The sequence below is a fragment of the Ixodes scapularis genome, unplaced genomic scaffold, assembly GCF_016920785.2.
Source record: "Ixodes scapularis isolate PalLabHiFi unplaced genomic scaffold, ASM1692078v2 PGA_scaffold8__174_contigs__length_109621045, whole genome shotgun sequence".
NCBI lineage: Eukaryota > Metazoa > Arthropoda > Arachnida > Ixodida > Ixodidae > Ixodes > Ixodes scapularis.
Genome location: NW_024609883.1, coordinates 6160866 through 6232954, shown reverse-complemented (window position 1 = coordinate 6232954; position 72089 = coordinate 6160866). Strand labels below are relative to the sequence as shown.

Genomic DNA, 72089 nt, shown 5'->3' with positions numbered 1-72089 from the left:
ACCAAATGTTCGATGTGGCTGTTGCAGTTAGGCCACCAGACGCTTTCTCTGGCTCTCTCCTTACAGCGGCGAAGTCCTTGATGGCCGTCGTGCAGAAGGGCCAGGACGTTGCTACGCAGAGAAGCAGGAATAACGAGGCGGCAGTCCAGCAGAAGAAGGTCCTCTGAGACTGTCAACCTTCCTCTCTCTTTCCAATACGGCACCAAGTTGGGAGGCAGCTACCTCTTGTCTGGCCATCCGTCTTGGCAGTAGCGGACGACGAGAGAACATTCTCCATCTTCAGCTTGTCGACGACGAACCTCTTCCAGCCTGTTAGCGAGGGGAGGTGGAAGACCGTTAAATATCTCGCTAGCGAAAATTTCGACGGAGAATACTGTTGAAGAAGACCGGACATCGCAAGGGGCACGTGACAGCGTGTCCGCCGTGGCAAGAAGTCTACCTGGTACGTGCCGAACGTCGAATTGGTAGCGCATCAGCTTTATGCGCATTCGCTGAATTCGCGGTGGCAGCAACTCCAGCTCCTTTTTTCCCAGCAGAGCGACGAGAGGCAGGTGATCTGATTCCACGGTAAAACTAAGCCCACGCAGATACTGGTCGAACCGAAGAACAGCCCAGGTCACGGCGAGAGCTTCCTTTTCTGTCTGACTGTAGCGTGCTTCAGTCGGAGTCAAGGACCTTGAAGCGAAGGCCACAGCACGATGAGCTCCGGACGGCTGATCTTGCAGCAGTACCGCTCCCAGGCCAAATGAGCTTGCATCTGCGGACAGTATCGTAGGATAGCGTGGATGGTACTTTGCCATGCAGGTTTCCGAGCTCAGCATAGCCTTCAACCGCTTGAAAGCGTCATCTTGGCTTGCTCCCCAGGACCATGCGCTTGACTTGTTGAGAAGTGAACGGATGGGGGCAGTTACGTCCGAAAGGCGCGGCAGGAAGCGTCCAATGTGGTTCACCATCCCCAGTAGACGGTGAACGCCTGCAACGTCCGTTGGCGGAGGTAGCTCCCGAATGGCTTGAAGCTTGTCGGGATCCGGCGAGATACCATCTCCATCGACGACGACTCCGAGGAACTTGACCGAGGGAACCCGGAATTCACACTTCTGGTCGTTGAGCTTGACCCCGGCTTGCTCAAGTCGTCGGAGTACCTCAGCAAGGCGTTGATCGTGCTGTTCAAGGTTTCTACCGTAAACAAGGACATCGTCGATCATATTCACGACGCCAGGCAACCCCTCCAGGACCCGTGACATTTGACGTTGAAAATATTCGGGTGCGGACGCCAGACCAAATGGCAGACGACGGTAGCAGTAGCGACCAAACGGCGTGATGAACGTCGTTAATTCTTCGCTTGCGTCGCTGAGCTTGATTTGATGGAAACTGGAGGTCGCGTCGAGTTTTGAAAACACTTTGGCGTCGCCTAGCTGCCCCAGGATCTGGTCAACCGTCGGCAGGACGTATCGCTCCCGCTCGATGACTTGGTTTAACTTGGTCAGGTCGACGCACAGCCTGTACCCACCCGACGACTTGGGGACGACGACAAGTCCGGAGCACCATGCTGTCGGCTTGTCAACCCTTCTGATGACACCTTGAGCTTCCATGGCATCAAGTTCTCTCTTGACGACGTCGAAGAGCGGCAGCGGTATTCGTCTTGGAACGCTCAACGAGTACGGCTGAGCCCCTGACTTCAGACGAATGGTGTACTTTTCTTGGAGTTCGCCCAGTCCTTTAAAGATATGGGCGTCAGAAGATGGAACACAGCTGTCACGAGCGTCGGAAGACGGGACACGTCCATCCGTTTTTCCGGACTCGGCGGAGGTGGTGTTCACAAACTTGACCACGCCGAGAGCTTCTATCGCAGGTAACCCTAGAAGCGGTGTAGTTTGAGCCCGCATGACGTAAAGCTGTTGAACGGTGCGCTTGTCCTTCCACGCCAGAGTAGCTTGGAAAGTGCCCAAAACAGGCAGTGGCTGGTTCCCCGGGCCGATAAGCTCTCCCTCTACTGCGTCGAGCTTGCGAGGAACGCCTGGAAGCGACGGCGGAACGACGGTGACGTCTGCTCCCGAGTCCACCTTGAACCTTGTCACGTGGCAATAACAATAACTATCTATGCTACATACACAATGGGCCAGCAGGATATAGCTGGAAAGCACTACGTTCCCAGTTCACACGTTCACAAAATACCAATGGCTGCTGGGCTCTGAGAATAACCTTCCGAATTACAAAGCAAATAATTTAGAATTACAGGCGGATGGGTCGCTACGAATACACCATGATTCCAGTTATCTTCTTGCGCCCCACCGTTGTTCACGTGCCAGGGTCACAGCGTTCGCCAGATCAAAAGTGTGACCACTCGTGCAACAATTGTCCATCAGTTCAGTTTCTGATCTTTTGGCATGTGTTGCGTTCTCCTTGGCTCTTCTTCTAACCTTCCGAACCTGTGCATTGTTGAGTGAAGCAGAAGATACGTTGTGAAAGACGAATTGTCAATGTGCTCTTGCTTTAACCATGAACAGTCCGTGTTATATTACACTGCCGTTCGTACAGCGTACAATCCTACGATCCATCCATGTATCTGAATAAAGATAAAGTTTGCATCATCTGCTTTATTCTTAGAATTTTCTTCTGCTTCACGGAAAAAATCGTCCTTTTCTAGAGACGTCATCTCCCCCCCCCCTCCCCCCATAGAGATCATACGTACTAACTCTAGAGGAAAAGGTCCGCCATTTTTCCCCCCGCAGGGGGCACCTGTGAAAGTCGGTGTTTGGAGAGTGGCGTCTCCACGGACCCTGAGCCCCGCAGGGGGCGCCTGCACCTTAGGTGCTAGGTGCTTGGTGAGTAGCGTCACCACGGACCCCAGCCACATTGGCGACACCACAGACCCTGAGTAAAAAGTGGCTAAAACCCACCCACGTCTGGCTGTGCGTGGCGAGCCCGTGTCCGGGGAAAAGGGCATCCTGGTGGTTGAGCCGAGCCCGGGGTAGGTTTGGACCCTTCGGGGCCCCCCGGGTGAGGCAATACACCACTTGCGAATTATTTATTTTTCATTGCAAGAGCGTATGTAGTGTAGTGATCTAGTTACTGTGTATTTTTTGTTTTTGTTTATGGTTAACTATAGCACTCTACCACTAGTCTGCCTGCTGCATCTGCTGCAAGTGTAGTCTGGTGCTAGGGGCCTGGTCAGGTGACTTACTGTCACCTTTTGCCTCAGCACCATGACAATCCTGTATTGTCAAAAGTTCCAATAAACAAACAAACAAACTTCGGCCCCCGCTTCTCGTAGTCGGGAGTCCTGGTAAGGCCCGGCCAGGATGATTCAGTCTAGTCGCCTTTTCTTCTACTATCCCCTCCAATCTTTCACCTTTACCTTTCCTGTTTCTTTTACTTCTCTCATTTCTCTTACTCCTTTTTCACCCCTCTTTGGCGGCAAGGGCTTACCTTGGGTGGCAAGAGACCTCTGTCTTGACCCACACTTGGGTATAGTTTCCCGGCAGCACTGTTAGCGTAACGTCTCCAGCCAAGCTCACCTTGTTATGGTGCGTTACCTAACCCCTTGTTGGGCTCGGTGGTGGGCGGTGCACCGCGGATTCCGAACACTCTTTGCCCTTCTATGGCGCCCCACCCCTCTAAACCCCGTTCAGGGCACGCCCTTAAAAGACGTTGCCTTGAACACAAAACCATTGACAAAGATCCCGAGATAGAATCCTTTACGAAGTTTTTTGTTGTTCACTCTCTTGATGAACAGAAGACAGTTGCGAAGATGTCACCTTTCATTGTAGCCAAAGTTCTAGAGCACCTTGTAGGGTTTTCCTACAAGGCCAAAAAACTGTACTCTGGATACCTCCTTGTGGAGGTAAACACAAAAAAACAAAGCGAAGCACTCCTCAACTTGACTACCATTGTTGACGTGAAGGTGTTGGTGAGTCCTCATCGCACACTTAACACCATTCGTGGAGTCCTCTCCGAGGATGACTTTTTGTACACAAGTGAAGAGGAACTCCTCGAGGGACTCAAAAGTTCAGGCGTTGTCGCTGTTAAACGCATCATGTTTCGGAAAAATGGTGAACAGATTCCTTCGAAACATGTTATCCTGACCTTTGAAAAGCACACACTCCCAGAGACCGTCAAGGCAGGATACCTGAACTGCCGCATTCGCCCTTACATCCCCAACCCCCAGCGGTGCTTCCGTTGCCAACGTTTTGGTCACGGAGCACGCAGCTGCCGAGGGAAGGAGACGTGTGCAAGGTGCGGCAGTCAGGGCCATGTTTCTGACATTTGTGAGGAGGCTGTGGCCCACTGTGTTAATTGCGGTGGACCACACCCCGCTTACTATCGTACATGTCCCTCGTGGAAGCAAAAGAAAGACGTCCTTACCATTAAAGTGAAGGAGAACGTATCGTATTCAGAAGCAAAAAAGCGATTCTCCTTTGTGTCAAGGGGGAGTTTTGCCGACGTAGTGCGCAGGGGCCCAGCACCACGTTCGGAGTCGAGGGCCACCCAGGTCTCTCCCGAGATCTTGGCGGCCGACCTCAGGGCCCCAGCTCCCCAACAGGGGCAGCGGCAGCTTCCCCCAGTCCCTGGTGGTAGCACGCGTGCTGCCCCTCCATCCAGGGACAGGCCGGCAACAGCCGCGCCTTCTCCCTCTCCTAGGTCCCCTCCTAGGGAGAAGGAGCGAATTTCTCGCTCTTGCTCGCTGGAGAGGGCCCCCCTACCAAAGGAGCAGCATGGAGCCCATGCAGCTCCAGTGAAAGGGGGGACAAGACGAGCTCGGGTGACCCCTTGCCCAGTTCGTCCAGCACTCCTCCAGCCGGCCGTGGTCGGGGCTTGCCCCCCCGTGGGCCGGGCCGAACAAACTCCATATCTACTCCAATGGACACTTCTCAGGAGGGAGAGATGCCAACAGATGTTGACACTCTGTCCACTCCTGGTTCTGACCAGGATGGAATGGAATGGGAGACACCCTCCCGCAGATCCAAAAAGAAACAGCCTGTAGTACCGCCCAAATGATGACCCCGTCAGTAGCCGTATTGTGGCCATATCTTAATTTTTGTTGGCTCTCCATGGTTTTATTTATTTACTATGTTTCACTCATTATATATTTACATATTTACACACCTTTTAATAGATGACGAAGTTACATTTTATGCAGTGGAACTGTCGCGGTATATTAAGAAACATTGATGATGTTAACTATTTCATGGATGAGCTTCGGCCCATCGCTCTTGCTTTGCAAGAAACCCACCTTCAATCCACTTCTCTTAACATTTTAAGACATCATCAAGTTTTTAGGAAAGACCGTCCTGCTTCCCCTCCTTCTGGTGGTGTTGCAGTGGTTGTGCAGAGTGGAGTCGCTTGCTCTCAAGTTCCACTCTGCACGCCTCTGGAAGCTGTTGCAGTGCGTCTCCTCGTGGACCGCCTTGTAACAGTTGTCTCTTTATACTTGCCACCAAATGTTCCTTTGAACCTTCAAGAGCTGCAGGGACTTGTAGGACAGCTTCCTCAACCTTTTTTAATTTTAGGCGATTTTAACGCTCATCATCCCATGTGGGGTAGTTCCCGTCAGGACTCCCGTGGTGGTGTAATTGAACGTCTTTTATTGTCTTCTGGGGTGTGCCTTCTCAACGGGAGAGAGCCAACTTTTTTTAGTGCGGCACACAACTCATTCACATCCATTGACCTTTCTATCGCTTCACCTTCATTACTTCCTTGCTTTTCCTGGAAGGTTCTTCATAACCCCTTTGGAAGTGATCACTATCCAGTTATTTTAGAAAGCACCATTCCATTGCCTAATCTTTTAAAGAGGGTCCCTAGGTGGAAGTTAGACAAGGCTGACTGGACGCTTTTTATTCTTCACTCCGCTTTAGATCCTTCGATTCTTTCTTCTATGTCCCCTGAAAACGCTACTCTTTATGTTACAGAGCAGATACTGAGGGCTGCTCAGCAGTCCATTCCACAAACATCTGGTAATATACCCAAAAAATGCAAACCGTGGTGGAATGAGGAGTGCGCCAAAACCCGGACGGACCAGAATAGGGCGTGGGGCCGATTTCGCAGATACCCCACTTCATGCAACCTTGTTGAGTTCAAGCGACGAAAAGCTAAGGCTCGTTGGACTAGGAAGCAAGCAAAGCGGAAGTCATGGATGAAATATCTCTCCTCTCTAACTAGTTTTGTCCCGGCCAAAGAGGCCTGGGACAGATATCGGAAAATAAATGGAGATTATAGGTGCTTTGCTATCCGAACGTTTAATGCTCCTTCTTCATCACTAAGAGACATTGGTAATATACTCGGGGAACATTTTTATGATGCATCTAGTTCGGCCAACTACAGTGTTACTTTTGTACGGTTGAAAGCTTGTGCGGAGCGACAAAAACTTGTCATGTCGGGAGGAAATTCAGCATCTTATAACCAACCTTTTACGCGATGCGAGCTTGAGATGGCCCTTAATGTAACTAAACTCTCTGCCCCTGGGCCCGATAATATTCACTATGAAATGCTTCGCCACCTTTCTTCAGAATCCCTTGAAAACCTTCTCCTCTTTTTCAATATTTTGTGGAAAAAAGCATGCTTCCCTCAGGCTTGGAAACATGCACATATCATCCCCCTTCTAAAACCCAATAAAGACCCCTCGCAACCATCAAGTTATCGCCCAATTGCCCTGACGAGGTGCCTCGGGAAAACGTTTGAAAGGCTTATAAACAGGCGACTGGTATACATGTTAGAAAGCCAGAGGGTCCTTGATAATAATCAGTGTGGATTCCGCCAAGGTCGATCTACCCTTGACCACTTAGTGCGCCTGGAAACTGTGATACGCGAAGCATTTGTAAACAGGCAGCACTGTGTTGTAGTTTTTTTCGACTTAGAAAGGGCATATGACACAGCGTGGAGGTATGGGATTCTCCGAAACCTGTATGCCTGTAATATCCGTGGCCGTATGCTACGATGCATAAAGGAATATATGATGGACAGGACTTTTCAAGTTCGTCTCGGTTCAGTCCTATCTGATTCCTTTGTTCAAGAAAACGGAGTCCCTCAAGGGGGTGTTTTAAGTCTGACTTTATTTTTACTAGCAATGAATTCACTTGCACGACTGCTGCCACCTTCAATTACATATTCTCTTTATGCTGATGATATACAGATTTCATCATCATCTTGTAACCTTTCCAGTTGTGAGCGTCAGTTGCAGTTAGCCATAAACAAACTGTCAAAGTGGGCCGACGAAAATGGGTTCAGGTTCTCTGTTTCAAAAACGGTCTGTGTGCCTTTTTCTTTGCGCCGTGGGTTGTCTTTGGATCCATCCCTGAAATTAAATGGAACCCTTATCCCAGTTAGAAAGGAGCATCGATTTCTTGGTGTAATATTTGATAAAAAGCTTAACTTTATTTCCCACCTTAAAGCGCTGAAGCAAAAATGCCTTCAGTCCACAAATCTGTTGAAAGTTTTATCTCACAAGTCTTGGGGGTCTGATAGAAAATGTGTCCTGCAGTTTTACAACGCCCTTGTACGATCCCGTCTTGACTACGGTGCAGTAGTGTATGGATCACCGCGGCCCTCTGCCCTTAAAATGTTGGACCCAGTTCACCATCTCGGCTTGCGACTGGCGACAGGAGCCTTCCGGACGTCGCCCGTCCTCAGTTTGTATGCAGAATCTAATGAGCTGTCCCTTAACAAACGACGTACATATCTTAGTCTAACATATGCTTACAAGATTCTGGCCGACCCCCAGCATCCGACGTACTCTTCACTTACAAGGTCGAGGTTCTTTCGCCTTTTTGAAAATAAACCAAGCATTGTAACACCGTTAAGCTTCCGTATTGAACATCTTCGCTCTTCTCTGCACCTTCCTCTGGACCAGGTAAGCCTCGTTAGGAAAGTCAGTGGCATTCCACCTTGGAAAGCACAGCGAGTTGAATCCGACTGGTCTCTCGCGAAGTTTAACAAGCATGGCATTTCCCATGCTGTAATTAAGCAAGAGTTTGGTGAACTGCAAACTAAGTATGACGGTTATCTTCATGTTTATACTGATGGTGCCAAGACCTCCTCTTTTGTCGGTTGCGCTGTGTATTCTGAAAGCTTCTCCAAGGTTCAACGACTTGATTGTGTTGCCAGCATTTTTACTGCGGAACTCTATGCGGTATCAATGGCGATCGAATGCATTATCAATAGGAAAATAGTGAGGGCGGTCCTGTTTATTGACTCTCAAAGTGTGATTCTTGCAGTTTTTTCTCTTAAAGATACTAAAAATATGCTTGTACAACAGATTCGATATAAACTTAACTCTGCTTTGCATGGAGGTCAAAATATAAAATTTTGTTGGGTACCCAGTCACATTGGCATACAAGGCAATGAAGAAGCCGACAGGCTTGCAGGGTCTGCCGGTAATCTTCCACAATCTCTCTCGTGTTTAACCTATCAAGATATTAAGCCCTTGGTGAAGTCCTCGATTCATCATTCTTGGCAATTGGAATGGGACATGGAGTGCGATAGCAAGCTTCATGTTACCAAACCGGCTTTGGGAGTTTGGGAAAGCTCTTCATGCAAGAGCCGACTTCATGAAACGTTGTTGTGCCGTTTGAGAATCGGACACTCATTTATAACCCATAGGTATCTGCTTTCGGGAGAAGATCCACCAGTCTGCGATCAGTGTGGTGATAGGCTCACTGTTTTGTATATCTTGTGGTTGTGCCCCAGCCTTGAGCCCAAGCGCCGCATTCATTTCCCTGAATTTTTTCAATATCATATCCCATTTCATCCTGCTCTTCTTCTGGGCGAGAATCCTCTGGTCTCTTTTGAACGAGCAATATAATTTCTTGGTAGTATTGGCCTTTTACACCGATTTTAGCTTCTTGGTTATCCGTTTGTAAAACCCACTTTATAGTACAATGAAGCCTAAAATTTGTTTGGCGCAAATGGCCTCGTAGCTATTGCGCCATAAACCCCTAAAGTCTCTCTCTCTCTCTCCGCCATTTTTCCATGCATTCTGGCTGCCGCAAGCGGCGGAGTATGCAGGCAGACCCTCGGGGTCCCACATAATAACCATGTGCCTTCGATTTCACAGCTATATCATAAGAGCAGTTTCATGAACTTCAACAATCCACGAACTTACCGGTGGAAAGATATCCGTGTTCCTTTCGGAGCTTTCTTTTTGCATAGCACACAGATGTACGGCCTCCCGTCAACACTAAGCTAAACCAGATAACCGGCTTCGGCTATCATGGTTTAGTTTCGTATTTCCGGGCGCGGGTGGCCGCGCCCGGAAATACGAAACCGCGAAACTACCACATTTTCGAGATTTCGACAGAAGGGAAGTTAAGGCAGCGTAATGAGTATGCTGCTTTTTATAAACCTTGGGATAGCTCAGAATTTAGTTGGCAACGTTAAATTATTACTGTTTATATTGCTGAGAGTTTTCAGTCTTCGCGATTACCATTGCGACTGTCGTCCTTCAGCTGTCAACATTGGTTTCTTTCTCGTGTTCTGTCACTCTCATTCGCATTCTTTCACTCGGGACCCAGGATGGCGGCACGCGGGATTTGCCACTCCTCCTCACCCACCTTTACCCCCCTGCCCCCCCCCCCCCCCCCCTCAACCCCACTGGGTATGTTCCAAATCTTACCCGAGTAGCCTGCCTCCTACGTCAGCGAGTAATACCGCGTGACATCGCGAGTAAACGATCCGCGACTCAATTTTGGAACAGCCGGGGTTATCACCTGGATACTACGCGGATTGGCTTCGTCTTGGGCTACGGCGAAACGAAAGCATAGCAGGCTAGATTGTGGAAAAAAAGCAGACGATCTGTTTTGATCATGGCGGAAGCACTTGAAGAGACGATGATATTGACCGCTGCGAAGCTTTCCTTTGATAGTGACGACGCGGTTGAGGAGTGGGAAATCCTAGAGTTCTACAACGAAGAAGAGGTAAGGAAACATTTTATGATAAACTTGAAAGCGGCACCTAGCGCGGTAATCAAAAAAGTATCAAGAGCGTGCTTCATTGGCACACCTTGCAACACCGACTTGAAGCTTGTATTAGTTATGGTATACAATTAAAAGCGAAACTATTCACTCCGATGAGAGTGAATTATGTATTCACTCCCATCTTATTGAATAAGCTCCGTGGGACGTAAAATACAGAAAGGCAACATAAAATAACATTTGGCCGTCATACGTATTTTAGTAAATAATGTTTTGCGTGTGGGCTTTATTTATTTCTTTAGCTTTTATATAATCTACTATGAACCTCCACACTGGCTACGCTTTACGTCTAAAGAAAGACTTCGGGTGGAATCCGTCCCTTAAGTCCCCGCAGGGGGCACCTGTGAAAGCAGGTGTTTGGAGAGTGGCGACTTCACGGACCCCGAGCCCCGCACGGGGCGCCTGCACCTTAGGTGCTAGCTGCTTGGTGAGTAGCGTCACCACGGACCCCAGCTACGTGGGCCACCATACCCGCACGCAGGGGGCACCTACTTTAGTAGGTGCTTGGTGAGTGGCGTCATTACGAACCCCGAGCCTTGTGGGTTCGCCCACCCACGTCTGGCTGTGCGTGGCTTAACCCGTGTCCGGGGAAAAGGGGACCCTGGTGGTTGAGCTGAGCCCGGGGTATGTTTGGACCCTTCGGGGCCCCCCGGGCGAGGCAATACACTGCTTCGACCCCTGCTTCTCGTAGACGGGTGTCCTGGCTTGGCCCGACCAGGATGATTCAGCCAGTCGCCTCTTCTACCCTCTTCTTCTTTCTTTCACTTTTCCTCCCATCTCTTTCTCTTTTCTTCTACACTCTCTTCCTTCCTTTTTCACTTTCTTAGGCGGCAAGGGCCAACCTTGAGTGGAAACAGGTTCTGTCCCTACAACCACACTAGGGTATAGTGCCCGGGCAGCACTGGTAGAGTAATTGTGTCAGCCAAGCTCATCTTGCTATGGCACATTACCTACCCCCTTGTTGGGCTCCGTGGTGGGCGGTGCACCCGGGCACTGAACTTCCTTTCCCATCTATATGGGTTCCAAAACTAAACCAAACGATCGGGCCCTGAAAAGGACCCGCACCGAAGCTCTACCAACATTTCTTTCCAAGGAAAACGCAAATGACCATTTTACAAGATTTTTTGTTCTTCACTCCGACGGCGCATCCAAACCACTTTCAAAACTGTCTCCGTTCCTTGTTGCCAAAGTGCTTCAAGGCACGCTAGGAGCAAAGTATGAAGCCAAAAAGCTCTTCTCGGGTGACCTTCTTCTGGAGGTTTACGAGAAATACCAAGCTACCGCTTTGGCAAATCTCTATATGAGCCAAGACTTCAAAGTGACAGTGTCAGCGCATCGTACACTGAACACCATCCCCGGTGTGATCTCGGAAGACGATTTGATAGACAGTACCGAGGAAGAAATTGTAGAAGGTCTGCAATCCCAAGGAGTTGTTGCTGCAAAGTGCATCACAATCCGTCGAGATGGTGAGGAACGAACCACTAAACACGTCATTTTGACCTTCGAGAGGCACACTTTGCCTCCATCTATAAAGGCAGGCTACATTAATTGCAAGGTGCGACCTTACGTTCCAAATCCACTCCGCTGCTTTCGGTGCCAGCGGTACGGTCACGGATCGCGCACTTGCCGCGGTCGTGAGACATGCGCCAGGTGTGGTGGCAGGGACCATACTGCTGAGGGCTGTAAAGCTGAAAACAAATGTGCCAATTGCAGTGGCAACCATCCTGCCTACTCCAGATCATGTGAGCTCTTCAAAAAGGAAAAAGAGATCCTTGCACTTGAGGTTAAAGAGAACATAATCTACCAAGATGCAAAGCGTCGCCTTTCCGCTTTCCAGATGGGCTCTTTTGCCGAGGCGGTGTCCAGCAGGGGACCTGCGCCGTCCAAGGTATCAGTGGCAACCCAGGTGTCCCTTGGGAACCCTGGGAAACCACTCCAATCCTCCACGCCCAGGTTGAAGGTTTCTCTTCCTGGGCATTCCCTCTCGGCTGCCAAGGCAGCCAAGGTACCCGGTCATTCCAAAGACTCGGGTGCCATTGAGGCAATGGAGGTGACTCCATTGCCCACACCTCGCAGGTCGTCCTTGGAAGAGAGCGAGCGAGCCCCTCGCTCCTCTCAGAAGAGGACGTCCTCACCCAAGAAACCTCCAGGTTCGGGGGGAAGCACTCCAGCTGACTCCCGGAGTCAGAATGGGCAGGCAATGCCTGTCCGTGGATTGAGGACTTCCTCTGGTGAGGAGGGGCACTCTCGCCAAAACTCGCTGGAGAGGTCCTCCTCATCCAAAGGGCAGCATCGGGCTGCCCCTTCAGGATCCACAGGCAGGAACAGAGGGACTCGGGCAATATCACGCCCATTATCTCCCCAGCCTCTTCAGTGGGGGGTGGTCGTGGACGGGGTTTTCCACCCCGCGCTTCGGACCTACCCAAAACTCTAGGAAACGTCTCGTCTGAGGAGGTAGAGGCGATGGACGAGGCTACTGATGCGGCTACTCCTGCGTCTGACCATGAAGACATGGAGTGGCAAACCCCAAACCGTAAATCGAAAGGGAAGAAGCCTTTGACTGTTCCCAAATAGATTATACCAATTTACCTCTTTAATCGCGAGCATTAATTTTCTTTTTCTTTCCTTTTTATTAATTTATTCGTGTACTTTTTTACTTAAATGAGAAACTTGCATTTTATGCAATGGAACTGTCGAGGTCTCTTACCCAACATCGATGATGTTAATTATTTTATGGATGAGCTTCGGCCAATTGCCCTTTCTTTCCAAGAAACTCATCTTCAAACACATCATACACAAATTTTGCGACATCATCAAGTGTTCCGCAAAGACCGTTCGAACTCCAGTTCTGGTGGGGTAGCAGTGGTCGTGCAGAGTGGGGTTGCCTGCTCGGAGGTTCTTCTTTGCACACCGCTCGAAGCTGTAGCGGTACGCCTTCTTTTAGGCCGCCTCATAACAATTGTGTCCATTTATTTGCCACCAAACATTCCATTGCAACTTCACGAACTCCAAGGGTTTGTAGGGTAACTCCCTCCACCCTTCTTAATTTTAGGATATTTTAATGCCCATCACCCTATGTGGGGCAGTACTAGCCTTGATTCTCGAGGCTGTGGGATGGTCACGGGTGGTGGTAACCGAAGGGTTCAGCGGCGGTCTCTAATCGGGAGACGCCAAGCCTACTCCCACACCCCGCAGCCTTCTCTCGAGAACACCGCTACTGGCGGGTCCGAACGTCAGCCGCACAACTGATCGCTTCTCTAAAAAGGAGGAGCACGTACCACAATAGGACTGGGTCCAACGGTGTTTATTGGAACACCAAAAGATACACTGTCCCCAAAACCCCTGCGTCGACAAGGTCAGATGAAAAGGCTCACCCTGTCGACACTGTCCCGGGAGCGCAGTCCAGAGCGGGCAAAGGAAGTCCTTCGCGACACGTCCGATCTCTATCGCATCCGCGGGAGGAGTCCCCACGTTCCCGAAGTCGGCAACGCGCGTCGACCTCCTCCCCCCGCGGGCGTCGTCCTCACCCGAAACAACCAGGTTCCCGGATGAGCGGGGAGACGGAAAAAAGTCTCCCCAGGAGAGAGTGAGGAGGAGAGCCCCCCAAGCCAGGCGGCTCTCTTACGCTTCACGAACAGGTTAAAACTCACGGCAACCAGGCCGCGCGTCCCGAACCATCGGGGAAGGGCGACCAACGGTCCCCACAAGGCAGAGTAATCGAGTGGTTTTTATTATCATCTAACTTTTGTATTTTTAACGGGAAAGAAACTACTTTTTTGGTTCTGCTCACAACTCATTTACATCTATTGACCTTTGTATTACTTCACCTTCATTACTTCCATGCTTTTCACGGAAGGTTTTTAATAATCCTTTTGGGAGCGATCACTTCCCTATCGTTTTAGAGAGTACTGTCTCTCTTCCGACTCTTTTAACGCGAATGCCTCGGTGGAAGCTAGACAAGGCAGATTGGTCCATCTTTCAATTGGAGGCACTAATCGATTCTTCTATAATCTCGAACATGAACCCCGATGAAGCAACACTGTATGTCACAGAGGTTATAATAAGCGCTGCCACACGGAGTATTCCTCAAACGTCTGGTCGTCTTCCTAAAAGATGCAAGCCTTGGTGGAATGATGATTGTAAAACACGAAAGTCTCAGAACAATGCTTGGTGCATCTTTCGTAGATATCCAACTTCTAGGAACTTACTTGAGTTTAAGAAAAGAAGAGCTAAAGCTCGCTGGAGAAGACGCCAGGCGAAGGGAAGCTCCTGGAGGAAGTATTTGACGTCCTTAAGTAGCTTTGTACCTGCAAAAGAAGCGTGGGATCGGCTTAGAAAAATTAGGGGTGACTACTTACCCTTCAGAATTCCACTTTTCCCTGCATCATCTTCAACGTCCCAGAAAGATTAAGCGAATGTTTTTGGGGAACATTTCCAAGACGTTTCTAGTTTACGCAACTGCAGTGAAGCATTTAAAAAGTTCAGCGCGACAGCAGAGAAACAACCAATCATTCTGTCTGGGGCTCGTGACGCTCCATACAACAGGCCTTTTACACTCTCTGAGCTCGAAGTGGCTCTCAGTGTAAAGAAACAGTCTGCTCCTGGACCAGACAATATTCATTATGAGATGCTGAGGCACCTGTCACCTGATTCTCTAGGCAGTTTGCTGACCTTTTATAACTCATTGTGGCACTGCTCTGCATTCCCCGAGGTCACTGCTCTGCATTCCCCACATGTAATTGCTCTTCTGAAGCCTGGTAAGAATTCTTCTCAACCAACTAGCTACCGTCCCACTGCACTCACAAGCTGCTTGGGAAAAACCTACGAAAGAATGATTAACCGACGTCTCGTTCATTTCTTGGAGACTGAGAATGTGCTTGACATTAATCAGTGTGGTTTTCGAGCTGTTTGGCCGCCGGGCACGCTCCATGAGGCCGTCCGCTGCCTTGGCAAGCTCGCTCAAATTCGTGTACTGCGTCCCTTTCGCCAAATCCTGGAGCTAGGTATGCATTTGGCGTAGCACGCGGTCGACCTTTTCTGAGTCGGGCACCTCTTCCCCGATTCTTTCGTAAAATTCGGCGATGGTGTAAACGAATTCCTTGAGGTTCTCCTCGTGGAGTTGAGTGCGGTGTCTCAACTCGTCCTTTAGACGTCGCTTGGCGTCGATTGAAGCAAACTCGGCACGAAACGCCGTCTTGAAGTTATCCCAACGGCCGAAGTCACCGATAAAACGCCACCATAATTTGGCGCTCCCATCCAGTGCAGCCGGAACGACCTGGCTGAGACGGTTTTTAGTTTTGACTCCCGTAATCAAGCAAAAGTTTTTTAGCCTCTCGATAAATTCTTCGGGCGACTGTCGATCACTGAAGCCTGTATACTTCGGCAACTGCGCCGCAATTCTTGGCAGAGGGCCGCCAGACGGGTGGACTGCAGCCGCGGTCACCTCGGGTTCGTTGGCTGTTGGCACTGCAGCAGTCAGTAGCAGTTGGCGCACTTGAACAGAAACTCGCTCCCGCTGCATCGCGGATCCGTCGGTTTGTCTTAAAAGGTGGGCTATCAGTTCATCTGGCACCTCCAGGTTGTCCATCTTTGATCCCGGACGAGCCCCCACTTGTTAGGATAGAACCTTTACTATCCGTTTTTAATCCCAGAACCTAACTGCACGTTCCCCCGGTCCGTCGTCGTCGTCTTTCCCATCCCGTGTTCGTCCTCTCGCGGCACGTGCGCGGCACGTGCGCCTGGCATAGTCCTTCGCCAGACACTCCTCACTGTCTATACGGAGTGCACGTTCGTATGCTTCTGGCAGAGGGGTTGCAATGATGTCAGAACGCCGAGCTCTTCTTGGCTGATTGAAAAAAAATAGTGGGTAGACCTCAAGGCATCTAGCGTTGAGATCTACCCACTATATCCTTTCATATCAAAGTCAATCAGAGCTCGGCGTCGTTCTGACGTCACCGCAACTCCTGCGCAAGAAGCAGACGACTTACTCTGCGCATAGCTATGTGGAGAGCAAGTCGTCTGAGCAGGATTTCCTTACTTAAAATTTCTGAAATGTCTGGTTGACTGTGAATATATCTGAAATGTCTAGCTGTTCGGCGCCAGTGAAAGGGTCTCATCGCTTTAAATTTCAGATGACAAAATAAGCGTATGCTGTATATGAGAACGAACTCAAGGTGGTGCATTGTTATATATCATTTAGATGCTTGCTGTTTTTATATTTTACAGGTCGTTTGGAGACCGCTTTGGACTCTTCAAGTCTACGGTGTGCAGGGTAGTGCACCGAGTTGGTTTAGCTGTTTTGACCCACAGCCCAAACTTCGTGTCGTGGCCGACGGCGAAAAAGACACTGCATATAATATCCGGCTTCGAGGCGAAAGCAGGCTTCCCTCGAGTCCTGGGAGCAATCGACGGAAGTCATATCGTTTGCAAGGGGCCTCAGGGCAAGGATGCCCAGTCGTGCATCAACCGACATGGGTTGCCATCGGTGCTCTTTCAAGCCATCTGCGACCACGAGGCGATGTTCCTTCACTGCAGCGCAGGCGATCCCGGGTCCGTGCAAGACGCACGCCTGTACAGGCGGTCCGAGCTACCGACGATCTTGACTGCGGACAAGTTCCCCTTCGACAGCCACCTACTCAGAGGTGGCGCGTACCTGTTTCGGCACAGCCTCCTTTTCCCCTACAGGAACAACGGCCGACTGACTGAGCAGCACAGAAAGTATAACACAAAGCACGCCACAACGCGAGTGGCTATAGAGCGGGCCTTTGGGATTCTCAAGGGGCGGCTCTAATGTCTCAAGTACATTGAAGCCCGCCGCCCAGAATGCATCGTCACGACGATTGTGGCAGCCTGTGTCATGCACAACGCGTGCATGGAGTGGCGGGACATCTACGACGTTCCCCTACACACCGAGGACGACGGACCCACAGGTGACGGAACGGACGACACGAGCGAGTCCGGTGGGTCCTCCTCGGACGAAGACGACGCACCTACGGCGAGTCGGGACAAGGCCAGGGGCAAGGCAAAGAGAGACTTCATTATGCACAGCGTGTGAAGCCCCGGTATATGTACATAGTTCATGTTTATTTAAAAGAGTACGAGACCAACTTATTTTTTTTATTCTTGGCGTATTCATCAATTTACTGGTAATAATTAAAAACCAGTTGGAAATTCCACATTTCTTTGTGATCCCGTGGTAACGCGAACATGTTAATCATTGGGACTTATATCTTCACACACTCACACAAAAGAAATAACATTGTAGGTGAACTCATCTTTGCAGCTCCCCGCAGGGGGCACCTGTGAAAGCAGGTGTTTGGAGAGTGGCGTCTCCGCGGACCCCGAGCCCCGCAGGGGGCGCCTGCAACTGAGGTGCTAGGTGCTTGGTGAGTAGCGTCACCACGGACCCCAGCCACGAGGGCCACCATACCCGCACGCAGGGGGCACCTACTTTTGTAGGTGCTTGGTGAGTGGCGTCACTACGAACCCCGAGCCATGTGGGTTTGCCCACCCACGTCTGGCTGTGCGTGGCGTACCCGTGTCCGGGGAAAAGGGAATCCTTGCGGTTGAGCTGAACCCGGGGTTCGTTTGGACCCTTCGGGGCCCCGTGGGCGAGGCAATACACCGCTTCGGCCCCTGCTTCTCGTAGACGGGTGTCCTGGCTCGGCCTGACCAGGATGATTCAGTCAGTCGCCTCTTCTACCCTCTTCTTCCTTCTTTCGCTTTTCCTTCCACCTCTTTCTCTTTTCTTCTGCACTCTCTTCCTTCCTTTTTCACCCTTTTAGGTGGCAAGAGCCAACCTTGAGTGGAAAGAGGTCCTATCCCTGCAACCACACTAGGGTATAGTGCCCGAGCAGCACTGGTAGAGTAATTGTATCAGCTAAGCCCTTCTTGCTATGGCCCATTACCTACCCCTTTGTTGGGCTCCGTGATGGGCGGTGCAGCCGGGCACTGAATCTCCTCCCATCTCTTATGGGTTCTAAAGCAAAACCTCCCTCTGATCGGGCCCTGAAAAGGGTCCGCACCAAAGTCCCTCTGAAATACATGACCTCATCTCCCCCTACATTCCCCAAATTTTTGGTTACTCACTCTGAAGACGATACACCACTTTCCAAGGTGTCCCCCTTTCTTGTTGCAAAAGTGCTAGAAAGTGAGGTTGGAAAGAACTTCAAAGCCAAAAAGATGCCCTCAGGTGACCTACTCATAGAAATTGAATCCAGACAGCAGAGTACTGCACTGCTTGCTTTGAATTCTGTGTCTGATCACAAAGTGACTGTTTCATCCCATTGTACGCTCAATACTATTCAGGGCATTATCTCCGAAGATGACCTGATTGAGGCCTCTGACACTGAAATACTTGAAGGGCTCTCTGAGAAAGGAGTTGTAGCTGCGAGGCGCATCTCCATGCGTCGGGACAATCAAGAGCGGAAAACTAAACGCATAGTCTTAACCTTTGAATCTACCACACTTCCCGAGGCTGTTAGGGCTGGCTATCTCCACTGCAGGGTTAGGCCCTATGTGCCTAATCCTCGAAGCTGTTTTAAATGCCAGAGATTTGGCCACGGTTCTCAGAACTGCCGTGGTAACGCCACTTGTGCCAAGTGTGGTAAAGATGACCATTTTGCGGACTCCTGCTCCAACGAAGCCCACTGTGTCAACTGATGGTGCAAAGTCGTCAATGTATGTTGTTGCGGCTATATACTCTTCTCGGTTTTCGAAAGACGCTCGTCTAAACACTCTTGCCAGTATTTTTAGTGCCGAGCTATGTGGGGTGATGATGGCGCTTGACCATATAGTTCAGAGTAAAATAAAGAAAGCCATCATCTTTGTAGATTACCAGAGTGTTGTTCGGGTTGTATGTTCTGTTTTATCAACAAAGAATCGACTGACCGTGACTGTGCGCGTTAAGGTGCAGCAGAGCCTACAGAATGGGCACTACATTAGGTTTCGCTGGATTCCTAGCCATGTGGGTATGGCAGGCAATGAGGCTGCAGATAAACCGGCAGTCTCTTCGCAAAATCTTCCCGTGTCACATGTCCGCATCGCCCACCAAGACTTAAAAATGCCTACAAGACTTGTAGTCTTGCAATCGTGGCAGTCCGAGTGAAATGTAGAGGTTAACAATAAGCTTCGCACCATCAAGCCAGACCTTGGTACCTCGGAAACGTCTTACAACAAAAATAGATTGCGCGAGGTCCTCATAAGCCGCCTGAGAATCGGCCACACCTACCTCACTCATAGCTACCTGCTTACTGGTGAAGAACTCCATCCTGTGAGCGCTGCGGTGAACCTCTGACTGTTCTTCATATTTTATTTCTTTGTCCTGGTCTTCGGCAGCAGCACAAATTCTTTTTTCCTGATCTTTTCAAGTATCGGATTCCATTTCACCCTCCTTGCTACTTGGTGAGCGGCCACTGATCTCATTCAAAAGTCTTTTTGATTTCCTTGAAAATACCGGATTTTGAAGGGGGGACACTACACAAAAAAGAACAAATTCTCCCAAAAACGTTGATTTTGAAAAATTACATATATACATCCACCAACATCTAGAGAGTATTTTAAAAAAATTTCACTAGTTTACATTGCATAGATAATTTTTTCTAAATTATTTTTTGTCCACCAAAGCTAAAGAAAAGATAGGGTTTGGAGCACTTTGAACACATTTTTCTCTGTTCCACTTTTTGATATCGATTCCATTTTAGTCAACCTTTCGTTTGATAATGGCAATACAAGGAAGGCTCGTTCTTCACTTTTCCCGACGGAAATTTAATAAGGGATGCGGCTATGGAATGTTTTTGTCACTTTACAGGTGTCTTTTACAAAAAATGTTGACATTTTGTCAAATACACAGAAGACCAAAAAGTTTACCAATTTTCAGAAGAGAAAATTGATAGTATAAATGACTTTTTACAAAAAGCTTTCCATAGCCGCACCTCCTAGGCATTGTTACATATCTAGCGAATAAAAATCTTGAAAATCGTGATAGTTTTCCGACGATAGATTACCTAAAGAATGTAGGTGTGTTGCTGATAAAAGCTGCCCTAATTTCCTTCCTATTTAACCGACAGACATGAAATTTTGTTATGCACCCTCTAGCATGATCACCAGCCTACGCTGTAAATTTCATTAATGTTAAGCCAAGGTGTCCCCTTAAACAAACTATAGAACTATTCTACTCCCCATAGTTTAATTCTACTCAACCTTTTTTATTGACTTACCTTGTTTGGCGCAGTATGCCCATTGATGCTCTTGCGCCATTAAAGCCGCAAACAACCGCAATCTTTGCAGCTCATTGCTTGAGTCAGTTAAATTCAAGATTACGAAGTTTCAAACATCATGGCTCTTCTTCCGCTCTGGCTCTCTCCGCTTTCTTGAGTTTTAAGAAATCTTTAAAAAAAAACAATTAAAATCCTCGAGGGCTTTGACTTTCCTTTCTTCTAAGGCCATTCTTTTGGACAGGAATTCTTGTGGCTCCGAGAGTTTGGACTTCCTCTTGCTTCCTCGGCTGCACTCCGCCTTCGGCTCCTCTCCGGTTTCCCTGACGCTCAAACCAGCTGAGGTGCTTGCAACAGCCAGAGGGACCACCTCCAGCATTCGCCCGAAGATTTCATCCATTTCCTCGAGGAATGGCCAATCCTTCCTGCGAGATTAATACAGTACTGAAAGATTTCACGAAAATCTGTCTCAAGAAATATAAAAGTGGAGACTTGAAATGCGTACCTGTCGTTGCCGCTCTTGGCGTTGTGGTCCTTAACGGCTTTATACGCTCTTTTAAAATTTTTTCCATTTATCACAACACTGGTCCTCACTGACTGGGTAACCCCATTTCATTGAGGGTCTCGGCCAACCTCAAATAAATCACCACCAATAGTTTAGTGCATTTAGTTTCTTGTGAACGGATTGTCGAAATGAACGCTCCCTGACATAGTAGTCAAAATTGATATTCTGCCTCTTTATATTAAAAGCAAGCTCACCAAACCGGCGAGTTCTCTATGAGTGGCAAACACTTCGACTTTTGTTAACATCTCTCATCTTCGGACATGCTCGTGTGAAACGTTACGCGCTGTAGCTGTCTAGTGCCAGGTAAGCAAAGACATATTTTTCTTCTCTTCGTTAAAAACATAAATAAAATAAAAATGCGTGCTACAAAAAAAAAAAAAAGAAAAGAAGGAGAAGAGGAAATTGCCACTACGGAGTTGTGGCACGAGCATGCATTTCCTTCATTTCACAGCGATAATACGAAATACCTAAAAATGTATTGTTTTACCCTTTCCAGAACGCCGTGGAGACAGGATTACTTTTTTTTCATCTTATTCACAGCGTTCGATTAAGGCCAGTACGGCTGGTCGTGTTCCATACACGTACACCTCCTTGCTTGGCGTCAATGTTTTTGGAGGTGGCTCCACCGGCTCCACTTGGTCAGCTTCCTTTTGAACAGCATATTGAGATCAAAACTCATTTCAGTTAGACGTCAAACATTTGTTTTTGTTAGTTAGCGCGATCGCTGTAATTATACTCTAGGTGCCTTATACATATGCGTTCTCCGCATCATAATTTTCATCAATTACGATTTCTGGAAATTTAAAATCATCTTCCACACAGTGTAGCGGTACTCAGTGAAATATGTAACTTAATTACCTTAGTTTTGACGCTGCAAAACAAAAATATATCATAGAGAGAACGTTAAAACTGAACGGCATTTGTTTAGGGTGGGAAAAGGGAGATGGGGTTAGGGGCGTGTTGACTGATCATTTACATAAAATTTTCAAAGCCTTCACTGCTTACAAGTGCTATTATGCATACTCTGGAAAAAAAATACTTTCATCTCTATAGTAAAGTAGTAAGCCGGGCGAGTTGGTAAACGATGAACATGGTTAGAAATCGCGCACAAAGAGATAAGGACAAACGAGGAAGGAACACAGATGCGCCTGTCTGTGTTCCACCCCTCTTTTGTTCTTGTCCCTTTGTGCGCGATTTTTAACCATGTTTATCATCTACTTCATTATCATTTCATTATCATCATCTACTGTGTTCGACGATTTTCAGCCTTGAACGTAAGATAAGACGAACAGGTATGCACCATTCCAGTATTTACAAGTCCTCAGCCCAATAAACATACACCTCCTTCTCGGCTGACTGTTTCGGAGGTAGCCCGTCTTGCTCAGCTTCTACATGGGCTCTGTATCGATTTAATACAAAATTAATCTACTAATTGAGCATTCTGTCGGAGTCCTGTACCATTACGCAATCATTCCCTGTAAGTATACTGAAATTCCGTGCCTCGTAAAACTTCAAATACACCTCGGGGGAAAGGTGCGTTAATTCCGGTGCTCGATTCCACCCGGAGAAAACTGACAGTGCAACTTTCTCAGTCTAGAAAGTAAGAATGTATGCCCACGGCGTTGTCTGTCGCCGCGTGACAGCCTCGTCAGCGATATCTTTTTTTTTTTCTAGCCAAGTTATACATCACCGAGGAAACGTACACCTCGCCATCGACATTGAACCCAATCCCCGGCAGAGACTTTCTTAGAATCATGGCATATTCAAAGCGCGAAGAAGATGATCCAGAGCAAGCTGCTCCTAAGCTAACGGCCATTCCTGCAGTCACCCCTGAAAAAGAGCCCGAGTAGGCCTCGAAACGTCGGGTCCCTGTATTTTAAGGCTTAGTTGGTCGTCTCTTTTTAATAACTAAATAATCTGGTCAGTGTGGAACGCCTTCAATCTTGAAAGCATGAACGGCGAGTTCACTCCAACGCTGAGAGCGAGGATGTAGAGAAGTCTGAGTGACGCTTACGTCAATTGCTACTGAGAAATATGTACATATCTCTTCGCGCAAGATGCACGCTGTGAATGTGTTGCACAGCTGATTCATGAGTTGCGAAAGACATGTCGCAATAACTGCACAAAAACGACGGTGTCGATTTCTCAGCCATTTTTGCAATCTGTCACCGAACGCAACAACGCAAACGAGCTTTGACGGCTGTTAGCGCAAAAAGCAGATGACGAGCACATCACGTGACGTATTTACTCGGTTTGATCCGAAGGAGGGTAGCGCGAGTAATTACTCCGGAGTAAACAACCCGCTTCTGAAACGCGCGTTGTGACGTCATCGAGTAAGTTCGAGTAAGTTTTGAAACGCCACGGTGCGAAAGCTTTACTCTGGAGTCGGATCGACTAAATTTTGGAACACAGCCATGAAAACGATCAAGCCCCGACCAGGGTGCCTCTCGTGCCAATTGGGCCGTTTTGATCGGAGAGGCTACCCGAGTCGCCGCGTTAACGCTGCTTTGCTGTGGACAGTGGGCTACAAATCGTAATTTTCTAGATGCCTGTTCCCGTTACGAAGAGCAGGAATAATTGCTGTGTTGTTGGATGTACTATCACGATTATAATGAGTGCGAACACCGCTCAGCGTGACCCGCGGTACTATCAGTGCAGCCTGCCGATTGCTCTTTGAAGCATAAGTGCACTTTGCGGTCGCGACATCGTCTCTAGCGATCGCCGCACCACTCTGCACTTCCGGGTCGTCTGCTAGCAAAAAACGGTCGGCAAAACCGCGAAACTGTTCACCAATGACGAAACGCATTTTTCGCTAGCAATCTGCGCCAGCAGAAAGCTTGTATAAATATTTTAGGGTCATCTTTTTGATTAGGACATTCTAGTCGATTATTCCCATTACTTCGATAACACGGCTTTTCATCGAAGCCGTAGCAGATTGAGCGCCGAGCGACTTGGATAAGATTTGTCCATCGATGCAAGTGAGTGGTGTTCTTCACATCGTAGTTCGCTCTCTGCTTTATACAATGAGGATGGCTAGTTGGGCTAGTTGGTTTTGCATCATGGTGTAATACGCCAAAACAACAGGGACAGACAAAACGAAGCTAGAACTAGACAGGACGCGGCGTAACTTTCAACTGAATTGTTTATTTAGAAGACAGAATTTAGGAAAAAATATAATATAAAAGCAGGCACACGTGGCAGAACAACAGATATGGTCCAAAAACACACCCCCCTCAAATGCCAGCGTCATTGGTTCTTCAAATAGTAGAATTCTTTATCAGTCAATGACAAAGAGGGAGCGCTTATGCAAGTATTGTCGTGGTGGGACCTAATCAGGAAAGTTTCATGAATTTCTCTTGCCGTTTTTGTTTTATAATGGCCCATGACACAGGTGTCACCAAAGATGGGGCTGCACTTTTCAGAGTTGGGCCCGCAATCGCAACGGTCACAATGAACCGCTAAGTGGCCAGACGGGGACTGTCTGATCGCCAACGCATGCTCTCTGACCCTATCATTAATGCATCTCCCCGTCTGGCCAACGTACACCTTACCACATGACAAGGGGATTTTATACGTGACACTGGTAGCGCACTCGCGGAACTTGGTGACATGTCGTTTTTTGCATGACTCTCGTGTCACATCCGATTCGTCTCCTAATCGGCTTATCCTCTTACACAGCGAAGAAAGTTTGTTCGGTGCGGAAAAAACGACTGGTATATCAAAGCGATGGGCCACCTTCTTCGCATTGCGAAATGGAGAAGTCCCATTTCGCAATGCGTGTGGTCTCACAGTCGAAGGTTTTTTGGAGCTGCTAAACCACTACCTCAACTCCACTGTCGTTTCCTTCGAGGGAGAGCTGTTTGTGCAGAAACGTGGTATCTGCATCGGTTCCGCTGTAGCACCGGTACTGTGTGACATTTTTCTTGCAAATTGCGACTAGCGTATCTCTGAAAAAATTCAGCAAAAGGAACATGTAAAAATTTTTCGTTACGTAGACGATTATTTGGTGTGTGTGTCCCGCCCTGTAATTGCGGATGATCAAGCAATCACCGATTTCTTAAAATTGTTCGCTAGCTGCGCTTTCGGCTTAAAATTCACCCACGAGACGTCGGTCTGTGGTCGGCTGCAGTTTTTGGATCTTGGGATATATTTCGGAGCGGAGCATACCTGCTGGGCGTATGAGCCCCGTTCCAAGAAAGGAATGCTTCCATTCAGCTCGGCGCATTCCAAGTTAGTGAAGAGGGGCATTGCTTCATCTTGCCTAAGGGCTGCGCTAAAGAAATCATGCCCCCACAGGATGAACAACAGTTTTCATTCTCAACTCAGCAGACTTGAAGCGGCAGGGTACCCCCGTCATGTTCTTCGAGATGTTTCAGAGTCCTTAGCAAAAAAGATGAGAAAAGACAACAGCGCAGTGTGCGAAAGGGCTCCTAAGAGAGTAGGTAGGCCTGTTGTCCTACCGTACATACATAAGATGTCCCACAATCTGAAGAAGGTGGCCCATCGCTTTGATATACCAGTCGTTTTTTCCGCACCGAACAAACTTTCTTCGCTGTGTAAGAGGATAAGCCGATTAGGAGACGAATCGGATGTGACACGAGAGTCATGCAAAAAACGACATGTCACCAAGTTCCGCGAGTGCGCTACCAGTGTCACGTATAAAATCCCCTTGTCATGTGGTAAGGTGTACGTTGGCCAGACGGGGAGATGCATTAATGATAGGGTCAGAGAGCATGCGTTGGCGATCAGACAGTCCCCGTCTGGCCACTTAGCGGTTCATTGTGACCGTTGCGATTGCGGGCCCAACTCTGAAAAGTGCAGCCCCATCTTTGGTGACACCTGTGTCATGGGCCATTATAAAACAAAAACGGCAAGAGAAATTCATGAAGCTTTCCTGATTAGGTCCCACCACGACAATACTTGCATAAGCGCTCCCTCTTTGTCATTGACTGATAAAGAATTCTACTATTTGAAGAACCAATGACGCTGGCATTAGAGGGGGGTGTGTTTTTGGACCATATCTGTTGTTCTGCCACGTGTGCCTGCTTTTATATTATATTTTTCCTAAATTCTGTCTTCTAAATAAACAATTCAGTTGAAAGTTACGCCGCGTCCTGTCTAGTTCTACCTTCGTTTTGTCTGTCCCTGTTGTTTTGGCGTATTACACCATGCTGCTTTATACAGCAAGCGATTTTTATAACTTCTTTTTTTTTATTTTTAGCGGCGACGGAACCGCCTGGGGACCCACATGGAATTCTAAAATTTGCAGTAAGCATTTTGCGGGCAATGAGAAGGGGAACGGACAAGGTCACCCTAGCGACAACCCATCTATTTTCCTGTCGGTATACAAAGAAAGAGTGATGTCGGGAATTGCTGAACGGCAGGACAGGTGAATTCCCCGTTTTTTTGTTCTGTTTCACGAAGTGTGTTTATGCAGCTAGCTATTCTTCCTTTCACATTAGCACCCCTACTGAAAAAAATCATATGAATTTAAATAAGAACTGTTATGAAAGACCAAAAACTGATATGCGACATATGAGAACTGATATGAAATACCCAAAACTTATATGCGACATATGAGAACTGATACGAAATGGGCCAAAAACTTATATGCGGCATATCAGAACTGATATGAAACATAAGAAAATTTATATGCAGCATACAAGTTCATATTTAATTCAAATGAGAACTTATGACATGCATATCCGAATTTGGAATGTCATATCCAGCCTAAATGAGAACTGATATGACATCCAGCTAGTGCATATCAGTTTTGAAGTCACGTGTTTTTCTTACCATAACACCATCATATATGAGACGAATACATATGCGGACCATTAAATGATGTTCACATGAAAACAGATACGCACATCCTTTATCTTCATCAGTCAACGAACATGCATACCAGGGCCAAACATACGTTTTTATTGGCATTATATTAACACTTTGAATTCACCACAATTTGCACACATGCACAACATATTTACAAAACTTAGAGCAACAAATTTTGTGTTTGCTATCAAATAAGCATTTGTTTCGAAAATCTGTGCTGTCGTATTGCCAGTGCAATTTCAAATAACATAACAAGGGAAACAATTATATAATTCTGAGTAGATGTCACACCTAAAATAGATAAGTAATGAATACAACTGTGACTACATCACACAAAAATGCGCAGCAATCTTATTTTGCACCGCATTGCCATGTCAAATTGTGCAGTTAACCCTTTCATTGGTTACTTTTCTGAAAACAATAGAAAAAAACTATTTCTGCTTTCTGCTATACAAACATATTAAAAATCACTGAAAATTTAAGATGCTTTTAGACAGTATGTGAAAAACTTTCAAATGATTCTTTAAAAACTCAGACACAACATCAGATTAAGAAATATTTTTCTAGAGCTAAGTATGAAAATGAAAACAAAAATACCGTGAAATTCCGAACATCTGCCATTCCACAAGTGCCCACCCCTTTATCTTTAACATTTGGAAAATGCATAAAGGATATATCTTTACATATTCATAACCTAAGCATGTTTCAAGAACATGATAGCGCTTTTGACAAGGACAAGAGGGAGGAACAGACAACGGAGCGCGCAGACTTTAACTGTGTAATTTTCAGAAAACGACATCTATATAAGCTCTGTGCCAACGTGCCACATAACTAATACCATACGCTGAAGCTGCTCTAGGGAATTGTATTTTGATAATTTGGAGAGGTTCCCGCAAGCAGTTTCGGCGTATGGTATTGGTTGAGTGGCACGTTGGCGCAGAGCTTAGATGTTTTCTGAGAATTAAACAACTGAAATTTGTGGACTGTGTTGCCTGTTCTTCCCTCTTGCCCTTGTCGAAAGCGCTACCTTGTTCTCAAAGATTTATCAGCAACTCGTCCAACAGTCAACACCGACCTAAGAAGTGCCCATCCCCCAGTTTTACCATGATTATCTCTAAATTCTGAGCAGGCACTTGCTCGGGATTTTTACAGTAGTTAATATTGTTCATCCTCCATGATATTGTACCAATCAGAGGTTATTGCAGAAGTGCACGTCACTTCCCACTTGGATGAATAACAAAGAATTCTTCAACATGTTCACCATCGTAACATTTGTCATCGCCATTCAGTTTGAAAGTTGCACATATTTTCCAACCCCGCATCAACAGAAATTGGCAGCTGCTAGCATCACTAAGTTTGCATCTAAACATAAAAAAATGTTTGTGGCAACATCCTGGTAGAAATTCCGTTTCCCTTGAGCTCGGTTAAAAATCAAGAGAAGTTATTTAGGTGGAAAGTATATTTCCAGCAGTCTAAAAAAGAGTTCACAAATGCAAAATGCAGAAAAAAAATGTACTGCATAACTTTATGGTTGATCCTCAATAACTAGTTACAACATGAACACACAAGAGGCCACTTTTGCTATGAGCAGAAACGTGACGCTTGGTAAAAAAAATCTGGTCATTAGTCCACTTCAATACATTTGAACTCACACACCAAAAAAAAATCGTTCTAGTCTCGCTCCAGCTTGTTTGGGAGGTGGCAGACATACCTCTGTTCTCTACCAAAATCAATTGACAAACAAGCACCGCGCATGTCCTCGGGTAAAACGGCTACTGCAGAGTGTCCTGGTCTGGTTGTCTTCACAGTATAAAATGGGAAGACTGAGTTCTGCACTTCCCGCTCCTCAAGTGGCGTGCACAGGAGGATGCAGCGCTCCACGTTCATGTAATCTACATGGAGAGCCCTCAAAATCACTACAACAGTGTCATCATGGCAAGAAATTACTGTAGAATTGCTTTTTTTCGCCCTCCTGTACTGCGTGCTCTCATACACCTGGGAGTTCACAATGAAGCGCTCGTGCTCCAACGCACCTGAAGGGACAGTCTGGCAGTCATTGCTGCAGTTCCTGCAGGGGAAAACCTTTGCACTGGCGTGCCCCTCCCCAGGAGACATACTCCCTCAACATTTGTGGCTCTCCTGAGGTGCTCGTATCCTAAGACGCGCTGACACTTTAGCCTTACCGCCGCTGGGAGAAAATCTGCCGCCAGCAGGGTCTCCAATTCCTGCCGCATGACCCCCCGCTCTACAACTTGTTGCGGCACTCCTTTTGCAGTAGTTATTTGCTTCAGCAAGCGGCCATTGCCGTCCTCAAACCGGAAGGCCGAGTTGGCCCACAAGGGCCCCATGCGCCGCACTGTAGAGGAGAGGTGTGTCAAGTGATGCACGTTGAACGTCATGGCAGTCTCCCCATACAGTCCGGGCATCTGGCCAACAAACTGTGTCAGCAAGGTCTCTGAAAATGCATGGTATGGAATGAAACATAAGAGAAACAAGCCCAACAACGATTGCTTATTTCCATTTTCACAACAGCTAGCTATAAACCCGATACAGTTGACTCCCGATAATTTAGGACTGATGGCAGTTTATGGCTTTTTATTGTTTCAAAACAGCTGTGATAATACTGGCTCGTAAATGCGTAATATAGAAGCAGTCTTGGGCAGTCTTGGGCAGCGCGTTACCGGTAACTAGTTATTTTTCAGTAACTTGTAACTGTAACTAGTTACTTTTCAGTTAGAGGAACTTGTAGCTGTAACACTTACTTTTTTACACAGTAACTGTAATAGCAAATACCTTTTTTATATAAAAATGCTGAACACCAACCTCGTTAAGGTGATTTCTTAAAACTTTTTCTACGTCTTGAGGTTATTAGTTTACGTATATGCACCTCAGTGAAACGGAGATAAAAAAGTGAAAGCCGTTTACAACTCCCTGTAAAACCGAATTAGAGCGCAGCTCTTGAGGAGGAGGAGGGAAGGGTACTGGGGGGGGGGGTCAAGTGACCTGGGGGGGTCACGTGACCTTGGGGGGTCACGTGACGATGCCGACGATGCCATCAGTGACGTCACTGATGACGTCATCAGTGACGATGATTATGCGGACTCTGATGACTTCATCAGCGATGATGTCGATGCGGATGTCGGTGACGTCACTGATGACGTCATCCGTGATGATGACGATGACGATGCGGATGCCGGTGACGTCATCAGTGACCTCCCGATGACGTCATCGTCACTGATGACCTCACCGGCGTCCGCATCGTCATCGTCATCATCACTGACATCACTGATGACCTCACCGGCATCCACATCGTCATCGCCATCATCACTGATGACGTCATCAGTGACGTCACTGATGACGTCATCAGTGATGATGACGATGATGATGCCGAGGTCACGTGACCTGGGGGGTCACGGAACCTCTGGGGTCACGCGACTCTAGGGGGTGGTCACGTGACCTCGGGGGGGGGGGGGGGGGTCACGTGACCTCGGGGGGGGGGGGGGGGGTCGCGTGACCTCGGGGTGTGATCACGTGACCTCGGGGGTCACGTGACCTTGGGATGACCTTGGTTACGCCGACGCCGACGCCGCTCAAGCCGGGAACGGGCCCCTAAGAGCTGCGCTCTAAAAAGTGAAAGCCGTTTACAACTCCCTGTAACACCGAATTAGAGCGCAGCTCTTGAGGAGGAGGAGGGAAGGGTACTGGGGGGTGAAGTGACCTGGGGGGGGGTCACGTGACGATGCCGATGATGTCATCAGTGACGTCACTGATGACGTCATCAGTGACGATGACGATGTGGACGATGACGTCATCAGCGATGATGACGATGACGATGCGGATGTCGGGGACGTCATCAGTGACGTCACTGATGACGTCATCTGTGATGATGACGATGACGATGCGGATGCCCCCCCGAAGTCACGTGACACCCCAGGTCACGTGACCACCCCCAGGGTCACGTGACCCCCGCCGAGGTCACGTGACCTCCCCGATAACGTCATCGTCACTGATGACGCCACCGGCATCCGCATCGTCATCGTCATTATCACTGATGACGTCATCAGTGACGTCACTGATGACCTCACCGGCATCCGCATCGTCATCATCACTGATGACGTCATCAGTGACGTCACTGATGACGTCAACGGCATCCGCATCGTCATTGTCATCATCACTGATGACGTCATCAGTGACGTCACTGATGACCTCACCGGCATCCGCATCGTCATCGTCATCATCACTGATGACGTCATCAGTGATGATGACGATGCGGATGCCGGTGACGTCATCAGTGACGATGACGTCATCGTGGAGGTCACGTGACCTCGGCGGGGGTCACGTGACCCTGGGGGTGGTCACGTGACTTCGGGGAAGGGGGGTCACGTGACCTTGGGGTGACCTTGGGGGTCACGTGACCTTGGGATGACCTTGGGGGCCACGTGACCTTGGGATGACCTTGGTTACGCCGACGGCGACGCCGACGGCGACGCCGACGCCGCTCAAGCCGGGAACGGGCCCCTAAGAGCTGCGCTCTAAAAAAGAAAGTAAAAGAAACTGGCGATTAGGCCTCCGCCGTGGAGGGAGCTGGCCTACCCTCGTAAAGAAGGACCAACACAGAGGGGCACACCGAGAATGGGGCACCCATAGTGACACAGGGAAAGGAAGGAAGTTGGCACCCACAGCGGTTGAGGACAGAAACATGTCTTCTTCGTCTATGCCGGCTCACTCCCTTCGCGTGGGTGAACATCTGAATTGTGCAGCAATCTGGGGTCTTCATGTGCGGTCTTTTACTCTTAGTCGTGTCTCGTTTATCCCAAACTTTCTGCTTTCGTGTCTAGAAAAAAGTGTCTTGTTGACAACTTCCGTGTTCACTCTAGACCCCAAATAGGTCTTCTATTCTGACGAAGGAAGTGCACGGCGCTGCCTTTCTTTTTTTTTTATTGAGACGATTGGAGTTTCCTGTCCCCTTAATTTTCAGTGAAAGAGTCTCCATCTGGTGCAGGAAGCGAACAGTGTTTCAATTAATTTATTTATTTTTGTTGTGTTTTCTTCAGAATGATAGCCCTTTTTTTTACTCTGAGCCATTTTGACTACCCACATGCCTTTCTACGTTTCTAATGAATGAACTCTATCATTTGGTTTGTAATCTATTACTTACCGTTTTACACAGTAATAGAAAAGTAACAATGTTACTTTTTCACAGTAACTGTAACAAGTTACTTTTGAAAGCTCAGTATCTGTAACAGAGTTACTTTTTTGGCAGAGGTAACTGCAACCTTAACAGTTACTTTTTTGGCTTAAATAAGTAAACTAACAGTTAATTTTTACTGGTAACGTGGCCGTGACTGTATAGAAGTAACCTTTGCACACATTTTTTTCGAAAAAAAGTCGAGAATCTCAGACACGATCCTTTCATAATGATACTGCCGTTTCTTCCAATAAATATTGCTCGTCAGAATGGGTTCAAGAATTGTTCAGTTGTGGCAAGAGTCCGAGACAAAGAAAGATGACGTATAGCCACCCTTTCTTTGAAAGAGTACTCGCAACGACCAATTGCAGAAATTACAAGAAGTCTGGCTGCCTATGGTTAACTGCATAATCCAAGCTTTTTGAAACGAGGCCCGTATATGCGATGCTCCACGCAGGGCACGTTCACGTTTGACAAAAGACGAGCAGAACCAGCTTCTTGCTGCTGTGACTGTTAATCTTTCTCAGTCACGCATGAAGTCCCAGAGACAGTGGGCATAACCGTCTCCGACCACACGGTGAAGCACGGGTTTGCTGAAGCAGGGCTGTATTGCCGATCCTCTGCCCAGAAGCAGCTCATCAACGAAAACAAAAAGCGCGCCCTTCTTTGCTTCGCAGTCGATCACAGAACATGGACTGCGGACAGGTGATCTTGACCGACGCATCTCGGTTTACGACTCGCTATGACCAGCAGCTTCTAGTGTAACGAACCGACTACTGCCTGTAATAAACTAGTTCCTTTCAAGACCTTTATTTCTAGCTAAAACGGCACTAGATTTTATTGTTTCTTCAATTAATAAGTAGGCAATTTGGTCTTTTTACAGATACCACCCTCATCTTGTGCGGCAAGTCGCCCCTAGTGGCAGCAGTGTTGTCAATGTCTGGTGTGCTATTTCTCGGGAGGGGCTTGGGACACTGTTTAATGTTTAGGATTGGGGGAATAATGACGTGTTACAGTTATTGTGACATAGTTGACTTCGTCAAGATTCCCTACACCCTCGAGGACCCATTCCCCGACACGAACTTCGTGCTTCAACACGATTTGTGTCTAGTTCATCCGTCTCACAAAGTCCGCGACCTCCTGGAAGGTCGCTAAATCAACGTGCTCCCACTGCCCTTGAAGGGTGCCGACCTCAACATAAGTGAGCTTGTTTGGAGGTGCATAAAGCCAGCGATGGTGCAGTGTCCTCTTTACAGGGCCACTGCCAACGAACTGTGGCGTGTTGTCCACGAGGAGTGCGAGAAGCTCTGGAACGAACCAGACTATCGGCAATGTCTTTGATTCCTTAACATCACAGATAAGAGCAGTGGTCGATGACAATGGGGCGATGACACATTATTAGGGTTGTTGCCAAGATTTTAGCCGCCCCAATAGAATCGTTATGTTAATCGATCACCCAGAATAAAAAGGTTAACCTGAACATATTTTCTTCCTCGGGAGTGAGCTTTATTTCTTACTTGAGATATTTCATTCGCAGGAAGTTGGACATTCAAACACTCCATTAAGTTTTCTACATTATTTGAAGTGTTATTGGTTAGTTTGTGTACAATATATGACTTTCATGAAAAAATGTGTTTGTATCGATGCTATCGTGCAAATATAATCGTTTTTATGGTCCAGTTTTTGTATTAAATTCAATGAATACTTTTTTGTACCGACTCAGAGAGGGAGTTGTAAATAATTAAGTAAATGTTTCACCACAGACCATTAACAAATCTAGTCCTTCAACATCTGTCTGTTTGGTTAATAAAAGTAATCTACCAGATATGTAACAACCATCGGCAACGATATGCTTAGTTTGGTATGTTCCCCTCGTTGGTTGTTTGACTGGTTCGTTTCCGAGTCAGGGAATCTCCGTGCTGAACGAGTCACCCACAAAAGCTTGTAAAGCAAACATCAGCAAGTGCTGTTGCAGCGTCTGCTTTGTGCCTAGCAGACGACAGGGAAAGATTTAAATTACACTCTCCTACCCTTTGAAGCCTCACTGCACAGGGTAGGCGGGGGTAGGCCCAGCGTTTATGAGTGCACCTGCCATGTGGAGCTGGGGGTGCAGAACGGCCATGGCTTCCATGTTATAGCTAACAGAGTCCGTAATAGTACAGCAATATACCAAGCAGTAAAATGGATAGGTGGGCTAGTTAGTACATATTTAACTTGTGGAGCGCCTAAAAAACGAGGACACGAGGAAGACGAGACAGGACCGAGTGCTAACTTACAACTGAGCGTTTATTGGAAAACACTATTTGTACACAAATTCAGGGTCGCGACACAAAAAGGAATACTCAGTTAAGTGTATTGACAGTGCACTCACGCAGCCTATCCTCACCCTTTAATGTAGTAGGCCTCAAACAATTCTCTCTCAGTTTTGTTTCCTAGTTTTCCAACTATTTTTGTTTTGTCAAGATTAGGCGCACACGGACACCTATCATGGTGAATTGCTCGATTACCCGACAGATAGGGCGTGCTCGCGTGCCCTATCGTTCAAGCACCTCCTCGTTTGCCCTATATACGCTTTTCCGCAAGTCATTGGTATTTCGTAAACAACTGGCGTTGCGTAGGCGTGTTTCTTGGCGCAAGCCTCACTTTTTCCTTTTTTGTTGTTGACTCTTGAGCAGAGACTGGACAGTTTTGACGGCGCAGAAAACACCACAAGCCCCTCGAAGTGTGCGGCAACTCTTTTTAGGCCGTGGGACAGCCCGTGGGCGTAGGGGATTACCACGGGTCTCGTCTTTTTCCTCTGGTCGGCCGCTTCCCCTCCGTTTCTTTTTTTAAGCTTTGAAACCAGGGTTTCTGCAACTTCTCTCAAAAAACGCTCTGGTTAGCCCGCCGTTTCAAAACCACCAAAATATGGTGTCAAAACGGCTGCAGTTCTTGGATTTAAACTTGCACTTCGACAAGGACCACGTATGCTGGAAGCACCAGCCACGCTCGAAGAAAGGCGTTTTGCCTTTTTCGTCTGCCCACTCCAAGTTAGTCAAACGAGAAATTGTGTCGTCGTTGATGAGACCCTCCCTAGACAAGTCGTGCAAGCATAACATGGGCGAAAGCTTTTTTGATCAGGTGCGACGCCTTAAAACGCCTTAAAACGGCGGGCTATCCAGAGCATTTCTTGAAAGAAGTTGCCGAAACCATGGTTTCAAAGCTTAAAAAAATAAACGGAGGGAAAGCGGCCGACCAGAGAAAAAAGGCAAGACCCGTGGTAGTCCCCTACGTCCACAGGCTGTCCCACGGCCTAAAAAGAGTTGCGGCACACTTTGAGGTGGTTGTGGTGTTTTCTGCGCCATCAAAACTGTCCAGTCTCTGCTCAAGAGTCAGCAACAAAAAAGCAAAAAGTGAGGCTTGTGCCAAGAAACACGCCGCGCAGCACACTGAATGCGCAACGTCAGTTGCTTACGAAATGCCTATGACTTGCGGAAAAGCGTATACAGGGCAAACGGGGAGGTGCTTGAACGATAGGGCACGCGAGCACGCCCTATCTGTTAGAAGTTTCCCGTCGGGTAATCTAGCAATTCACTGTGATAGGTGTCCGTGTGCGCCTAATCTTGACAGAACAAAAATAGTTGGAAAACTAAAAAACAAAACAGAGAGAATTGTTTCAGGCCTACTGCATTAGAGTAATGGGCGAGGATAGCTGCATGAGTGCACCATCAGTGCACTTAACTGAGAAAGAGTTTTCCTTTTTGTGTCGGGAGCCTGAATTTGTGTACAAATAGTAAGTGTTTTTCAATAAACGTTCTCGTCTTCCTCGTGTCCTCGTTTTTTAGGCGCTTTACAAGTTAAGCATATACTAAACAGTTTGTTTTCCAGACATTGTAATTTAAATAATACAGGTAGCCAATAGTCCCATGCCACCATTTGCTTGCATACGCTCCTTTCAGTACAAATAAACCGAAGTTTTAAAAATATAATATTTACCGGCACGGTCGGATCTGTGATTCGTTGATCTCTGCAGCAACAGCAGGAAAATGGCTTCCGCAAGCCGGCAGAGATGTCTCCAATACCTCGGAGGTAGGATGTCCAGCGTGCACGGCAGGACGTAGAAAAGGAGCCAGTGTCTCCACTCATTTGCCTTCCAGAAGGCGTGGTCCTGGAGGGACCTTGGCAATCGTGTGAAAAATGCGGTGGTTTGATGCAAAGCAGGCGCTCGTTGATTGCCGTCAGCTGGTGAGGTTTGGCTGAAAACAGGAATTGTACAACATTTTATTTACTATATTGAAGATCACTCATTGCAATGGAGACATTCATATTTGATTTAGGCCAGCAAATGATATACAAGCAGAGTGGTTGTTTGGGCAAGTTGGTTTGACATTTTATGCAATCTTGTGCGCAGCAAGGACAAGGACAAAAGGGGAGAACAAGGACACAATAAGGCGCCTTGTTGTGTCCTTGTTCTCCCCTTTTGTCCTCGTCTTTGCTGCACACAAGATTGCATAAGATATACAAGTTTTTGGTGGTTAAGCGCAGTTCTTAATGTAGCGAGAAAAGACACGACATTAAAAGAGCCGCCTGCGCAGCAATGGTCTTTTTAACCAGGTGTGATGCTTGTGTCTTTTCTCCCAAGCGCATTATCCAGGTTATAATTTAAATTTCACTCACTGGTGCCTGATAATGTGCTTGGGAAGCACCTTGGATGTGGGATGGTTAGCAGTGTTGCTGTTGTGTTTGGACGCTATTAGTGTGAGATGCAACAGGAGAAATAAAAGCTGGTTCGCACAGTTGCGACCGCCTACGCGTGCGACCACTTGTGACGGCTTACGAGATGCCGCTACCTAGCTTCAGCCCTTGAACTACACGAAGCACGGAAACACACCGCCATGCTTTTAAACCTGTAGCTTTATAGGATGACTATGCTCAAGGTTGTGTTATACTTGGGAGAAGAGCGTGTTGGTTTAAGTCATGGATGAAGAAAGAATAAAACAATTAAAACAGGGACAACACAACCACATCTTTCATATTGGTGTGTGGTTGTGTTGTCCCGATGTGGTTGTGTTGTCCCTGTTTTAATTGTTTTATTCTTTCTTCATTCATGAATTGTGTTATACCTTCACTCGTGAGTGAAATAATATTGCGCCCTGCACCTAAAGTGTTTGACGACTGTAATCAGTGGGCGTATCCTCCCATATTCTCCATCCATTGCGCCGAGTAAAAAGCTGGGGGAAGGGGGAGGGGGCTCATGCAACACCACCTCTAAGGAGTCGGGCAAAGTAAAGGCGGGAGAGGGCTGGAAAAGGATAGCGAAATCATGTGGCGTGCAGTCAGCCATTGAGCGTACAGAGCTCGTCGTGTTTTTCTCAGCAGGCCGGAAAATCTTTGCCACATGGCCGACGTGACCAGAAGGCTTCTTCTCGCACTGCCCCGGTCCTTTTCACAGTTGTTGACAGGGGTGTAATCAGCAGGCATCGAAAGAGCTCGATGGGTCAAGCAGCAGAGCATGCCGAGGGCAACAAATGCACGAAGGGCACCAGCAACAGCAGCAATTTGTTTTCATTAACAGTGTCTCTGTAAAGCTACCGCATTTCATCGCGTTTGGTCAAATATGCAACCATTTTTTGTTTACATCCATGTGCCAATGCCGGTGTATGTGCTGCAACTCAGCACAGGAGTGTGCTTCTAGGATGTGTTAGACTGCTTGAGGATTGCTATGGGATGACGCTCATTAATTAGTGACTGGAAAAATCAATAGGGGAAGTGTTTTTTGCGCTCTTCTTTTTGTCGCTTGCTCAAGAAGTGGCTTGGACTAAATGGGTCCAGTAGCAATCCCTAGGGTAGAGATGGAAGTTCTATTTGATTGCTCCTGTAGTATTTCACATGTCGTTCAGTGATTTTATGGATGCAGGCGCAGTGGATGGTGATTGTGGTTTTAGTTATAGTCTCACGTGTAAAAAGAAGTTAGCACTATCGTTTCATCATGCAGCTCAGCAAAACTAGCCATTGCTATGATTGCAATAATAAATCTTTATTGTTGTTTCATATCCATCCCAAGTTTGACACGAGGCTTTCAGCGATTTCTCTCAGATTGCCCTCTGGATACCCCACTTTTCTTAGGCAGCTGATTTGAATGTAAAAACCTTAGTCAGCAACATGATCACAAAGTTGAGGGTTTTACATGCCAAACTGATGAGGGGCATCTTGCACAGATAAGTGGATGATTGAGGGTTAATTTGAACTACCTGGGGATCTTTTTGACATGCAACTGAAATTTTGGTTACATGGCGCCCCCTCTGCAATAAGCCTTATTGCGGGCACTTCGGCCGAGATTCCAACCCACCAGCTGTGAATCCAGAGACCAGCGCTTTGCTTCGGAGCCATCGAAGCGGCTGCAAGATGATCACACGATTCTAACAGAACAGCCGCATCAAGAACGATCGATGCCACTCAGCCGCCAAAGAAAAGTGGGGTATCCTGAGGGCACTCAAGCAGAAATTGCTGAAAGCCTTGTGTTATTGTTGACATAAGATATAACAAAAAAGGAAGTGGCAGCGTTTGCATATATCAATAGATTGCCCCACAACCTTACGATTGCAGACACTTTTGTATTCTCATAGTGTTAGCAGCATCATCAAAGCTATCTAGTATCTTATGCCCAAGAGTGAATAACGGAATGCAAAAAGGGGGCGTCTGCACAATTGAGCCTGCAAACAATTTTGGAGATTACGCCATATCGATAGTCGACAAAATGCCAAGGCCATATGGGCGAATTTTACACTGGCCAGTTAGGCAGATGAGTAAATGAAAGTGCGAGGAAGCACTAATTTACTGTAGAGCGGTCTACTCCGAAAAACTTGGCTGTCCACTGCGATCGGTGCGGTAGGTAAGCGAAATTTTGGGCAAGTATAAAACCACAAGAAAATGGGAGCTTTTGATGTATTTAAAGTAAGTGTAAAGCGGAATGGTGGCCACATTGCCCCTAATTTTTTAGAAGGGATTACAATTCATTGTGTATAAAGTTGAACCAAGGTTGTATATACGTATGTTTTCTTTATGAACTTCTGTTGCCAGTAGCATTCTGGTGTGTACTCTTCCATCGTTGTCCTCATTATTTCGGCGCTCTTGCTCAATTGACATGTAGCAACTATGCTCAGGGGCAACTTTCTGTGATAATGCAGTCAAAGCTACGAGTCACTCCAAGTGCCGATCAAAGCTACGCGTCGCGGAGTATAGCCCATCGACATGTTCTTTTTTTATCTATCCCTTGATTCAGTATCTTCCTAACAAGAAGCCAATTGGCAGGTCACGAATTGTCTACTAGATCTCTTCAATGCAAAGGTCTCCTTCAATCAGTACCTGTATGATCATATTGTTCAAGGGGCCAGGACACGAAAATAATCGTGCTTGAATAGTCTTGATATGGAACGATCGTAGGTTACTGAGTATACATGCTCCAAGTTACTGTTTTTAGGGCTCTATTAAACTAAATAATGAATTTTCCAATGTTGATAATTTGCTTCTCGAGACCATGCAACATTGGCAAAATCCTGACATCGCCGGCCTAGAAAAGCCACATATGGCATCCGGGAATAACGTGACTGTAATCTTTTAGTTGACTGCTCTCTTATTGTAGTCACGCTCGCTGTCTCGCCACGCTTGGACTCTCTCGCTCAACTTGCTTATCTCCCCTGAACTGAAAGCCAAGCTCCCTCATCCCACGCCCTGAATGGAATGCCTGCACGACCCTTTTTCCCCCGAGTGGACTCTTCTCGCGTGTATAGCACACCTCGCTTTGGGGATGAGAGGGCTGCAGGTGTGCATGTCTGCTTTTCGGAGGAATAATTTTGGTGCATGATGCTCATGGTGCAGTTGCTGCCAGACATAGTGGTTTGTCACAGAGTGACGCTAGCTCTCGTTGATCGAATGTGTAGGCAGGTCTTACATCGAACTTAAATAAATGTGCATGGATTACCTTTTGTCGTGTGGTACATACACATAATTTCTGATAGCCCTCTTTCACGCAGAGGCAACGGGGTAGAAACGTCAGCATGGGTCGAGCTAGAGCAGTCGTCTTCAGAATCAGCAAACGAGTCGGCCGAAAGGCGGAAGCTGCTGACGCGCCGAAGTATTGAGAGCACTTGAGAGACCCAAGTCTGGGACAGCAGGCAAAGCGGTAGCTACAGCAACGCTAGGTGCACCTTTGTGCGCTAAGGACACTATAAAATATATGGAAAGAAAGAGCCAGACTATGTCAGCTACCTTTAAAACATGGCGGCCTTTCTCAATGAGCAGATCCGAGGGTTCCATGATCAAATCAAATTTATTCACGAAACTAATGCGGTGCTGGCAAAACAAATTTAGTAAATATGTAGTGGCATTTAATGGGTTCCAATGCCGTAGTTACCTCAGAATTTATTTTACCATGTCCTGAACCCCTTTTAACATACTGCAGTAAACATAAATGGCAGTGATTGCAAACAATGTGGAAAGCAACAGAGAGGCATTTAAAATAGTGAGAATGATGCATACCAATCTAGAAAGCCATGGCGGATTTCGACGATGCAATCAGGGTCTCTGTGACCTGCCTCGTCACACCAAGCAAGGCACAGTGCATGTAATCCACTGTGTATCCCAAGACAGGATCGAAATATGGGCCAGTGGCCAGTGATGAAGGTTCCTTCACCCCTTGCTCGGCAACCCTAAACTGCCCTGCCAGTTCTGTGTCTCTCAGCACCATGACAGCTGTTCGTTCAGGAGCTGGTTCCTGATCGTCTTCGTCATAGGCATACCGAATACATCCTGCAAGGAAATACCATTCATGAACAATTCAATAGTAAACTCTGAAACATTGTATAAGTATGAAATACTATTGCAAGTATGCAAATGTTACTTTAGAAAGCACAACACTCATCCCGAAGACAGCCAAGTCCTTTAAAAGTGACTTACTGACCTCCTTCGTGTTTTCCCTTGATGAGGCACCAGGGGCAACCAAAGTAGCCAGCATAAGTCACGTGGTTCTGCACTGCAGCACGAGCAGGAGCGTCAGCTGTGCAGCCGATGATCTGCACCATTGAGGAGTAGTCTTCACCCTAGTAGCTCCACTCAATGGGTGACACGGATACTACACTTTCGGCAAACGTCGACATGAATACCGACATGTTCGGATGCTTCCGCCCAAACCACAGACCTGGTAATGTGGTGCTCGTAAATCTTCTCTGCGTTGGTAGCTGACTGATACTGAATTGGTTTGGCCAAATCGACGAACGCGACGACTTGAACAATGGGCTCCCGTCCGTATTGATGATCAATGTCAGGTTTCCTTTTTTGATCACGCCATCCTGTCTTATGCACCTGTAGTTGGATGCACTCGTCACATCCGTTACCTCTGGCTCTGACAAGGACTCTTCGATCTTCTCCATATTTTCACTCAGCTCTTTCTTCTTCTTCGAAATGACGTGCTTGAGCTGCTCGCAAACGTCTAAAATAGTAAAGTATGATCCAGCTTTCAGGACCATCTCCTGATTATAAGGAAGGTTGCACGCAGCACAGGCCAACCGTGGAGAAGTAGCACTGCTTTCGAGCAGTCTGGTGCAGTTTTCGCAGTACAGGTATTTTCTGGCTACAGCAGACGTCCTCGAACACCACAGCTTTTGGAACATGTACTTGCTCCGTGGCAGAACATGAGTCGTCGCTCCGTACAGCATGTCGACGAACTCTAGGATATGCTCAAGCAGAGGTCAGGTCACTCTGTGGGCGCTTGCTATGGACAACAACATAGCGACGGCGGCCGCTTTAGTTGCTTTAGAGTGCGGCAGAGTGGCGCTGCCAAACTCCGCGAAGCATCGTTGAAAAAGACCGTCGTCATCCAGCAGAAATGAAGAGGAACGGGTGCCTTCTTCCGCGTTACCACTCTCCCCCTCAGTGCTCCCCTCAATATCACTCACATCATTGACATCCGAAGGCGATTCGTGAGAGTCTCCGCTCAGGTCGGCGGCCCAGCTCGGTTCTTCAGGCTCTTCGTCAGAAGGCGAACTCTACGATGAGCTCCTACTGGAGCTACCCAACGAAACAGGGGGGTCGTCACTGTGTCCGGGACTCGCAGGTAGCGGTGGTGATTCGCTAACTGCTTTTCGATTCGACGGCGAGTTTTGCAACTCAGAGTCCCGCTTGTTTTTCTTATGCAGACATTGCGTCGATCGAGGAAGTACAAAGTCTTCATCACAATATAGGTACCGTTTTCTTCGTTTCGGCGTCCTAGGGCTCGCCATGTTCGCCGCTGCCGACCACGGGGGATAGGACCAAAACAATAAGACCCTCTGGGTTATTGTGGACACGTCAGTCGTAGAATAGGTAGTCGCAGAGCGCAACACGTCAATCTCTTCAGCCTTGGCTTCGCTCGGCTACAGATAGAATCGTAAATTAGGATTGTTATTTTTGCACATGAATGAGTTCTACCTAGATTCCTGTTCTAAATATTATTAAAACTAGTAGTCACATCTTGAGCCATGCAAATAATTGTTTCTTTTTTTTCTTCTCCTTATTTCATATTAAAACCGAAACTGACAAAGTATTTACATTTTTTTAGTTTTTTTCGGGGTATAGAATTCTACAATTATTGTTTAGCTTTATTTTTTTTCTTAATGAACCTAAGTACATTTAAAGATAAAATAAACACTAATGTTGACCAACCAACGTTGGTTTAGTTTCGGTTTCTATACTTGTTCTTTTATTATTTTTAGAGCGCAGCTCTTAGGCGCCCGTTTCCGGCTTGAGCGGCGTCGCCGTCGGCGTAACCAAGCTCACTCCAAGGTCATGTGGCCCCCCAAGGTCACGTGACCCCTCCCTAGGTCACGTGGCCCCAAAGGTCACGTGACCCCTCCCAAGGTAACGTGACCCCTCCCAAGGTCACCTCAAGGTCACGTGACCCCCAAGTGACCCCCACGTGACCCCCAAGGTCACGTGGCCCCCTACCTGAGGTCACGTGACCCTCCTCCCCCCACCGAGGTCACGTGACCCCCTCCCCCCGAGGTCAGGTGACCCCCCGGAGCATATTAAAAAATGGGGAGGAGGAGGGGGGTCTACCCTCCCCTTAGTACCCTTCCCTCCTCCTCCTCAAGAGCTGAGCTCCAATTCGGAGTTACAGGGAGTTGTAAACGGCTTCCACTTTTTTTAAGAGAATAATTTTTACTTGCGGGGCTATTCAACTGTGTTCAGCCAACTGATTATAGGGATTATCAAATTGTGTCCACATTATTAATGTACTACTCGCAGCTTTTGGGGGCATATAAAACCGGCTTAAATCCGACTTATTGCCCGAAGCGGTACGCAAAGAGGCCTACCGCTTTGAGGCAGTTAGAAACCTCGGGATGTAATATTTCGACAACACACACTTAGTTTCTAAGCGATACACAATTGGCGGCCGTAGCTGACGCCTGTTACGCTAGTTCTGCTCAACACTCTATGAGGTCCGGACTCCGCACTCACGTGCACACTCCTAACGGCGACATTGTCTAAGTACCGTGAAGAATTTCTCCAATGACCAAAAACAAGAAGAAAACACTTGTACGTATCGGGACACCACGGCCGGCTTGCTCAAAGCAGCGTCTCAGCTCAGACTGCAAGAAAGAAAGCACTGCCAAGGCAGTCGCGCAAGCTGAGACGCGCTTCAAATTCAGACTCAAACGTTAGCCTTGGCAATGCTTTCTTTCACCAGTCTCAGCTGAGACGCTGCTTCGAGCAAGCCGGCCCGGGAGTTCACGACATTTCGTTGGCCCTCTGAATGCACAGCATAAAACGAATCAGTGAAACGAATAGACTCCAGCGGGATTCAGCACACAAGTGTATATGATGGTGGAAGCTTTTAAGAAAAGGTTATGGAAAGTCCAGTTCACCTGAGTAAAACAAGTAAAATGGAACATCTTTATGTGCTTTGCATGTAAGCCTAAATATTATTTTTGGTCTCTGTGGCGCTCGTTTCGGCCAAATTAGGTCAGTATTATGGTAGCCAGTTTATTTCCTTCCCATTCCACCCGTTTTTCAGTCGCAATAAATGATAGAGTGGCCAAAAATATTCTTGATGACGTCGAGGGAAAAAAAAGGCCTAGGAGAAATTTTTTCAGAATCAAAAGCGTTGCACTTTTTTTTTACTTTGGGTGTTTTATGTTTCATACTTTCAAATGACTAATCCACCAACTTGGAACACCCCTGTAGTAAATGTCAGCGCGATACGTTGATGCTCGAAGGACAGTTAAACATCGTGAACACTTAGTTGAAATACCTGGTCGGCGTTTTTTGTTTCTTTTGCCTGCGTTAAAGATTCGGCGACTGACAAGGGCAGCGAGTGTTCGCGTTGGACTCAATCAACATGCACCCGATAGCCAATCAAGCACAGGCTCCACATTTCGGCTAATGTTAGCGATAGTTCGAGAGTTAGACCTAATGCTGAAATGCTCGACTCCTTGTTCTCCCGATTTTGAGGCGTTACACCATATTGTGTTGGACGCCAATAGTAATGTCTAATAGAGCGGTAATTAGTTAGGAATAATGCTGTAATACTTAACTTCTAGTTCTCCCATTTTGGGGGTGTTACACAGGAGATCAATGGTTACAGCATTCAATGTTAGACGCTAACATGCAGTTATCGTATATATGGTTGAGTGTCTTTCAACTGGTGATTTTGTTTGTTAATTTATTAACTATTAATCAGCGCGCATCATGTGGTGCACTCAACGATACAATTGCACCAGGCTTTGGATGCCAGTGTTGGCATGTATACGACGCACGAATGTCGTGGTGGGGCTTGGTAACCCACAAGGCCTCCTGCGTGTACGCGTTTTCCTGCCGTCTCGGTTTTCGCGTCCATACAGATTTAATTTTCTCTATGTGTTCACGCGCAACATACGTTGCAGTTCTAATCAATGTAAACTTTATGTGCAAGTGACCATCATTACCTCATTATTAAAGAAATAAGTGGTGTTCGCGCAGTTTTGCAAAGAAAATGAGTGTGAGTGTGATGAAGTTAGCGAGATAATTGTTACATATAGCTCAATGCATTATTATTAGGCTCTGCAAGATTGAGTTCTTCGACCGACGTGCACATTTTTCATACCTATATTTTGAGAAAGGCATTGTAAAGTTTCGTGAGCTCCAAAACGAAACTAGTGCATGGCCAGAATAGCCGACAAATCCAAATCCAAGTACAAGCCGGGCTGGTCGCCAGGGTTGCCTGGTTGGGCTATTAATAGCTAAATTGGGCTACTTAGTATTGCAGTTGGCGTTGAAATTTGGCGGTTGGCTATGTGGCTATTTTTGGGCTACTTCAAATCCTAATCCGGCACTTCTTTTTTTCTTTTTTTTAACTGCAGACGGACAAAACACACAAAGCGACAGTCCACTCTCTCCGGATTCTGCTTTCGGGGTTTGCGTGGGCATGACGCCGGATCCTGTTAGCTCCACTTAGCAACGGTGACCTAGATTCAGCTTATACCCCTGTCAAACGGGCTAGTTTAGTGTCACTACAAGCGAGTGCACTTCGCCCTTAGTGTCATTTCTGTTGTGTGCCACACGACTCCTTCCTGAGGAACACACTTCGCTTGGAGTGAGTTTGACGAACTCACTTCGCTCGATCGAGCGCTTGGAATCAGTAGGAGTGTTTCAACAGTAAAACATAACAACACAGAAACCAAAAGCGTGGCGTAAGTTTTATTTTATAAAGAAAAAGAAATTCGTAAAAGCGACGACATGTAGAAGAGTGGCATTGCAAAAAAAAAAAAAAAAAATAGTGGGGTGGACTTGGAGTTTAGGCTGATCTGAATCATGATTAGCGGAGCGCTGAATTGATAAAAGACGACGACAAAGTCACTCATTCATGGCTATCTTGGTTCGCAGCGAATGATAGAGTCTACTTTTGTTTCAGCATGTAACTATTCGAGACAAGACGATAATTATGATCTGATTAGGCAGTGTCAGGGCCTCCTCGTAGTCTTCCGTGGAACGAAGCGGAACGCCAAAGTTGGATATGCTTCGTTCTATATCTTGGTTTGCGATGATCGATCAGAATCATCCAATTTGCATAAAAATCGTTCATTAACGTAACGTTGTTTTAGGGCACAGCTCCTAGGCACCCGTTTCTGGGTTGAGCGGCGTCGCCGTAACCGCGCGTTGCATTAAGGGCTGTTTCCCAAAATGACGTCACACGTGACGTCACGTGTGACGTCACGAGGGTAAGATTTTCCCGCTAAAATTTGCGGTAAAAGTTTTTGCTAAGTTTGGCGGAAATTTTTTCCGCTAAATTTAGAGGGACAATTTTACCCGTGTGGCGTCACACTTAAAAATTTCAGATGACCTGTCATCTAAAATTTTGCGGTAAAATTTTTTGCTAAGTTTGGCGGAAACTTTTCCCGCTAAATTTAGAGGAAACATTTTACCCGTGTGACGTCACGTGACGCCACACTTAAAATTTCAGAGGACCTGTCATGTGACGTCACACGTCAATTCAGCGGGAAAATTTCCCGACTAAATTTAGCGGGAAATTTAGCGAAATTTTTACGCTAAGTGGGATGGGAACAGGAGAGGAGGATGGGAGGGTACGCAGGGGAAGCAGCTGGCATACCCTCCCCTTCGTACCCTTCCTCCCTCCTCCTCAAGAGCTGCACTCCAATTCGGCATTACAGAGAATTGTAAACGTCCATTTTTTTAACGTGTATTTATTTAGGGGTATCGAATTCGAGTGGGCTAGCGGCCACGTTATCGAAGTACGTGGAGAGGAAGCTCGCGCTGGAGAAGGAGAACCCAGTGATCCTGAGCTCAATCCCCAGCCCTGCCTGAAGAACACACTTCCGATGAAGCGAGTTCGGGGAGCACATTACGCTCGCTCTGGTAGGCCAAGTGTGTAATCTCGATAGCAGTGTTCAAGGAGTAACAATAATAGAAGAAATGAACGATGCGTAAAATTAGTATTATTTTGATAGGAGTAATATTAGATGCGCACATGTTTTCTGTTTTCAGTAAATTAGTGCATTGTCGAAAAAAAAGCGGCTAATCTAGTTTCCAGCCTTGGCCCCTGCACGACGGCCAACGACGGCTGCAGGAGCCACCTGCACGACTCCACCAGGAATCTGAAGGTGGCAGGAAAGACGCGAAAGGCTTGCTTGAAGTAGAACTCGCCCAAATGGGGCAAGGTACATGTCTTCGAACCATCGTTCGTTCCTTTGGAAAGTCCACCGTTGTCGACTGATCACGGGTAGGTTGTCGGTCATGAGAGTGGCTATGGTGAAGGCATTGGCCTGCAGCTGTTGATCGATGTCACTTGAAATCCTTGTCTGTGCATCGGCATCCAGGTCCAGCTGCCTCTTATCTGAAAGGCGTTGGGCTCTCACGGAGAAAAGTGCCCCAAACATGCGCTTATACTGTCCAACATCGCGGATATCGCACTCCAGCTCGTCCTCCACACACTCCATGATGTTTCATTGTGGCGAGTGGCCGAGTGGGCTCGCGCACACCAGCTCGGAGCACGCGGAGCGAAAGCTCGCGCTGCAGAACCCAGGAATCCTGGGTTCAATCCCTACTTCTGCTCGTTTCGATCTGTACTCCGTTTCATCTTATGTTGTACCGCAGACAAGGCTAAATGCTCGAGCTCATAGCGTTGGGAGCTACTCTTAACGCTGTGGTCGGTTTGCCTTGATGCATACCCGACCCGGAGGAATAACACGGAGCCAACTGTTTCAACAACAAGAAACTACATTTAATCGGACATGCACGAGACGATTAACATTGTTACCACCGGCGCCTGAGTCCAGGCAGCGACTCTCCGTGCGCCACCTCTGATCTGCCTTATCAAGGCGGCGCATCCGATGTGCGCATGGCTGGCGTGACGTCGCCGCCACGCGGGAAAATTTCGGCACCTTTGCCTCGCGTCGGGCAACTTGGCTGGGGAGCCGCCAGGGTGCCCACAACGCACGAGAGCTTGTGCCGCCTTGATATGCCCTAGAGCAAGGAACTCGCGCTTGTAGCCTTTTCTGCGGTACATCATAAGGTGAAACAGAGTATCGAACCGGCGTGCGGACGTGTATCACTGGCTTGTAATGGCTGATCGTAATGATGAAATTGGATTTAAATTTGGATTAAAACTCGTGACTTAGCGCAACAATGTGTGGTTACGTGTCTCTAATAAGACGATGAAGTTATTTATGCGTGTGCACTGTAATATGTTGCGTGCCCATTTCTTACCCATCGTTATTGCCATCATTTTGGAGCGAGACTAAGTTTTCCTGTCTAGCACCAACACACTTGGAGTGTGTTTCGACGGGTTGAAGTGCACTCGCTTGTAGTGACACTAAACTAGCCCGTCTGACAGGGGTATTAGAAGGGATCGATTTGTATTCATTGTGGCTTGGCTTATGCTCCCAAGTTAGTGCAAAGAAGGTCTCCCGTCTTCTCTCTAATGGCGTGTTTTGAGACGTCCAGCAGAATTGCAGGTCGTCCGATAAACCGTGCGGTACCCAAAGGGGTACCGGATATAACAAAAGAGGCTTTTCCACAAAACATAAAAGTTTCTTAAAGTAACCATAACAAAGACAACAATGAATAGTTTGAACAAGCTAAAGTTCAAAGTTATAACCCAGATCTTGCCCAGTCAATGCTAAATAGGTGTTGATGCTATAAAAAACGCTCGGAAACGGCCGTCACTCGTCACTTAGGTGTTGCGTCTTCGTCGCAAGAGTCTGCCGTGGTCACCAGCATGGGAAAGTGGGCCAAATATCCGCGCTCCTACCGAAAGGAATGGGAAAGCGATCCGGACGAAGCAAAAGGGCACAAAGTAATCTTTTGAAACTTTTCACAAAGCATTTGTGCCTTTTATGCAGACATCGATGATCTCAAAAATGAAGTCAGACTACAGACTCCTCCAGTCAAATGTGAGAAATCTTGTTGATGACTGTCTGATGACATTTTGAAAGAATGTAAAAGATGCAACTAACAGCGCCGGAGCAGCCACGTTTCCGTTGCTGTCAGAACTGGCAATCGCGCTCCTGACACTGCCCATGTTGAATGCCGCCGTAGAGAGGTTGTTAAGTCACTCGTCTCTCACAAAATCGGACCTAAGGAACAGGATGCCCCTTCAAACTCCTGAAAACATCCTTCATGCGAAGTTTACATTTCTTGGAAAGAACAAGTGTTGTAAATACTTCAACCCTAGTGAGGAATTGTTTGCCCGTTTTAATACGCGAGCCATGTATGAGGGGAATCAGCCGAGCACAAGCGATAATATTGAGTGTTTTATAGCTATGTGACTGTGAAAAGATTTGTTTCCAAATTCTGCTACTTTTTCTGTGTTGTTTCAAACAAAACGTTTTCAACACATTTCCAAGATGTCGTAGTTCTTGCAAGCTGCAGCTAAACCCTAGATGTGCAGACGCAGTGCGTTCGCCTTGAGCAAGATGTATGCGAGTGTACACCATTTTGGGCTCCACAAATATCTTGAATTTGGCTACTTTTGGGCTACATAAATATCTTGCATTTGGCTACTTTTGGGCTACACCGTCCGGCGTTTGGCGGTTCGAGCTAGAATCTACCTGGCAACCCTGCTGGTCATTCGTGGGGTTGTTTGGATTGTTCCGTAGCTTCGTGCGTCCACGTGGGAGCACCTGCAAGTTGTGTGTACGAGGAAGAATGTACGCTTATATTAGATACGCGGACAAGCAGACGTCTATACTTCCCATCTCATTATTTCAGAGGTTCGAGCCAAAGCATTTAAAGGATTTCGACCCCAAGAAGTCGAAACTTGCCTTCTTGCAGGGCCCTGATGGCGGCGATGGAGGATACTATGACGCTAAGGTTATAATGTTGGGAGGTAAGTAAACCATTCTACCATTTGCTAGAACCAAAAACGTATATTCAACTTTGGGTTAGGTTTTGTCTCTATTATTTAGAAGAGAACGAGCATTTGGACCAAGACAAGACTAGATGTCATTTCTTTATTTCACGGCTATCGGGCTTAAATTGAGCGTTCGGAATGGCTCTTTGTGAGGAGAATATGCGATGTTTCTTGATGGAGTGTTAAAAAGAACTGAGTTCAAGCTGGGCGAGCGTCCTTCCTCCTCGCTGTGCGAGGACTTGGTCTCGTCGATGGGTGCCTGTAAGAAGCGTCGCGATCACAATACAGTTGGCAATGCAAGGTTTTTCAGGTTCTACAGGTCAGTCTATGTAAGACAGTCGTTGCTGTCGCAGGGCAATGAGCACTCACGGTGAAACGTCCCAGCGGATGAGACCTTTCACTTAATTTGCATAGGCAAAGTAGGCATCGCAGAAAGGTTTGAATGTGGTACTAACGCTGGCTTCCGCGCCAATTGCAACAAACCGATGCTGAAGTTTGAGAACATTGCCTTTTCTGGATCAAAAGATAAAAAAGGAGCACAAAGTTTCTTTATGAGAGCGCGTCCAGTTAGCAATAATATAATTTTTTTATGGTGCCTCTAAGCGAAGATATAAAAGGAAAAAAAAAAGAGCTAGAAAAAAAGCAATTTTTTGGGGAAATTTAAACAGCGCAAAAGACGAGGGACCAGACGAAGAAGTGACACGGATGCAGCGCTGACTTACAACTGAGTTTATCGATCGCAATGTACCGTAATATACTGAGTAAGCGCTCACTCAAAATTCGAAGAAAATCGCGAAAAAATAGGGGATGGGCACCTGTGAGGTCATCAATTTACATATATATATATATATTTTTTTTTTCAGGTGTTTTTAATTTTTGAGGTGGGCGCTTAGTGTGGAATGGGCGGATGCGCGGTATTCTACGGTTTACATGCATTGTCACGAACAAAGGGAAGAAAAAAGTTGAAGGAGGTAATCGGCTCACATCACCAATAAAAAAAAAGATAAGGCTCCTCTACAAAGCCATACAGAGCGTGTGGTAAAAAAAAAACAAGCGAGTCAAGGAACTAGAAAATCAATTTCTTTGCCAGACAGGGCCACCGAAGGACTGCTGACTGATGTAGCGCCCAACCCCAGGCATGTGACGAGCGCAAAAGGGGCCAATAACGAGAAGGGAAGAGAAAGAAGAAATTTTGTTTTCATTCCTTATATGCACGACTTGGCCCACAACCTAAAACGGAGTGCGGGCAGGTGCGACATGGACGTGTTGTTCTCTGCTCCTGACAAATTGTCAAGGTTGTGCAGAGCTGTTAACCCCTCTTTTATGAAGGCTACGGCTGGCAAAACGAGACATTGAGATAGCTTTCTCGCGTGTTAAGAGGGAGTGGTTTATTCTCTCCCCCCGGCGTGTGGCAAGCGTTATGTTGGTCAGAAGGGTCGCTGTCTGCATGACAGGTTAAGAGATCACGTCTACAGTGTCTCCACTACCGTGTCTGATCATCTTGGCATTCATTGCCGCAACTGTGGCTGCCTGCCCGACTTCCAATGGTGTGAGGCTGTCATTAGACGATTTTCAGTTGCTCCACCAGACATGTGTCGGTACAGAAGTTTTGTGAGACTATTTCGTTGAGGCCGTTAAACACTGCATTAATCAGTTTGTGGCTACTCACAAAAACGACAAGGAAAAAAGGTTTTTGGAACACTAGAGATATCATTCAAAAAAGGGAAGAATAAAGCGTTATCGGAAAACCCTTAAACGTAATCCAAATGTCGATAAAAGGGTGCAACTTCACGCCATGAGACATGATTTGAAAATGCTTGTGAAAGACTCGAAGAGCAAATTTAATAGCGTCAATCTGAAAAAGTTCCTTACTGATGACCCTGCAAAATTTTGGCGTTATATTAATCCGCGTGCCAAATCGGGAAGCGACTCCGGCAACAGTCAAGAACGCGTTGAAGATTTTAATTCCTTCTTTTCTTCTGTTTTTACGCAAGATAACGAAAGTTTGCCGGGATTTAAAGATTTCTCCGAGTATCGTTCAATTGGAAATATTGAAAAGCACGAAGGAGTTTTAAATTTATTACGTAATATAGACGTTAAGGAAAGTTGCGGTCCCGACGGAATTTTGAATGCGTTCTTAAAAGGTACGGTGAATGGGTTGCTAAGCATCTCACTTTAATTTATCAATCACCCTGAAATGAATGTCACGTGCCTAAAGCATGGAAGACTGCCAGAATTATACCTATTCATAAAGGCGGTTCGGAGAGTTGTGTAGAACATTTCCGCCTCATATCTCTTATTAGTACGTGCTCCAAATAAACTTCTCGAATACATCGTTTCTAAACATATGTTGACTTTTCTAAATGACCATAATATACTGTATGAAAAAATGAAAATAGCAAAAGTTTGTGTGATCCATAAAGGGGGTCCCCAGAATAATATGAATAACTATAGACAAATATCGGTACTTCCGGTCTTTTCTAAAGTAGTGGAACGCGTTATTTACAAAGTTTAAGTGATTTCTGTAATAAATATAATATTATTACAAGCAACCAGTATGGTTTCTAAAAAGGCAAATCAACTGAAATGGCACTGCTAAATATCAAAAACCAAAATCATAGACAATATTGAAAATCAGTGCTATACTCTGAGTGTTTTTTTAGATTTCAGGAAGGCCTTTGATTCTATAAAACACGACATCCTACTCCGAAAGCTACCGCTGTATGGAATAAGAGGCAGTGTGCTAAACTTGATAAGCAGTTACATGACCTAACGTTTTCAATATACCGTCCTCAATGATATGCGCTCTCCTTTAGCAAAATTCGATACGGTGTGCCGCAGGGGTCAATTCTCGGCCCATTACTTTTCCTTCTTTACATCAATGATATAGTAAACATCCCACAAACACCTAACATAATTTTATATGCAGATGATACGAATGTATTCTTTACTGGTAGCTGTTTGGATAGCATAGAAAGAGAAACAAATAATTGGCTGGAGCAACTTTACTTATCGTTAGGCTCAAACCAGTTAGAGCTGAATACGGCAAAGACTAAGTACATTACTTTTAGAGCAATACAATAAGCCCATAACTAGCGAAATTAGTATATATTTTCAAAACTTGAATATTGAACGCGTGGAATCTTTTAAATTTCTTGGTGTTCGTTTTCACGAAAATCTATACTGGACTTGTCAAGTGAACGAACTCCGAAGGGATATTTCTAGATGAATTGGTTTAATTTGTAAGCTAAAATACCTTCTTCCAGCCTGGTTAAAAAAAAAAAAAACTGTATATATCTCTGATTCACTCGAGGCTGCATTACTGTTTATTGGTCAGGGGGACGACTACAGCAAAGTAACATTAAGCAATTATTTACATTGCCAAAACGCGCAGTCAGGTCAATTGATAATTTACGTTGGACTGAATGGACTTCCCCTAGCTTTATTAAACATTAAATATTAACGTTAGACAATCTTTTTTGCCTAAATGTCGAAATTTCAGTTCATACTCAAATAAACAGGAATCCCGCAATATTTTACGAAACATATTTATCCAAGCAAACGAATTACATCTTGAGACGCCAGCAGTTTTCAAAACCTAAAATAAGAACTAGTTACGGTACACAAAAAATATCCTAGCAGATAACCGATCTTCTTAACAGAAATGATTCTGTATTCGAATTAGCCCCGACAATAGCGTCCATGTTTCCTTTCAAAAAATACCTTACGGTATACTTCAATGTGCCTAGTGTGTATTCCTAGTATAGCTCACATCAAAATAGATTGTACATTTTTTGTGTCTCATATTTCTATCTTCTCAGATATTGTTTTATTTCTTATTTATGCGGTTTTTGATTCATCTCCTGTGCCCTGCTGCTGAGCGCTGTAACGGGGGTTGGGACCTAGTCAGGTGATTCGTTTTCGCCTTTTGTCCCAACCCCCCTGACAATTGTGTCAAAAATAAATAAACAAACAAACAAACAAATATAAACACGGTTTCCGGAAAGGTCTGTCTACGACCACACAACTTGTTGAGACAGTGCATGATCTTGCTTAATCTGTTAACAACCGAAGTCAAACTGATGTAATATTCTTGGACTTTGCAAAAGCATTCGACAAAGTGTCTCATCCTAAATTGTTGCTTAAAATTGATGCCATATTTAAGAACCCCAAAATTACAAATTGGTTTTCTTCTTGTCTTTCTTCGAGAGTCCAGTTTGTCGAGTCTGGAAAATAGAAGTCTAGCTTTGCACCTGCCCTTTCGGGAGTTCCACAGGGTAGTGTACTCGGACCACTATTATTTTAGAGCGCAGCTCTTAGGGGCCCGTTTCCGGCTTGAGCGGCGTCGCCGTCGGCGTCGGCGTCGCCGTCGCCGTCGCCGTCGCCGTCGCCGTCGGCGTCGGCGTAACCGCGCGGTGCATCATGGGAAATGTCCCATAATGCACCGCGCGAGCCCCCCACCAAGGTCACGTGACCTCGTGGGGGGTCACGTGACCCCCCGAAGTCACGTGGCCCCCTCCTCGAGGTCACGTGACCCCCGCCGATGTCGCGTGACCCCCCGATGACGTCATCGTCACTGATGACGTCACCGGCATCCACATCGTCATCGTCATCATCACTGATGACGTCACCGGCATCCACATCGTCATCGTCATCATCACTGATGACGTCACCGGCATCCACATCGTCATCGTCATCACTGATGACGTCACCGGCATCCGCATCGTCATCGTCATCATCACTGATGACGTCACCGGCATCCACATCGTCATCGTCATCATCACTGATGACGTCACCGGCATCCACATCGTCATCGTCATCATCACTGATGACGTCACCGGCATCCGCATCGTCATCGTCATCATCACTGATGACGTCACCGGCATCCACATCGTCATCGTCATCATCACTGATGACGTCACCGGCATCCTCATCGTCATCGTCATCATCACTGATGACGTCACCGGCATCCACATCGTCATCGTCATCATCACTGATGACGTCACCGACATCCGCATTGTCATCGTCATCATCACTGATGACGTCATCAGTGACGTCACTGATGTCGTCACCGGCATCCGCATCGTCATCGTCATCATCACTGATGACGTCATCAGCGACGTCACTGATGACGTCACCGACATTCGCATCGTCATCGTCATCATCACTGGTGAAGTCATCAGTGACGTCACTAATGACGTCATCGGTACCCGCATCGTCATCGTCACTGATGACGTCATCAGTGACGTCAGTGATGACATCATCGGCATTGGGGGTCACGTGACCCCCAAGGTAACGTGACCCCCCCCTGGTTAGTTTAACCCCCCCCCCCCCCAGTGCCCTTCCCTCCTCCTCCTCAAGAGCTGCGCTCTAATTCGGCGTTACAGGGAGTTGTAAACGGCTTTCATTTTTTTTAATATCTATAGATGACCTCCGCTTTGGGATTTCTTTTCCAATTAAGTTGTTTGCAGACGACTGTATATTGTATAATAACATTGAAACCCAACAGGATGAAATCGAACCAAGCAATAACCTCAGCAAAATTAAGCAATGGTGCGATGAGTGGCAGATTGAGTTAAATCCATCGAAAACGGTATTGATGACAGTAACACGAAAAAAGACATTTTAAGTTGTGATTATTTTTAGACAGCACTAAACTTCTCCGTGTCGATGAACACAAATACTTAGGATTAGCATTCACGAGTGACTTACGATAGAACACTGACATTGAAAAAGTCTCATCAGAAGCTAACAAGGCAATCTGGTACCCTAGAAGAAACATAGCTAGCGCCACACCAGAAATAAAAAAATATAGCGTATAAAACATTGGTGAGACCACTTCTCGAATATGCACAAATTATTTGGGACCCATATACAAAAGCCAATACTACTACACTCGAAAGGCTTCAGCGGCATGCAGCTAGATTCACCTTTAGTAAATATAACCGCACAGATCCTCCCACTGATCTATGCTGTCGTGCCGACCTTCCAGCTCTAGAATTAACAACAAAGTGTGAACGTATAACGTTTTAGAGCGCAGCTCTTAGGGGCCCGTTCCCGGCTTGAGCGGCGTCGGCGTCGGCGTCGCCGTCGGCGTCGGCGTAACCGCAACTCTCGTAACCCTCGTGAGGGTTACGAGGGTTAATCTCATGAGGGTTACCCTCACGAGGATCACGAGGGCCACGAGGGTTACTTACCCTCGTAACCCTCACGAGGGTTACGAGGGTTAGTTACCCTCAAAAGGGTTATCTTCACGAGGGTTACCCTCACGAGGGTTACTTACCCTCGTAACCCTCACGAGGGTTACGAGGGTTAGTTACCTTCACGAGGGTTACCCTCCACGAGGGTTACTTACCCTCGTAACCCTCACGAGGGTTAGTTACCCTTAAAAGGGTTACCTTCACGAGGGTTACCCTCACGAGGGTCAGGAGGGTTATCAGAGTTACCCTCACGAGGGTCACGAGAGTTACCCTCACGAGGGTCACGAGAGTTACCCTCACGAAGGTCGCGAGAGTTACCCTCACGAGGGTCACGAGAGTTGCCCTCACAAGGGTTACTAGGGTTACCCTCACGAGGGTCACGATGATTACCCAGGTCACGTGACCCCGGGGGGGGGGTCACGTGACCTGGGGATACCCCCCGAGGTCACGTGACCCCCCATTGACGTCATAGCCACTGATGACGTCACCAGTGACGTCACTGATGACGTCACCGGCATCCCCATCGTCACCGTCATCATCACTGATGACGTCATCGGTGACGTCACTGATGACGTCACCGGCATCCGCATCGTCATCATCACTAGTGACGTCACTGCTATCGGCATCGTCACGTGACCCCCCCCGACGTCACGTGACTCCCACAAGGTCACGTGACTCCCACAAAGTCACGTGACCCCCAAGGTCACGTGACTTCCCGCCCCCGAGGTCACTTGACCCACCCCCTCCAGTACCCTTCCCTCCTCCTCAAGAGCTGCGCTCTAATTCGGCGTTACAGTTAGTTGTAAACGGCTTTCATTTTTAGAGCGCAGCTCTTAGGGGCCCGCTCGAGGCTTGAGCGACACCGACGCCGCTCAAGCCACGGGGGCACGTGACCTTGGGATGACCAAGGTCATCTCAAGGTCACGTGGCCCCCAAGGTCATCCTAAGGTCACGTGACCGCCAAGGTCACCCCAAGGTCACGTGACACCCAGTCACGTGACCCCCCGAGGTCACGTGACCAATCCCCCCCCCCCCGAAGTCACGTGACACCCCCAGGTCACGTGACCACCCCCAGGGTCACGTGACCCCCGCCGAGGTCGTGACCTCCCCGATGACGTCATCGATGACGTCACTGGCATCCGCATCGTCATCGTCATCATCACTGATGACGTCATCAGTGATGATGACGATGCGGATGCCGGTGACGTCACTGATGACGTCATCAGTGACGTTGACGATGCGGATGCCGGTGATGTCATTAGTGACGTCACTGATGACGTCATCAGCGATGATGACGATGCGGATGACGGTGACGTCATCAGTGACGATGACGTCATCGGGGAGGTCACGTGACCTCGGCGGGGGTCACGTGACCTGGGGGTGTCACGTGACTTCGGGGGGCATCCGCATCGTCATCGTCATCATCACAGATGACGTCATCAGTGACGTCACTGATGACGTCACCGACATCCGCATCGTTATCGTCATCATCGCTGATGACGTCATCGGAGTCCGCATCGTCATCGTCACTGATGACGTCATCAGTGACGTCACTGATGACATCATCGGCATGGTCACGTGACTCCCCAAGGTCACGTGACCCCCCCGGGTCACTTCACCCCCCAGTACCCTTCCCTCCTCCTCCTCAAGAGCTGCGCTCTAATTCGGTGTTACAGGGAGTTGTAAACGGCTTTCACTTTTTTGTTCTTAATTTTAGAGCGCAGCTCTTAGGGGCCCGTTCCCGGCTTGAGCGGCGTCGGCGTCGCCGTCGCCGTCGGCGTAACCAAGGTCATCCCAAGGTCACTTGACCCCCAAGGTCATCCCAAGGTCACGTGACCCCAAGGTCACCCCAAGGTCACGTGACACCCAAACTCACGTGACCCTCGGGGTCACGTGACCCCCGATGACGTCATCAGTGACGTCACTGATAACGTCACCGGCATCCGCATCGTCATCATCACTGGTGATGTCACCGGCATCTGCATCGTCATTGTCATCATCACTGATGACGTCATCAGTGACGTCACTGATGACCTCACCGGCATCCGCATCGTCATTATCGCTGATGACGTCATCAGTGACGTCACTGATGACGTCACCGGCATCCGCATCGTCATCATCGCTGATGACGTCATCAGTGACGTCACTGATGACGTTACCGGCATCCGCATCGTAATTGTCATCATCACTGATGACGTCATCAGTGACGTCACTGATGACGTCACTGGCATCCGCATTGTCATCGTCATCATCACTGATGACGTCACCGGCATTCGCATCGTCATCGTCATCATCGCTGATGACGTCATCAGTGACGTCACTGGCATCCGCATCGTCATCGTCATCATCACTGATGACGTCACCGGCATCTGCATCGCCATTGTCATAATCACTGATGACGTCATCGGTATCCGCATCGTCATCGTTACTGATGACGTCATCAGCATCGTCATCGTCACGTGACCCCCCTAGGTAAGGTGACCCCCACCCAAGGTCAGTTGATCCCCCCCAGTACCCTTCCCTCCTCCTCCTCAAGAGCTGCGCTCTAATTCGGCGTTACAGGGAGTTGTAAATGGCTTTCACTTTTTTATTAAGTAATTTGCATAAAAAATCTAATTACGTGGACTTACGCATTGGTGAACCCAGAAGGCACCGTCATTCTATGTACACAAGAGAGGCGTCTGTTAGAAACGATTGCTTCAAGTATAGTTTCTTTCCTAGATCGACTACGACCAACGTTTGTAGAAAAACGTTGGAAGCGACTGCACTCTCGCATTCCCGCCCCTCACTCCGAACAGAAAGGCGCTAGTTTCGGTTTGAGGTTGGTAGCTTGTCTACAACATAGTTGGCGACAGCATCAGTCTTCTTCACTTGGTGCATTTGGCGTGTTCTTACTTCTCCGTGCAACACTCTGCGAGTGCGTTGCATTCTGGGAGAGAACTCGAACGGTGCCAGTGCGTGTCAAACGAACTCGCTACTAGTGACGGCTCGTACGGCGATATTCCTTGCATTTATTATTTTTATGTCACCGATAAGCTTCTCTGTGTAGCGTTCTGGACGATGCCCGGCATGTTCATCCATTGTGCAGTCTGAGGCCCTGGCGTTATTTATTTATTTATTTCAAAATACTGCGACCTCGATGAGGTCATTGCAGGAGTGGAAAGAAAACATACATATACATTCAGAAACGCCAACAATTAAAGATGTACACACCCTACGGAACAAAACTTAAAAAGCCGTGAAAAATGCAATATAGTTAAAAAAGAGGAATACAAGAGCTCAAAATCAATCACATACACTTCAGTAGCAGACTCCGGGCACCATGCAAGAACACCTACTGTATTTCTAATACAAACCTATCAAAATCGAGATAACGAACTGATTATTTATGTTATTCTGGTTTTCTATCGTTCGAGGAAAAAAAATATTTAAAACAGTTCAGATGGGCTCTGTATGGTACAAGATTTAACGGATGGAAGCTTCGAGTGCGTGATTCAGTAACAAAACCAACATATTTTTCCCGATTTTGTGTACAGTTATTATTCACTATTTTGTGTAGGAGCTCGTCTAGAATCAAGAGACGTAAGTCCTATGTCAGTCATGGTAGATGTAGGAGAAAAATTGGCGTCATAGCTATTGCAAATAAATCTAGCTGCCTTTGATTGTATTGCATCAACCTGCTTAGTATCACCCTTTAGATACGGATCCCACACTACACAACCGTACTCTAAGATAGGTGTAATCAAGGTCTTATACGCCGTTATTTTAACTTCCCTAGTTGAAGATTTTAAGGTTCTTTTGACATCTCCTGGCCTTTGCAGAGCACGAGAACAAATGGAACGGATATGCTTTTTCCATTTGAGACTAGGCGTGACGAAAATACCCAAATACTTGTATTCATGAACTTGACACAGAATTATATTGCCAGTACCATACCTAAAAACAGACGGTTCCTTCTTATTAGTAAATGACATAACGACCGATTTCTCAACATTATTTCCATCTGCCACTCCCTACTCCACTTAAAAAACTCTTCCAAAGAGTCATTTAGCAAGGCATGGTCACCTACGGAGTTGATTTCGTTGTATAAAACGCACTCATCTGCATAGAGGCGAATTTTAACTGGAAGACCATTTGCGACGTTGGTAAAATGAAGTAAAAACAAACAAATGTCTTAAAACCGATCCCTGTGGGACACTGGAACTAACTGAGACATTGCTAGATTGAACATCCCTGTATCCCTACCAAAAAAAAAACGGTTTAAAAATAAACCAGAATGAATCCGGAATTTTAATCCGTCATATGGGCCCCTAAGCAAACCGGATTTCTAGAAACCGTAAATGAACCGGAAATACCCAGTCCGGAAACCCAACCGTAATTGGTCGAAGCGGAAGCTGAACCGTATCTTGCCAATCCGTAGAGCTTCACCGGAGTGGGTCTAACCGTATATTAAACCATATCAGGCAACACCTGAATATAATAGAAGTAGTTTAATAGAGTGACACACCTACTGTTTCACCTTCCGATGTATGGCAGCTGATGCTACAAGCCATCCCTTACAAAAATGTCATATCTAGACTTATAATGAAAATACAGATATGGATATATAAGGAATGGGGCAGATATGACCACATATGCATAATCAGGCCGTATATGGCTACATATAGCCATATCTGCCCAATTCCTTATATACCATATATAGACTGCTTTATATGATCCCGTGTTTGGGCCTGGCAAATAGGGTACCCACCTCATATAACGCAATTTTCATGTGATGCTCCTTCTAGCATCACATTAAAATTATTGCCATGGGGCAGGTACCATACTTTCAGGTCCAGACATGGGATGATATTATGCATTTCTATGAATATCCACAAAATATACATTGTACTTCTATCCCACACTGCCAAACGTGTGTTTACGTAGATACATCGGCAGAATAGGCCACTGACCAATCTTTACTGGCCTGGTTCGAAATTTGTAATTCCGACAAATATGTATGCTACAAAAATCAAATGCAGGCGATCGCTAGTTAGCAAACATTGCAACATATCATTCGACGTCTGAAAATCACAGCCCTTTGGCGGGATTGGTTGTCGAGGGAGCAGACAGATATGGTTTGCAAAAAAAGTTTTATACATAAAAGCGCCAAAATTCCAAACAAGCACTTCCGCCGTTCAAGAAAAAATAATAGTAATATCACACGAACAACCATTAAAATAAACTAAATATGTAATAGCACACAGACTCCTATTAAAATAAAACAAAAGGAAGGCGACAATTAAGCTGTAAACTATACGAAAGTTCCAAAGTCGTTGATCCTTACTCACAGGGTAAAGTTCTGATTGAACACTCCGGTCGAGCACAGCAGTTTTGACATGGGCTTGCTTGCTAGCCTCGTCGAAGTCCTTCCTTGCACCGTGCGATGTTCAAAGTTCCCCGTCGCTCCTCGCTGGCCTTGTTTTTCCGTTCAGTCCCGAAATCATCCCTTGTGACCAACACGTCGCACACACACACACGCACAGACACCATTGTTCGCCGGAACCAATACAAGATGAAAAGTTCATTACTGCTCCTTGAACACGACGAGGTCACCACCGCTTCCCGGACTGGAAAATGACGAGGGCATCATATTTTTAACTAAAACTTAATAAAAAAAAATAAATAAATAATGAACACATAAGTAACAGAAACCCGGACTAAATCATAAGAAAAAAATGAAATAACGAAAGAGTAAAAACACAAAGGACTTGCACAGAAAGCCACATTTGTTCAATTAAAAATGACGTTTAAGCCTGATAAAAAAATATTCCTGCTGCGCTAACCATAACCACTATGGTGTGTAAACTATGCGAGTTTGAGCAATGCAGGAATATTTGTGATCATAATCAAATGTCATTGCGAACTCAAAACGTGTGGCTGCCTGCCTAGGTCCTTCATATTATTATTTTTCTGAATCCTGTGTTCAGTATTGTGGCTGCTCAGGACCAGGCGGAACTTGGTGGTGCTTTTTCCATTCCGACTTTATTTTGGACAGCTTTGTACCCATAGGGAGAAGCACTAGCTTCTCTACATAATCCCACCCCTTCTCCTTGGATGTACCCTCCGTGCATGCTGCAATTGGAAAAAAACAAACAATAATCAGCAGATATACACATTATTAGCTACATTGTTTTGTAATAATTTTTATAAATAGGCCCCTGGCCTAGGGCAACACAAGACCTTTTTTGGGCGATGTAAAGTTTTGACCCAAACAGTTTGTTCCGCATTTTGCAGAACATACCCTGTAAAACCTTAAAGTGCACCATTACGATTGTGCTTCATATGTGCATGACATTTAAAAGCCAAATCCGCAAACACTTCACAATAATTGATGCGTATTAAGCAGTGTGCTTTATGTGGGGCCTTTAAGTGCAAAGCATCCAAAGTGCACGTCCGTCTGCATTTGCACAGTATACAGAAGAGGGGAGAATGCGGGCGGACTGCTGTTTTCACTCCTTGCAGCATATAGCTCAAGGATTCTCTAATTTTGCTTATACAGGGCATTTCACCGCACAGAACGTACAAACACAAGCTTGGAGATCGCACACGCAGTCTCAAAAAACGATTACATCGCATTTTGTTTTTGTTTGCACCATAAAACGTTTTGTAATCATAATCATAACATCAATGGGAGCACAAACGATTGCATGAAAGTTCCCAATTGGGTCTGTTTTATACCGCACAGCCACTGTCTATACACAAATCAACTAGCTCTACACATACCGCTCAGCACACCACTGCTAGGCTGAATCAGATAAGTGACACACTTGCCGAGCTTGAAGTACAGTCGTGATCTATACAAAGGTGAACAAGCAATCGTCGACTGCTCAGTACTGGGAGCATCATCCAGCAGCTGACCTACTCTCCTTTTCAAATGCCTTGCGAACCAAGTGTGGTAAGTCGTCGGATAAGGAGAGAACGTCACCACACACGGAACTGAGCCGTTGATACTCGCCTCTTTACCTTCATATGGATCAAGTCTCTGTCTGGCCAAAGTAGCCAGTGTGTGTGCAGCACAAACGGCTGTATTGAAATCTCAAAAGGATGAAAGTTCAGAACAGGCTTGGTAAGGTTTCACATTGCAAGTATGCCCATGCAAATTTCACTTTCTAGAACATAAAAATGCATTTCAAATTGTCACCCAAGACAAGCTGCTCTGACACAGCTGTAGATATAAGGCAGCTTACCCATCAACAACTTTTGCACACTGCCATGGACTGAACCTCGGCTTGGTCGATGCTAGCTTCTGTTCGGCGAGGGCTGCACTGAGTAGAAAGGTGAAAAATGTGCCGTGGATTATGTGAAACAAACAAAAGCAATCCTAGCATGCACAATTCGCTAGAGGCACTGACAAATAAAAATCAGAGGTTAGGTCAATTATGTTAACGCAATATACTTCAAACGCGTACCATGAGTGCTGGCAAAATATTTGCTGCCTTCAATCTAGATAAGCTTGTAAATGTACATGCCAAATAACAAATAACTTAAAACCTGAAATATATTTCGATGGAACTACAAAAACCGAAGACTAGCTCTGCAAATATAATGCTGTCTAGTACACCCTAGATGTGTAGAATCGGACTACAGCGTCCCCCTTACAAAGACTGAAGCAAAACAAGTATAGAGTCTGCAGTGTCACTACAACAGAAACGATGGTATTGTGATCTCGTGGAGATAAAAGTTCGGAACAAGTGTGACAGGCTTTGGCATGACAAATATGCCCATGGCATTATTCATTTTTGTATATTCTACGGTGACAGTGCAGGGAAACAATCACACAACAGATACTCAGAAAGACAAGCACACGCGCTAAACTTATAGCTCTTCTGTATTCGACTACTTCATTCTTCTCTTCAACGTCTGAATAGACTTTCAAGAACGTGATAAGCAGAAGAAATAGCACAAAATACAAGGAAAAAAGCGAAAGACAAGACAAAAGAAGAAAGAAAACCCTTACACATCATCATTCTCTCTACCGCTATTGTTTAGATAGAAATTGAAGCTCTTTGGTCGACAACGCTATAGAAAGACTACTTACACACTTGCATACCTGCCAAGTTCGGAGAAATCAAATCCGGGAGAACGGGGAGGGGGGGGGGGGGGGGAGGGGGGGAACATTATTATTTTTTTTTTTAGTTTGACAAGAAACCCCGTAAAGAAGCACTCTGCGCGAATCACACTGTCTTCGCAGTTGTTTTGGAGTAAACTGCCAGTGGTGCCCTGCCCTTCTACGGCACGAGCATGGTTCTGATGCTTTCGTGAAGCGATGTGTATCTTTATGTCAAGCTTGCCGCCATGCGAAACGCTCACACATCGCAGGCGCACATGGTACAGAATCCATACTTGTCAGCTTTTCGCGAAGCGACAAAGCACGGAAACTCAGTCGCGTATGATCTCAGAAATACTTGTAAGTACTTCTTCTTGGCTTTTGAAAGTGTCATCGATCGTTCCAACAGATCAGTGGTTCCAACTAAACTCGGGGAAACACGAAGAGTAGTTCGGCGTTCCGCACCTCACTCAACGACCTGACAAAGCCAACTGAAGCCTAGCGCACCCATGGTCCTATAAGCAGTGTTTCAAAATGCGCTCTAACTTCAGGAGTAGAGGTTTCGTACCTTGGCGCCTTGGCGTTTGAATAGAGAGTTTTCGCAGACCGCGTTGCCCCCTCCGCTAACGTTTCAACTGCGCCTGCACGCCGATAGCCTTGACTGTGGAGTTCCCGTTATCGTAGCGGGTTGCGGAGGGCCTTGCGGGACGGCGAAAACGATCTACGAAAACTCCCTAATATCTACCCTTGTTTTACGCTACTGCTCTGAGTTGTCACGTGATAACCCGCCGGAGTAACCTAAACCTCGCAATGACACACGCGTCATGATTATAGCAATAAAACGTCATAAAAAAAAACTACGGTGAATATTTTCCTGTCAATCGTACAACCGTACGAAATTGTCAAACTCCGGGAGTCTCCCGGGTAATCCGGGAGAGTTGGCAGGTATGCACTTGTCCTTCAGATGCTCTATTCTTTGCGCTTTCATTATTTCTCTTGTCAATTGGTCTCAAATCATATCTATTATGGAACAATTTTCAAAATGTGCTATGCAACCACAATCTTGACAGCAGACTCCCAAATGCTCAGCGATGACTCGGTGGTTATTATAAAAATGTTCCCTTAAACGATCACTCAAACACCTGCCAGTCTGGCCTACATAAGTCTCACCACACTACTTATGTAGACCAGACTGGCAGGTGTTTAAATGATCGTTTAAAGGAGCATTTTTATAACACCCACCGAGTCGCCGTTGGACATTTGGGAAGCCACTGTTTGGAGTGTGGTTGTGTAGCACATTTTGAAAATTGTTCCGTAATAGTTAAGAGTCGAGACCCATTGCCAAGAGAAATAATGGAAGCGCAAAGAATAGAGCATCTGAAGAACAAGCGTGTAAGTAGTCCTTCTATTGTGTTGTCGACCAAAAAGCTCCGATTTCTATCTTAAGGATAGTAGTGAGGGAGGGGGATGACTTGTAAGATCTTCCTATTTTTGGTTTTCCTCCGTTTCTTTTTTTTCTGTTCTTTGCTTCTTTCCTTGTATTTTGTGCTATTTTCCTTATCACACTCTGAAAAGCCTATCTAGACGTTGAAGAGAAGAATGAAGTAGTCGAATACACAAGAGTTGTAAGTTCAGCGCGTGTGCTTGTCTTCCTGAGTATCTGGTGTGCGAATGTTTTTCTGCGCTGTCACCATAGAATATGGTTCATCAACTCGCCCAAGCATCCATTCTATCATTTCTGCAACATTAAAATGACTCTGAAAGTGCGAGCACCTACAGGGTGTATTCACGCAAGTCTTGCAAGTGTTGAGTTGTACGTACAGTCGGCACGGAATGAAACGCGAACAGTGGGTGCATGGTTTTCGCTAGATGCTGCACCACCTGAACCAGATGGGAGCTGCAAGAAGATGGCTCCTCCTTCGACGTGTTAGACTCTTGCTCAGTGCATCCAAAACTTCGGTGTTGCATCTCTAGGTGACTCAGCGTGGGTCGAAAACCATGCGCTCCTTGTTCGCGTTTCATTCCGTGCCAATGGGCGCGGCGGCGAGCGGTAAAAGTGGTGGTGTTCGCCACTCTCGCCGTTTGTTTGTGTTTGTGTGTTGCTACTAACAAGCGCACCAATGGGAAGGCTTCAGCCATTATTGGGAGCACTAAATAAACAAATACAAAATACAGATACAACACAGCAATACTGGATGCAATTAGTGACGCACTTCTGTTGGGGTTCTGTGGATATTTTTACAGCGCGTAGTTGGTGGGCCATTTCAAAGTTGCGATGAGTTGCTCGCTGTAGGTGAGCAATTTAGCCAGTGCAGTATGACTGCTAGCCTGGAATCAACAACCTGCACCACGCAGTAGTGATACGCATGCCAGTACGATGCTTTCTAGATCGAAATGGACAGGGGTTCGGACTGAACCCAGGATCCCAGGGTTCTGCAGCGCAAGCTTTCGTTCCACGTGCTCCAAATGGTGTGCGCTTGCCCAGTCGGCCACCGACCCCCAACGCAAGGCAACGCAATGCACTTCTGTTGTAAACTCAGCATTCCGCTTCCGAGTGAAATGCGCAGTTTCCCTAAAGGCTTTCATTCCACGTGAGTGGCAACAGAATTGCTAAAGGCCAGCCCATAAATGCAGTCTGTGTCAAAAACAATCCTAGCAGCAATAAGTTGCTATTATATTGCTAACCTTACCATGAACAGCCTTGGCAGTCTTTCATGAAGCCAGGACTTCAGCAGGGGAGACTGTCATTTTGTGTCGTCTCAGGTCACTCACATCAGGATGGCGAAAGTGAATGCCAACATCTAATTGAGAAAGGCTGCAGTAAGTACAAGAGATGAAAACACAGATTAGAATATATGATAAAAAAATATCATGGACGAACTTGAAAAAGTGCACGAAAAGGACAAGGACAAAAATACAGAAACACGTACGACACAGACTGGTGTACATTCGCAACTCGATTGATATTACACAAAAGAAAATAAGAGGACGAGAGAAATCAGAAAGGCTTTACTCGGAGAATGCGAGCTTCAGGAACCGGGATGCGAGGCAAAGATGTCAGGTAGATTGTTTTACAGACACTCTAGAACTAGCAACAGTCTTTCCATGAAGTAAAGTGGTGAGTTTATTCTGATTGAACATCTTGAAAAATAGTACCCAAAAACAATGAATAAAGGCTAGGAATACATACACTACATACGAGTGCAGACTCCCAACACACATACATTAGATAAAAAAAAAAGAATGCGTTAGGAGCTTTAACAAAAGTTCGAACAGGTCCAAGTGGGCCGCGCTAATTCACCCGTATGCATAATACTGTAAAAACAATTTCCTCGGCAGCTCAGGTAACCGACGGATGTGCGGACACCATTGGTTGCCCCATACTACGAATAAGAAAGGCCTAAAATAATTATCTTCTTTGTTTTTATAGTATCTGCTAATTATTGACGTTTTTCCTAAGGATAACATACACGAGTAGTGTAAACAGTGCATAGGTATGTGACAATCCATCGTAGATTTTAGAGAGAGATTCAGCTCTCAATATGTACTAGCCATCTATCTGTTACCTTCACTAACATAAAAAATTACGTTTTCGTCTTTTTTTTTTTTTTTTTAGTCGGCTTTTGCTAACAGGTAAATCAGCGCGTTCCACTTGGGCCTGTGCTCGAGCCCTTCCGCATTTATATTTCTCCCTTCTCTGATTTATGCGAGTTCAGTTTGCGCTTGCATGAGGTCTATGTGTTACTTTCCCTGTCTCCTTGATTTTTTTGCGAACTATTTTTCAAGATGTTCCATTAGTACCAGCTCACCACCTTACTACAATCATGCAACAACTAAAAACAATTACAACTTGCACCATTCGCTAAAGGCAATACCAAACGAAAAAACAGAAATTTGGTGAGGTATGTCTAACACTATATACTTATACTGAAAAAAATATAGATACCAAAAAATGGCGAGACACTACCTTAATTCAGGACATGCTTGTAAATTTCCCTAGAAGCTTGTAATTAATACTTGATAGCCTCTAAAAAACAGCAGTAGGAAAAGAATAAATGCTTCACCATTTAAAGCAGCCCGAGTGTTTCTGGAGCTGTGAAATTCGTTGCATGTACGTTGGATCATGCAAAACACGTGTACAGCAAATGATATTTAGAGCTCGACATTTCGCGAGGAATAAGTGCCGGCGTCAAAAATTATTTCGCGGGCACAAATTTTTGCGATCGGAAGTTGTGTGCTATGCATTAATAACCATGGGGTGAATTCATTGCGGCACCAATTTTTGGCAATTCTTTTCTGATTACGAATCGCGAAAATGAAATCGTTTGGAGACGACTGGGCGGTGGAAGCTACGGGCTTGCTCGATCAATCAATCGCTGCTTTTTGTCGGGTCCAGCTCTCCGCATGCAATGGCGTCGGCGAAGGAGGGGCACCGCACCGCGCGCTTCCAGACATTCTAGTTTACCAGTAAACAACACGGCAGAGGGAGGCCTTTGGGGAGGCAATCCTCCCCCATCCGCCTTGACCCCAACCCCCGCACCCTTCGTCTCCCAAAGAGTTCCGCCGCTACTGATGAACCTTGAGCGAGTACAGTCTCTGCATCGGGGAAAAAAGAAGAAAAACAGCCTCGCATAACACCATTCGCGCACAATTAATAATACTGGTAAAAGCAAGCGATCTACAGACAATAACAAGCTTTTTGAACGCAGGAAATAAGCTAGCCCTAACGAACAAAGAAACAAACTTACTTCGGTTCCCGTGCCATGATCTTGGCTGTTGAGCCGATTTGACGAAGTTCCACTTCTCACAGTCGCTTCCGTCTTTTTCGGACACGTTTGAAACTAAGGCAAACTCCACGCATCACGACTAATCGGGAAATTTAACCGTTATCCGGTCGTGAACGCAGACATTCAAACGCACACGGCCGATACGGCCGGCAAACCGTGCGAAACATAGGCTGTTGATTCGATGAGATTGTTTTCGTATCTTCAAAACGTTTCAAATAAAAGGATAAGCAAACCGCATTATAAAACTTATAAAAGAAACAGCAATAATAAATTATTGCAGACGTCATTATTGCCATAATATTATGAATAAGTCGTGAACACGTAGCAAAATATTAAATATGAAACTAAGTGTACAACGGTTCGAAACGAATTCAGCAGACATGTATCCTTCCAGAAAGCTCACTGGACAACCTTGCGACTTTAGCCTAGTGTGCTAACGCGCCATCTTGCAGAGCGTGCGGACGTTGGTTCGAATCCCGGAAACAGGGTGTTGGAACGAAATGTTTTTCGTTCCGTTTTTATTTTCGTTCCATACGAAAAATTTTCGTTCCGTTTCCGCTCCGGAACGAAAAAATAATGCTCCGTAACGGTTCGTAACGGTTTCTTTCTATAAAAAAATCGCAACCCAAATTAAAAGGAACGTAACGTTTATTTTTACACAAAAATAGATAATTCAGGCGCTCCAGAGGAATCTGCGGAAACGACATTGCTTCTGAGATCATGTTCATTGCCTTGAGAATGAGATAATGATCAAGGCACCGAGCATGATCTCAGAAGCAGCACGTCATCAAGTGTGCTCAGTGAAAGGCAGGACCTCTGGTCCGATAAAATAAATTTCAGCGCCGAGAAGGCCCTGAAGGCCCATAGGGATGAAGAAGTACACTTTTGCAACAGAGTCTCAGACTGCCGTATCCGTAGAAAAACAAAAGATGGACTTCTACAACGCCGGGTCACAAACTTCCCGCGCTTGCCGTGATCTGTTGTCTGTCTGTGTCGTCCGAAGAATGCATGGAGGGAGAGGGCGTAAGTGCCTAGGAGAGCATTGCGAGCGTGTGGAGGCGTCGCGCCACTGCGCTCTCATTGGTGGGAAGCAATGGCGCCTTGAGTCATGTTTTTTGTTTCTCGTTGTATTTTTTGTCTTTGTTTTTGCTATGCTTGTTCGCCCGGAGTTTAGACGGGGGGGCGATGGCTTGCTTGTCTTCTCTTTAATTATGGTACAAACCAACGGCAGTCTCTTCGCTGCGTGAAACGAATTACTGAAATACCTGATATTTTCCCTTGAACCGAAAACCGATAAGAAAAATTTTTCGGTTTCACTCCGGAACAAAATAATAAATAACGTTTCGATTACGTTTCCGTTCCGCCAAAAAATATCGTTTTTTTCGTTTTTCGTTTTTGGTTTTCGTTTTGTTCCGATACCCTGCCCGGAAACACTCTTTTCTTATATTTTTGTTTTTTGTATTAGTTTTTATTATTTTAAATATTTTTTTACCTTTTGTATTAGTTTTTATTACTTTAAATATTTTTTTGTCGCCTACTTGTGTTAGTTTTTATTATTTCTAATATAACTTTGAAGCGGATTGGGAAAATCACGGTTTGTGCGAACTGGAATCTGTCTGTCCGCAATTCCTCCAATTTGACTTTGAACCGGATTAGGAAATTCACAGTTAGAGCGAACCGGAATTTGCCTGTCCGGAATTCCTCCAATGGGACTTTGAACCGGATTAGGAAAATCACGGTATGAGCGAACCGGAATTCGCCTCTCCGGAATTCCTCCAATTTGACTTTGAACCGGATTTGGAAATTCACGGTTAGAGCGAACCGGAATTTGCCTGTCCGGAATTCCTCCAATTGGACTTTGAACCGGATTAGGAAAATCACGGTATGAGCGAACCGGAATTCGCCTCTCCGGTGTGACTCCGGTTTGATCTTAGTCCGGATTTCACTTTCCGGACTGATTTCAAACCGTTATTTTTGCTAGGGATGAAACAAACTGTGATCTCATTTTCAGATAATCTTCGACCCAATTAACTAACGACGTATTATTTAATATCGCTTATAGTTTCTGAAGAAGCTTATGATGTGGCGCCTTATCAAAAGCCTTAGAATAATCTACAAAAATGGCATCAAGTTGTCCTCTTTTATGTAAGGCTAAAGCTATGTCGTGAGTGAATTCAAGAAGTTGGGTTGAGGTGGAGTAGCCACGACGAAAACCATGCTGTTGCAGGCAAAGAATAAAATTAGTCTCGAGGTACTCAGATATCTGCTTATAGAGAATATGCTCCAAAAGTTTGCATGAAGACGATGTGAGTGTAATGGGTTTGTAGTTTGTAACCACCTGCTTGTTGCCTGACTTGAACAAGGGGATGATTTTAGCCGACTTCGATGACCGAGGTACCGTTGCAGTAGAAATAAATATTTAGAAAATGACAAATAGGTATTTTGAAGTCCAAAGTGAATATCGGCGAAGAAAATAATTTGGAATTCCATCAGGGCCGGGGCTTTTCTTACAGACAAGATTCATTAGTAGATTGAAGACACCAGAAACACTAATCTCTAAATCAGATAAAGCTGGGTATATACTTAAAAAAAAAATCAGAAGCATTGCCGTTATCATGACTGAATACAAATTTAAAATAATCATTAAAACAGTTCGCTATCTTTGTCGGCTCACTTTCAGATTCACCTTCAGTAGTAAAACTCTGCGATATGTTACATTTTGGAATAATAGATCTCCTAAATTTGGCAGGATTTGATTTCATAAATTCAGACAAAGTTTCATTAAAATATTTGGTTTTAGCTGTTAACATTTTTTTCTTTCAAGGTTGTTTTCAGATATTTAATTTTGAGATATTATTTTAGCAGTGGCTACAGTGGTGGTGGTACGCTGGCAGGCGCTCTGCGTAAGCGTTTTCGCCTATGTTCAGCCTGCGTCTTTTAAAGTGGAAATAAAATTGTTTAATTGTTAATAATATTCTTGTCAAACTTGGGCATGTAACACGACCGAGAAATGCGAGTGGGGAGTGTTTGCAAAATACCAGGAAGCGTGCATATTATGTTTGTTTATTTGCCAAACTTTGCTTAATAACGTAATGCAATATAAAAGAAATGCACGCGTAATGGCTCGCCCATGACTGAAAGCATGATCAAACAAACTGAACGCCTGCTTTTGACTTGATAAAATTACAAAATTTACAGCTTAAGAGGTATAGAGCTCCGACTATTTCAAAAAACAAAACTGCATCTTCAAAAGGTAGGTATGAGGCCGTGGTGGTGGTGGTGGTATATGCCTGTGACGGGCTTGGGCAATTGCAGTTCGATGAGAATGAAAATAGGATAAGGGAGAGGGGACAGATGGTGATGAGATATCCAGGAGGATGAAACACCCG

At 46.3% G+C, this 72089-nt stretch overlaps 2 pseudogenes; both read right to left on the bottom strand.

Moving 5' to 3' along the window:
• Positions 1-20342: 20342 nt before the first annotated feature.
• Positions 20343-20989, bottom strand: LOC120843247 (annotated as a pseudogene).
• A 7258-nt stretch (positions 20990-28247) lies between these two features.
• Positions 28248-40823, bottom strand: LOC115329658 (annotated as a pseudogene).
• Positions 40824-72089: the final 31266 nt, after the last annotated feature.